The sequence below is a fragment of the Podarcis muralis genome, chromosome 2, assembly GCF_964188315.1.
Source record: "Podarcis muralis chromosome 2, rPodMur119.hap1.1, whole genome shotgun sequence".
In the NCBI taxonomy this organism is placed as follows: domain Eukaryota; kingdom Metazoa; phylum Chordata; class Lepidosauria; order Squamata; family Lacertidae; genus Podarcis; species Podarcis muralis.
This window is the reverse complement of record NC_135656.1, coordinates 40,057,943-40,129,522: the sequence shown is the minus strand read 5'-3', so window position 1 is coordinate 40,129,522 and position 71,580 is coordinate 40,057,943. Positions and strand designations below refer to the sequence as shown.

The following is a 71,580-nucleotide window of genomic DNA, read 5'->3' as shown; positions in this document are numbered from 1 at the left end:
TATAGCATTCTGAAGGCTGCTGTCAGGCAAAGTAGCTAGGTTCTGTTGGGTTCTCAATAAGTCACTTCTTTCTTGCTGAGAAAATTCAAACAGCTCATATGTTGTTACACCTGCATATACTGGGCTCTATTCTGTGGGCACCACTTGCCACAATATGTCCAACAGCATGTCTATCTGGTGCTATTTTTCTGGAAAGGGGGGTGCCAGAGCTCACTATGAATGCCTCCCATGTTCTCTTATAATGACCATGGTGCCCACCTGAGAGGTGCTGGAACTGAGTTCCAGTGAGTTCTGACTGGAATAAAAAGTCCTGTATCTGTCTTATCCATCTATAAGGGACTTGGGGCCAAGGATGGAGCAGTTGGGTTCCCATTGCCCACTGCACTGAGTAAACACATTTCCATGTACACATTTCTGCTTTTCCACTTCTTGGCTGAAATCTCAGGTGGTTTTTCTTTTCAATGGGATTACCAAGCTCCAACCCTAGAACAGCCACAAATGTTTATTTAGTTGTCTAGTCTGAAGATGCCTCTGTTGTTTATTGCCTCTTGTTGTCTCTCTGGCGCCATGCCAAAGCACTGCCCTTGGCAAGATCCTGTCCTACAATTTTTGCATTTTGGCAGAGTGTCCTATCGGGACAGCAGGTCCAAACAGGAAGTAATTATTCTTGGTGACCTTTTGCACCAGCAGTTGGATCTCCTGTCGACTAAATATAGCCTCCCTCTGTTTTATACATAACTTCAGGGCTTGTTCATATTGAAGGCAGATTTTTAAGGCTGTTTGGCCCAATATTCCATGTCCTTCTTTGGATTAAGATCTTCCTACTACCTCTTTGTCTACATACACACCATACATTTAAAACACATTTAAAGTGCACCTCTCTCCCCTCACCCACAATGAATCCTGGGAAACTGTGGTGTTTAAGAGCGCTAGGAATTGTGGTCCCATGACAGGTAGCCAGGATTTATTTTTTATTTTTTTGAGGGAATGTGCTTTAAATGTATGGTGTGTATTCAGCCTTTGCTTGTCCTTTTAGAATCTCTTGCCTACACAGAAATAAATTTAAGACCACTCTAATCCGTTTAGACCTTTAACTTTCCTGGTAACTGATATTACAGGAGCAATATGTGGCAGTGTTCCTTTTTGTTTGTTTGTTTTGGACAGGGATGTGGTTTTTTAACTGACATTTCCTAAGCTCAGGAATTTCAGGCATTGCTACTGCTTTGGGGACCAGGGCTCCCAAATTTAGCATGGCCAAGTTGCTAAATGTTTCCATTCTTGTGGGCAGCAGAAAGATATGTAAGGAAGCCATCTGAAAAGAAAGATAGGGCTCCTGTAATTATTTAGAAGAGGGAACATCAGCAGGTATAATCGGATGAAATTCCCTCTTAGGGCAGTTCCAGACGACTTGTTTATTGAGTATTCATCCTATTTGATTGCAGAGGGTTTGGATGATGTTGGCTATTTAATGAGCATTCATTCTGATTAGTTGGCAGGGAGGCTAGACAGAACTTAGGTCAAAGCAAGTGTTGTCCCACACTTTTCTACTGCATTCTTTCTGTTGATTCCCTTATCAGAACAGCCTGATCTTTTGGGGGTCACAAGTTTGTTGCCCGAGGCCTCCCAGGTTGGGCAACCTGAATTTGCTGGTGTGTGATTGAATCCCACCTGAAAACAGTGACATTATGGAAGTGCTGTTATTATTCAGCTATAAATGGCACAGGAAACTTCTGCTTCTGGCTATCTTAAAGACTTGGGGCGGAGTGAGAGAAAAAGAAAGGAAATGTGAGAAAGAGTGGGGGGGAGGAAGGAAGGAAGGAAGGAAGGGAGAGAGAGAGAGAGAGAGAGATGGCTCTGGCCCTGCCTTCATCTACCATGCCTCCCACTCTATTACCTACCCATAAGGAAATGAAGCAAAAGGTTCCCCAGCTTATTCTACTTTCTAGGGAAAATTGCAGTTTAAGAAGCAAGCAGTCCCTCGCAAGGTGAGAGGAGGATGTCGGGGGTGAGAACTGCTGCTCAGTCTGATTGAGCAGCTGTAAACACAAACAGATGGCAAAGATCATTTTTATTTGAAGACCGCTGAATTTCTCTGGGACTAGTTTATTATTTATTTATTTGCAAATTGAACAATACACATAAAAAACCCACATTGTTCTTAATACAAGAAAAAAGAGCAAAAAAAAAAAAAAATACCAGAAAAGCCATAACAAAAAGAAAAAAAATACATGAACAATCTTGTCCAGTACATACAGTTATTTAAGGAGTACAAACCATCATCAATAATTTTATAAACATCTATTTCCAGTAAGAACTCATTTTGTCTTCTTATCTTTTTTATCCTCAGTACTCTCACTTCCTTTTCTGTAACTGATTTCTGGTTTGTTGCCTTGATTTATTTGATTTATTTGATGACTTCCTTCTAACCCTATGCGGTTCCTAATCTCTCATATCTTAATTTATCTGGATCAATTTTAAATCTGTGGAGAACCATCTTGTTTCGCCCTACATCTTCAAAGGAAACTGACCCTACAAGTCTCACCAGCACTCTGGAAAGGGGGTGCACAACAACAGCAAGATCTCTTTCCCTGGAAAACATGTTCAAGCGAGAGCCATAGCTCAGTAGTAAGACACATGCTCTGAAGGCAGAAGATCCCAGGTTCATTCCCTGAACTCTCTGGGTACAGCTTGTTTAATATGTAGGAGAGCTGCTAGGCATTCATTGTAGCCAGTGCTTTTTTCTAGAAAAATAGGTTCTGGAACTCACCATGAAGTTGTTACAGTAAGTGCCAAAGCTTTTTGACAAAAAGAAAAAGAGGTTCCGGTGCTGTGTACTCTGGAGTACTAAAATATACTCGGAGTCCTGTAGTGATTTCATGCTCTTTATTGCAGCTTGTAAAACAGTGATTGAATTGCCCCCCCCCCCAAACCTCAGGCTTTTATATACATTATTTACACAATGAGTCCCGTCTGACTGGCTGATTCTGCTTCCCTCCTGGAGCCTGATTGGTCTTTTCCTGCAGGCCAATCAGTTGTTGCGTTCTACGATCCTTACCAGCCTGGTGCTCTGGGATCCAAGCTTAGTACATAACAAGTACCCCCTGAAAAAAAGCACTGATTGTAGCATGGGGATGGGATGGAGAGGTAGATAAAAATTTGATGGTACAACTACCAGAATGCCCTGTCCCTGTTCTCAGCTTGGAATGTCAGCCTGTTTGGCATTTTCAATATGGCAGCATTTGTCCACCATGCTTGTTTAAACATTCTGCATTGCACTGCTTTCAAATTCACTTCTGCTTTTTTTTTTTGCAACCTCTCCGATGCTTCAGCAAAGTATGCCCTGCCTCCTTTCTCCAGCAGATGCTTCATCCATTATAAAAATCCACCTATTCCTTGGGGAATTCCACATTCTTTCCAACCCGAGTCTCTTCCTCTAGCTCTGGCCATTCCCTTAAAGAATAAATCATAACCGTCTAGTCTTTACTTTTTCCTTGCATTCATACTTTCAGTGAAACTTCATGCTGACCTTGCTGTGAGCTGGTGTCAGTCTTGCTTCAACATGTCATGCCCATTTACTGAATTACTGCAAAGTTTCAAGCGGGTTGTGGGATCAAACAGTGGCATGACTGCAGGAGCGACTGACTACAGTTCGCATTGTGAATGATCAGTTGATTTCCAGGCTAGGCTCCTGAGTTGACCTTCTGTGAACAAGAGTGCTCCTTCCATTCGTGGAAGTGATTAGGATCCAATGGAAAGTCCTCTGCCGCCTTCTAAGGCAGTCCTCCCACCACAACCCCCAGGGATATCTTCCACATTGTTTTGAAGGCTCCCCTACAACACTCCTGAGGAGGTTTTTTATGGGCACAACAGGCTTCTGGGGGAAGGAGGAAACTGAGTTTTCAGTGGGGATTTTCTATTAATGTGAATTTTGAATCCAAGCCACTAGCATTTTTTGACACCAGCAGTCACATCCCAGATAAGGAAGGCACACGTCTGATAGTTAACTATAGTCAAGAGAAACACAGAAGCGTCCATGGTGCTCCAGATACACACACACACACACACACACACACACACACACACACACACACTTACAGCCTCTAAGCTGCTGTCCACAGGTCTAGACCCTTTGAAACAGTTGCAGCAATTGGGAGACCCCACCCCTCTGGGGTGATGGGGACGCGGGTGGCACTGTGGGTAAAAGCCTCAGCACCTAGGGCTTGTCGATCGAAAGATCGGCGGTTCGAATCCCCGCGGCGGGGTGCGCTCTCGCTGCTCGGTCCCAGCGCCTGCTAACCTAGCAGTTTGAAAGCACCCCCGGGTGCAAGTAGATAAATAGGGACCGCTTACTAGCGGGGAGGTAAACGGCGTTCCGTGTGCTGCGCTGGCTCGCCAGATGCAGCTTGTCACGCTGGCCACGTGACCCGGAAGTGTCTTCGGACAGCGCTGGCCCCCGGCCTATAGAGTGAGATGGGCGCACAACCCTAGAGTCTGTCAAGACTGGCCCGTACGGGCAGGGGTACCTTTACCTTTACCTTTACCCCTCTGTCGTCTTATATACACTTCCCACTTCAAGCCGCTCCTTGTTTAAGAGACAGTAGGGCAGGGCCAAGTGGGGAATCTATGAACTCATCCCCTGCCTGAACTTTCCCTTCATCTTCCGTCATGTCCTGCATGCCTTCCTATGCCTCAGACTGCCCTGACTTTTCCTCTCCCTCTGGCTCTTGCCTTGCAGGTGTTGTCGCATCCCATAAATCACAGGTCCCATCTCCTGGGTCACTCTTCTGGTCCCCTGCCTCTGTCCCTAAAACTCAAGGCCTGTGTCCAGTTCTGGGCACCACAATTTAAGAAGGATATTGATAAGCTGGAAGATGTGCAGAGGAGGGCAACTGTTATGTACTAAGCTTGGATCCTAGAACAATAGGCAAGTAGGATCCTAGAATGCAACAACTGATTGGCTTGCAGGAAAAGACCAATAAAGCTCCAGGAGGGAAGCAGAATCAGCCAATCAGACAGGACTCATTGTGTAAATAATGTATATAAAAGCCTGAGGTTTGGGGGGGCAATTCAATCACTGTTTTACAAGCTGCAATAAAGAACATGAAATCACTACAGGACTCCAAGTATATTTCAGCAACCAAGATGATAAAGGAAACCAAGCCTTATGAGAAGAGGTTGAGGGAGTTGAGTATGTTTAGCCTTGAAAAGAGGAGAGTGAGAGGAGATATGATAGTCATCTTCAAGTATCTTAAGGGCTGCCACGTGGAAGATGGAGAAAAATAGTTTTCTCCTGTCCTAGAGGGTGGGACCTGAGCCAATGGATTCAAGTTACAAGAAAGGAGATTCCAAATAAACATCAGGAAGAACTTTCTGATGATAAGAGCTGTCCAACAGCGGAACGAACACCCTTAGAAGGTGGTGGGCCCTCCTTCTTGGGAGGTTCTTAAGCAGAAGTTGGACAGTCGTCAGTCATGAATGCTTTAGTTGAGATTGCTGTAGTGGAGGGGATTGGACTAGATGACTGTGGAGTTCCTTCCATCTCCACAACTCTATGATTATATGATTCTAAGACCTTTTGTTGCTTTTGCTGCAACATAATAACATAGCCACCCCTCGGGAAGTTGTTGTCAATATGTACATAACCACCTGTCCTCTCAAAGCTATGGTGCTGCAAAACAGGGATGGGTTCTCCAGAAGGTGCTCAACTCCAACTCCCATCATTCCTGACCACTGACCATGCTGTCTGGGGCTGATGGAGGTTGGGAACCCAAGAAATATCCAGTGTTCCTGCCAGTGAGTTTGCACCACACCAGCCTCTCCATCACCTCGCCCCTCTACCTCTCAGTAAGCAACAACAGCCCACTTTCCAAGAAGCCAGCTAAAGTTGATTAATCTATGCTGTGTGTAGGTTAGCTAAGTTGAAATTAAGGAAAGGGGCTCCTGCACTATTAAGATTTGTTAGGCTGTTGTAAAGCCGTTTTCCAAAAAACGACAGACTAGCTGATATTGTTGGTGTTTATTGTAATTTAAATTATGTTTATTACATGTGATTAAGGGGAAAAAAATAGAGTTGTCTAGGTGTGGTAGCTACCTTACACCAGCCTACCTCACAAGGACGTTGGGGGGATAAAATGAAGAGGGGCAGAATCGTGTATGCTGCCTTGAGCTCCTTGGAGGGAAAATATGGACTATAAGTGAAATAAATGAATAAAGAAAGAGTGGAAAATGGGGAAAGATGGGGATCTTATAGCCTATCACTCAGAGGGCCTAGCTGTGCCAGCCTCTCAGTAGTTACTGCCATGTTTCTTTGGCCACCATTTCCTTATTGTGATTAGTTCCCAAATAACTCTTTTTAAAAAAATAAAAATCCCTGTGCACATCTAGCTCAGTTTTCCAAATCTTCTGCATTCCCTCTCCATTAAGAATTCCTTTCTTTAAGCTTTCCTGTTCTGCTTCTTGTCACAATTCCTGGAATTCCCAGGCTGTTTTTATTGCCACCAGGACAGCAAACTTTCTCAACAGCCAGCCAGGCTGATATAATTAGTGTGTGGAAATTCCCTTTTATCCCAGAACCATATCCCCACCCTTCCTGCTGGCTTATTTTGTCTGTCATTTGGGTATATTCTTGTGCTGTTTTCTTTTTTGTTATTATAGTAACTTGAGTAAAGAAAATTCCTGTGATAATGTAACTATTTGAAAGTTGTCAGGCTTGTGCATAAGCATAATCAGACTAGAATCCCAAAGCCACAAAACCATTGTAAATTGAAGGTTTTAAAAATCATCATCATCATCATCCTGATTTATAACTTTGCTTTATAACTTTCTTCTTCTTCTTCTTTGGCGATCACTCATAGCCGAGTAAGATTGTGTTCCATAAACAGGGATTTTAACAATGAGTCCGTAAGTGACTGTGGAGGCCAATTCTGGACCCACACGTCCTTCCACAGTGGGGACATTGGTTCCCGGGTGGGAGTTGATCACGGTGTATTTATAACTTTAAAACACAACAGAGGACCATGGGGGATTCTGGTGGGGATGAACTGAGCAGCCTGATTCTGTCATGTTTCAGTTTTGATGGCAATCAGTCATAGGTCCATTCTATCTTGTTTTGTGCAGGGATTTGGGTATTTTCCCCTGCATTTTAAATGACATGCATTTTGTGCACATTTTTGTAGGCATTTTTTCTATAAAGTACACTATTTTCAACAAAATATACATTTTCCCTCTTTTATAAAATGTGCAGTTTTATGCACACTTTCTGCACGCCAAAGTCAAAAGATAGCTCAGTCAGTAGAGTAAGAGACTCTTAACCTCAGGGCTGTGAGTTCCAGCCCCATGTTGGGTAAAAGATTCCTGCATTGCAAGGGGCTGGACTAGATGACTCTCATGTTCCCTTTCCTCTCTACAATTGTATGATTCTATGACTTTAATCTCAAAGTTCTAAATCGCAAAATCTAGAGCAGCAGGTGACCTGGTTGTGTTTACATCCCCATGAGAGTGACAGAAAGCAGACTGAATGAATTCCATCTCCATCCCTTGAATCTGGCATTTTAAAAAACCACGCAAGACTGTAGGATATCCACTCCTCCTGCTGCAATCCCACTTTGTACAGCAGCCTGTCATATCTATATATAGCAAGACTACCCACATTAGAAATTATTCTGAGTCATTATCACCCTCATTAAACTAGCTGCAACCAAAATACCCAGCCCACTTTCATACCAACAATAGATAATCTTGCCACAGTATATTTCCATGGCCTTCCAAATTGCACAGAATTTCCTGTTTGACTCAAACAATTCCAAACCACTTGTAAAACTCAAACAGTGCATCCAAGATGTCAGAGGAAGGAGAGGACGAGCCAGTGATCTCCCTTAGAATCATAGAATTATAGAATTGGAAGGGATCGTGAGGGTCTTTTGCCCAACGTGGGTTCAAACCCACAACTATGATATTAATATTCTCATGCTCTACTGACAGACCTCCAGGTGTCCCTCTTTTCCAGGGACAGTCCCAGATTTGCAGAATCTATCCCACTTTCTAATTTGATCATGGAATGTCCTGCATTTCTGTAGGAGATCCCTATTTTCATCCGAGAAATGCTGGAGGGTATAGAGTTCTGTGACCCCTGAGATAAGGAGATAAGTAACTATAAAACCTTTAGAAGACATCTGAAGGCAGCCCTGTATAGGGAAGATTTAATGTTTAATGTTTTATTGTGTTTTCATGTAAGTTGGAAGCTGCACAGAGTGGCTGGGGCAACCCAATCAGAAGGAGGAGAAGGTAATAATAATAATAATAATAATAATAATAATAATAATAATAATAATAATAATTTATTTGTACCCATCTGGCTGGGTTTCCCCAGCCACTCTGGGCGACTCCCACAGAGACCAAAAATACACTAAAATGTCACACATTAAAAACTTCCCTGAACAGGGCTGCCTTAAGATGTCTTCTGAATGTCAGGTAGTTGTTTATCATTTTGACATCTGATGGGAGGGCGTTCCACAGGGCGGGCGCCACTACCGAGAAGGCCCTCTGCCTGGTTCCCTGTAGCTTTGCTTCTCGCAGTGAGGGAACTGCCAGAAGGCCCTCGGAGCAGGACCTTAGTGTCCAGGCTGAATGTTGAGGGTGGAGACGCTCCTTCAGGTATACTGGGCCGAGGCTGTTTAGGGCTTTAAAGGTCAGCACCAACACTTTGAATTGTGCTTGGAAACGTACTGGGAGCCAATGTAGGTCTTTCAAGACCGGTGTTATGTGGTCTTGGCGGCCGCCCCCAGTCACCAGTCTAGCTGCCGCATTCTGGATTAATTGTAGTTTCCGGGTCACCTTCAAAGGTAGCCCCACGTAGAGCGCATTGCAGTAATACTAATACGACATCCCAATTTTCATCAGAAAAATGTTGCAGCATATGTACTGACTGAGCTATCCAGTTTACTTCACTGGTGTTTCAGCAGAATACTCAATAGATTATGATTAGTTTTGTGCTGGTCAAGCATAAGATATAACATGCAAGGTGGTTTTCAGGCCCCCCAAACTGAGAAGCAGCTTGGGCTCTGTCTCTGTCTGAAAGGAGCCAATCAGAACAGTACTAGTGGCAAAGTAACTGGTAACCTACTCAGGCCGCAGAATCATGATCAAACTTTGAGCCCAAGACCATCAGTTTGGGGGTTTTTGAACGAAAGACCTGAGAATAAGGGCCTCACGAATTCATGCCCTCAGACCCTACACCACCCCAAAAACACCTGACAAGGGACCCACATCCCTGTGTTGGCCTGGCAACTCACCTGCAGGGGCTTGTCAGAGAGGAGGATGACAACTGCTAGGATTCCAACCAGAGGTTTCACCCTTCAAGGAAAGGGCAGAACCTGGGAGACTTTTCAGTCAAACGATAGATAGCATCATTTGGAGCTGCCCTTACTCTGTGGGCACCTAGTTAAGATTAGGTCAGTGACAGCAATGAATTTCCTCTTCAGTAATTGTGTTACAGTGGTACCTCTGGTTAAGAACTTAATTCGTTTTGGAGGTCCGTTCTTAACCTGAAACTGTTCTTAACCTGAAGCACCACTTTAGCTAATGGGGCCTCCTGCTGCCACTGCGCCGCCAGAGCCCGATTTCTGTTCTCATCCTGAAGCAAAGTTCTTAACCCAATGTACTATTTGTGGGTTAGTGGAGTCTGTAACCTGAAGCATCTGTAACCTGAAGCGTCTGTGACCCGAGGTACCACTGTACTTAGCTATTGAGGAAACTGCTTTTCCAAGACCTTTAGATATCAAAACCAGTTCAAATGAATTTCTTACTGTCCCACTTTATGAATCTTTTTGGGATCCTTGTTTAAATATTCATACGATCTTATTTCCATCTTCTTAAGCTCCAGTTTTCTTTCAGCAGCTAGATAGCAGACAATGATGGCCATAGCTTTGCAGTACTTCTTAGTTGTCTTTACATTTCAAAGATGTAAAATCAACAACACATGTACTAATTTATGAGGCTTGCATAAGAAGTGAATTATCTGAACGTAGGATTCTATTTTTCTTTGGGGGGGAGGGAGTATACAATTTCTCAGTTGGATATTAATGCTTTTCTTTTCATATTGATTGATAGACTGCATTTCTATGCTGCCCAATAACAAAAAAAATGTGATTTGTGTTAACAGTTTCTAAATCTCCGTAACAATATGCAAACTTTATGAAGCTCTCAGTGCTGAGCAACTGACTCACCTCAGCTCTGGTGAGACTGAGAGAGGCATCCCATCTCAGACAGAGGGGAGGGGAGCTCACGCAGGGATATTGAGCCAGTTCCCAAACAGACTTTGCAACAATCCAGAGTACAGGCTAATCAACATTTGGATTTCGCATCCGAAAGCACAGTACAGCAATATACATTTCTGCCTGTCCAGCTATCTAAACAAAAGCTACTTCCGCAGCCTCTCCATCTCCATTCACATCCACCCATTTTCCAAGCCCTTTATGAATTCCATGTTTTCTGACCTCAATCTAGACTTCTGCCTCCCCCCTCCCCCCTTCCTCAAGCACATTCCATCCCCCCTCCCCATCCCCCTGCTTTGCATGGTTTTAATCCTCAGCAGAGGAAATGAGAAAACCATTCCAAAGTTTCTGGTGGCAGAACAAGGCTGTTACATTAAAACTTATTTTTCCACACAACGCATGAAACCCAATCCTCTGGGCTACATTTAGGGGTCAGATGCATTCATTCCACACACCTTGAAGATGTGTGCAAGTGCTTCTGTGTCTGATGTTCCCATAGCCCTCGGCCAGCACCTTCCTTACATCCAAGCTGGGTTTTCATGAGATAATGTTTCCGTCTTTATATAGTGTATACAAGCCCCACCTTCTTGGTGCACAAGCTCTGTCATTCAGAGAAGAATGGCATGTGAGCTGGGTAAGATTACAGAGCCTATGGCAATTCCCTGGATAGCAGCAACTAGAATAACAGAGGCAGCAATCGGTGATCACTTCCCACATTGCATTCTTCCTTCTTGGCATTTACTGAAGGATGGCCAGGACTCTTCATGTAAGCAGAAAGAAAACCCTATGGGGTAAACCAGCCTACACATAATATTTCTTAATGAAGGTGGGGTGTAGGATGGGAAGGACCCTGCTTTTAGATTATCTGGACAGCCCCTGACCTGTGCTAAGTCTTCTTCCGCCATTGCATTCTGTCTGTAGAGATAGATCCTTGAAGGATCTGCACAAGTTCAGGTCATTCAGGTGTCCTGAAACTGGGTCTATGTCATAGGGGCATGCAGGAAATGTGCAAGAGCTCAAGAACAAACCTTGGGTTGTGTCCCACAAAATTGTCCGGTTAGTGCAAAAACTTCCACTTGTACAATGAGACTTCATCTTTGTCTCCTTTTTCTCTGTGTCCCCCACATCTGTTTTGGGGATTTCCCCAACCTTCTGGAGCAGATGGAAGTGGGCACCCAGGCAGAGGAGACAGAGCAAAAGTCCCATTGCACAGATGGAAGCCCTTGCACTAACCATTATATGGCAATTTCATTGGATAGCTATCATATTCTCAGTGGGCAAAATTGAGGCTTCTGATTTTGTGTGTTTGTGTGTGTGAGGGAGGCGATATTTATTTCCATTTGGTTTTCAAAAAAATAATAATAAACTGAGGTATTGTGCAAGGGAGATGTTTATCTGACTTGTATAAGGCTTGTGCAAGAGTGATGTAAAAAGGTAAAGGTAAAGGACTCCTGGATGGTTAAGTCCAGTCAAAGGCGACTATGGGGTGTGGCGCTCATCTCGCTTTCAGGCTGAGGGAGCCAGCGTTTGTCCACAGACAGCTTTCCGGGTCATGTGGCCAGCATGACTAAACTGCTTCTGGTGCAACCATGACAGAAACCAGAGCGCACGGAAACACCGTTTACCTTCCTGTCGCAGTGGTACCTATTTATCTACTTGCGCTGGCATGCTTTCAAACTGCTAGGTTGGCAGGAGCTGGGGCGGAGCAACGGGAGTTCACCCCGTTGTGGGGATTCAAACTGTCAACCTTCTGATTGGCAAACCACAGTGCCACCCGTGTCCCTTTGCAAGAGTGACAAAGCAGTTTTGTACTAGGCCTCTGCATATATTCATTTATTTATTCCTAAGGATCAATATATGTGCCGCAATTGCAGTCTCTGAGATAATCCCTCCGGTGGACTGTGTGGAGAAAGTTCCTCCATGCCTAGTTGCTGGTGGGTGCATCTGCCACCCACTAAAAACGTCACCATACACATGGCATACTGCCCACCAAAAACACACATGCAACCTTTCACCAAGTTCTGCACCCGCAGCAACTGTGACTATGTAACAGGTTATTTTTCCACACTGAGGGGAAACATGGATGAAATGCAAAGAGAAAGTACAGACTGACATTGTGATGCCAATGACGTCCTGTGAAAAACCTGGGTGCATGAACAGGACTGCTTCCCCAGCAAACTCCCATCTGTGACATATATGGGCTGGGATTGTGATGCCAATTCCTTTATGCGGGCACAATGAAAAGGAAAAGGAAAGGAAAGGAAAACCTCTAGAAAAGTGCATGCATATTTCAGAGAAATTGGTTCTTCCACGTGTCTGGGTATGTAAGCATGTCTCTGTTGCCAGTGTAAAATCGGAACAGCCATGCCCCCTAATGCATTCTCACTGCTGAAGGCAGGCAGAATAGCTTTCCTTGTGGCTTGTTCACATGATTAAAAATATTTGGAGGCAGCACAGTATTAAAATCCCTGGAGCTATAATGGAAACCACATGCGTAATAAATATGTCCAGGGGCCCCAGTCTGCTTGGATCACTTTGCTTTTCAAGGCAGAAAAAGAGAGAGAAACCTTTTGTCTGAGACAGGCTAGCGGGTGGGATGGGATCTCATGTATGCATTTCCTTCTCATTTCCTAATCTATAAGATTGTGCCAGAAGAGTCTTCCTTAGCCCCAGGCTACGCTGAACTTGTGTTTAGGTTTTGCATATTTCTCACTTTAAAAGCTGTGTTTGGCATAAGGGGAAGAAAGGAAGCTCACCCTGGCCAATTTCTTCTGGATAAAGGACAAGACGTAGCCTCTCTTTGCAGCACACATGCCATGTGTGTAGTTCCTCCATTAGGATCTAAATGTTTCACAGTTTGGGACATTCATTATTGGTGTTTTTATTTGAGGAGCAAGTATTCAGAGTTCAAAATGTGGTGCTTCATTAGGAACAAAACTGAGGCACTCTTAAACACACTTACCCACTGAATAACATGAGGCCCACCTCTGCATAACTATGCCCAGAAGTACACTGGTAATATATGAGCTAGCAACTCAGTTTATCCAGCTAAAAAATAATCTGCGTTGCGTTTTGGAGCTTCCTTAACCCAGGAATAACCCTGGAACAAGGCTGAACTCAGGGTTTTAGGCATCAGGCCAAGAACAACATATTTTGGCCCAGAATTTGGCTGTCTTTAAACTGTGCCCCAAATTAGCTGCCTGATGAGGTGAAGATTTCAGACTGCCTCATGATGAGGCCAGCATTGGCTTGGCCATAGAAGTTGCTGCAGCTGTGAGATGTCAGCTCACAGATTAAATAGCTTGTGTACATAGGCTTTTTCTTGTGAATGGAGGGAAGAGGGGGGAAATGGTCAAAGGTAATATGCAAAATGGGATCGAAAGCTATTGAAACTGTGGTAACTGGGGTGCTTTCCCACTGCGACTTGCTGAATCAGCTCCCTCATGGAAGGCCTGAAGTGCATGAAGTGGGAGGTGAAGGAAACCAAATGCTGGCAATCCTCAACGTGTGTCAAAGCACATTGTTGCAACACACATCATTTTTAAAGACTGGAAGCAGTTTGGTTTTTTAAAATAAAAAAAAGTTTTTCCACCCTTGTAGGAATGTAGGAAATTGTCTTATGCTAAGTTAGACCATTAGTTCATCTAATTCAGGGTTTCCCAAACTTGGGTCTTCAGCTCTTTTTGGACTACAACTCCCATCATCCCTAGCTAGCGGGACCAATGGTCAGGGATGATGGGAACTGTAGTCCAAAAAACAGCTGGAGACCCAAGTTTGGGGAACTCTGATCTAGTTCAATATTGTTGGTGTTGAGTGGTAGTGGCTCTCCAGGGTTTCAGACAAAGGTGTTCCTACTCCTATTCAGCGATGCCAGGGATTGAACCTGGAACCACTGAGTTTTGGCTCTTCCCCGTCTCCGTAACTATGCCTAGATTCAATAAGTCAATATTGTCCATTATTTTCCCTAAACTGCCCCTTTTCAGTCCTTCAGGGAGCTCACCTAGCCTTGTCTCCTGTTCCAAGTGTTTTTTCAAGTTCCAAGTTGAGATCATAGAGTGATATGGATTCTGACAGGACGCTGACACCACCAACTATTTATCCTTAACATCAGGGGTGGTGATGGTGGGGGGGGGGGGAGTCATTTCACTCTGATGCTTGCTCAAGGACTGCAAGCCACGGATGGCAAACCTGGTCTACAGCTTCCATCTCCTGAACCAATGGCCATGCTGGCCAGAGATGGTGAGAAGTGGAGTCCAACAATATCACCATGTTGGCTACCCCTGGTGTAAGGAGCAGTTCTGTGAACTGACTGAGACTGAATCCAAACAAGACTGAATATATCAGGTGGATCAGTGGCTTGGAGGTATAGATAGACACCTGCCATTGGTTCTTCCTGGTCACTGAGTCATGCAGCCTTGAAGTGATCCTAGAGACACGGATTAAGATGCTGCTCCAAGTGTCTCCACCAAGTAGCCTGAGGCCTTTTCAGAGGCAGGAGGACACACCCAGACCATGGAACAGTCTCTCGGACAGGCTCAGCTGGCATCTTCTTTATGGTCTTTTCATTGCCAGACCTTTTTATTCACCCTTTTCAAAGAATCATAGTATTGTAGAGTTGGAAGGGACCCCACGGGGTCATCTAGTCCAACTCCCTGCAATGCAGGAATCCTGCCCACAGCTGCCCCTGGGTAGGCGTGAACCACCAGCCTTCTGGTTAACAGCCAGCCACACCGACCCAATAAATAACTTGCGATCTAGTTATCTAGTCTATCAGTTCCAGGTCTGTTATGTTGTATATCTATACCCTCTTTTTTCATTTGCTAGTTTTAAAATTCACACACACACATTCTAGAACAGGCACATCCAATTTCCATGAGACTGCAATCTACGGTACTCCCACTATAAAAAAAAACTGGCAGTGATCTACCCATCAAAGCTGTTGAGGGGCTGATTGGGGTCCTGCGATTAACCAGGATCAACCAGGGACACCCCACAATCAACCAGTAGATCGCAATCGACCTGTTGGACACCCCTGTTCTAGAAAATGCATGTTGTTGAGCACCTTATACAAAAGCAACAAATAAAGAAATGGCAAATCACACTGCAGAAGTATCATATCAGGATGGGGAGGGGCTGAATGATGGGCCTGGTTTGGGTGTGATTGCTGCACCAGCTCCAAGCTAGGACATTGACTTGCCTCTCTACTGTCTGTCCTGGACAGTGTGAGTGGCAGGGCTGTCAATACAGTGGTAGTGTGGCATTTCACTAAGTCCTATCAGACAGTGCCTGGGGATTGGATTGTGCCCTAAATAGCTACATGGGTGTGTTTGTGTGTGCGCTTATTTTAAACATTCAATATTGATATCCAACCAGGCATTAAATTCTAGTAAGTCTGTGCAATGCCTTCCTCACATGTCTTAATGCTGCATACGAAACAATCTCAGCTGATTTCCCCCTACAGCAGCAGCAGTCTGGTATCTTACTGGACGCCCCACTCAGCGCAGTCAAGGGGGACAGGGTTGTTGGCAGTTGTAGTCTAGCAACAGCTGGAGGGCACCAGGTTGGGGGAGGCTGCCCTCCAGCAGTCCCTCTTCCCTCGCTTTCAAGCAGCTGCTCGGGACTCTTAGTTAGAGGCCAATTACTCTGCACAACACTAACGCCAAGAAAGTGGGCATTGTGCATAAGGAACAAAGTGCCTACTCAGTCTTCGAAACAAACTTCACTTTATCTGCACATCATTAGAAACTAAGAGTGCTTGAGTTCTTCCCCCTGGAGAGCACATGCCCATGTTTGGAATGCCTTATGGATGGAATACTTGAAGTGAAAGGGGTGTGTGTGTGTGTGTGTGTGTGTGTGTGTGTGTGTGTGAAGGGAAAGGAGGAGGAGAGGCAGCTTCTTATTCAAATAGATCTCAGATAGTAGTGCTGATAAACTTTTGGGGGAGTTTTTGGATTCATTAATCTTGCATTTTTATGTTGTGAACCGCTCTGAGATCTACGGATGAAGGGCAGTGTACAAATTTAATTGATAAGAATAGTAGTAGTAATAATAATAATAATTCAGATCAGAACCTGCTTCTACCCTGATGAACACATGATTCAAATGCACACCCTAAGAAAACTCTGCTTTGTATAATAATTCACTAAAAGCAACACTGAGGTTGCTGGATTTTCCACGGCACTTGGATGTCTCCTCATTTGTCTCTCTAGCACTTTACTTAAACCAAAGATCCTAACAAATTGTGAACTGAAATGTATGATCAGAAAGGACATAAGAAAATATTACCGAGGACTCCCATTGACCAAAAAAATGGTTAGGTTTCCAAGGTAAGGGGGGGGGGCAAAATCTAAAAACACCTGCTTTCCTAGTGTCACTCATTGCATTGGGGCATACCCCATGAGTATATATCCCTGAGTATATGTCATTCAACTCTGCTGATGCTTACTTATAAGTAAGCTCAGTGAAACTTACTCCCACCCACATAAGCATGCATAGCACTGCAGTCTTCCAGACTATTGCACAACATCATAAAATTGCTGAGCTGGAACAAATGTGAAGGCCACCATACCATTTGTTCAGCATGATTCCCCATTTCTGGCTTCTCCTACATGATTTGCTGGTACTGTATTATCCATCATGTTCTGGATGGCAACAAAAAGCATGGGCATAGCCAAGATTTTTGTTAGGGGTTTTTGTGGTTTTTTGGAAATCCAGTCGAGCTTTTTTTTTTTTTTTTAGGAAATCAAGGTTGCTGAGCTTTTCTTAGGAAAACACGGATAAAAATACCCCATAAATAGGACATTGCACGGGACAGGCTTCTGCTGGGGGCAGGGGGCAATCTCAGATAATTGAGTACTTTCAACGCTTTTGAATAATATTTGTGGATCCCGCTGCCCCCCCCCCAGCTACACCCATGGGTACAGGAGATGGGGAGGGAAGGGGGAGGAAATGAAGTGACAGGAAGCCTTTCATGTGAACAACTCCAAATCCATGCCTAGTTTGGAGTGAGGCATGACTTATTTTCATTTTTGGACTGCTCTTTTTTGCAAGCATGGTAGATCACAAAAGGTGTATGTGCACATGTAAACAAATACCCATGGGTCTCAGGTTTCCTGGGCTTGGAGCAACACCCACACACAGAGCTGATGTTTTGTGCAAATCTGCTATATTGAGAAACTTGTATTAAAAAAAAGAAAGGTTTGTGCTTACAGGTAAACAGTTACCGGTGTGGACGCCCATAATGACCTCGGGGAAGGTCAGCCCACCCATGAAGTGGTGTGAATTAGAAGCCCCCAAATGAGCACTCTCATAGGCACCTCTTGCCAAGCGCCCACCTCTGCCAGAGAAGCGTTGCTAGTATAGGTGCTGATCTCCTGCAAGGTCTTGCAAGATGTCAAGGAGAGCAAATGATCTCATGAGATTTGGGTGAGATATTGAAAGCTCTTTCACGGAATCGGCACCCGTGGCAGCACTGCTTCTCAACAAGCGGCGGAGGTGACACAGCTAGTGGTACAACTGCAGTGCCAACGACAGGTGGCACAGTGGTGGTGAGCGTCCCACGGGTGGTGGTGCAGCAGAGCTGGGTGGCACTTCTTGTTTTGCCTCAAAATGGGATGTACCTCAGGATTCCAGAACTTACAGCTTTCAGCCCAAGTGGGGCTCGCTAGTTTGGGGAGGAGGTGTGTGATTCCTCAGCTGGAGTAGGCTCAGGACAGGTGAGGCTCACATGCCTCATCAAGCTCAGAAGGTATAAAATGAAAGCCATTCTGGCCAGGCCAGCGATTTGGACTGGAGCCACAGTGTGGAAAGAAAGGATGAGTTTGCCCACATGGGATCTCCAATGTGGTGTGCCCAGCCCCTACTCACAGTAGTCCTATGTTGTGAAATGTGGTGTTTGGGGGTGGGGTTGATTGGGATACTGCCTGTTTGTTGGTGATGGGTTTTTTAAATATATATACCTGTGGTCAGTGCTATTTTTATAGAAAAAGATGTACCGGAAATCAACAGAAACACCTTCCTTCTTCTCCTAGAATGCCATTGGTGCCCACCTGAGAGGTGCCGGAACTGCGGTTCTGTGAGTTCTGGCTGAAAAAAAGCCTTGCCCATGGTAATATTTTGCTGGATGCTGCCTCCCTCCATGCCCTCTACTTCCATTTTGTTTGCATCCGCCCAAAGTAAAGGCTGCAGTCTGCCTTTTCCCACAACCAGGTGCTGAAGGGACAATTTATGGTATTTCTATTTTTACAATTAAAACACCTCTTTTAGACAGAAATGCATTTGCACAAAAGAGCAGTATTAAAAATAAATAGTTCCCCTTGCCTACAAGCTGGACAGAAAACACATTTAGCAAAACAAACCTCCCTTGTAAAAGATGCAGGTAGGGACAGATGAACCAGACCAGATTTCATCTTCTGAAGTTAAGTGAACAAGCTAGCTATCTAAAAGGACTTTTCAGTATCAGACCTTAAATTGGTCACAAATGGACTGAACAGTGGGCTGGGACCTGGGTTCAGATCCTAGCTTTGGAAGCGTTGGCTATCTTCTGTCCATCTTCCTCAGCAGCGAAGAAATAAGCCTCCTTCAATAAGTTGTTCCTAGGATAAATAAACGTGATGCAGTCAGTAGAGTGGAATTAACAAATTCCGAATGAGCACCCTCCAAACAGAATCTGCAAGTTCCATTATCAAATCCAGAGGATACATGATGTTCCATGGCAGGGATAGATCTGTGATTTTCACATGGCAGCAGGCATGGCCTGCATTTTGATGGTTCTTTGGAGGAGGGGGAGAATGAGGATCCCTGTAAATGTGACTTTCCCCTCTTCTCTCCTGTTTGACTGAAGGCATCTCCTGTAACTAAACTTACAGGTAAAACAAAAAAATTCCTTCCAGTAGCACCTTAAAGACCAACTAAGTTAGTTCTTGGTATGAGCTTTTCGTGTGCATGCACACTTCTTCAGATACACTTCTTCAGATAAACTTACAGGTGTTAAGGATGAGTACCCAAGGAACACACATCTGCCCCACCTCCACCAAGGACATAATCAGCCAGTCTTTGGGGATGATGGCGCTGTGGCTTGGAGGAGAAACCCTTGTGCGATCGAAATGCAAAGCGGGAAAAGTCCCTAAAGGCTATGCATCTCCCATTCTTACAACCAGGTGGGCTAAACTGATGTTGCAAATCTATTCAGTGAAGCCACTTATTGTATGGCACGGGAAAAAAATCAGAACCCCTGGTTCCATCACCTTTAGCACTGAGTCCCAGGACACCTTGTCCGCTCTCCTTTTGCTTCGGTCTTTGAACGACAGCTGCCAACGGAATGATTGACGTCGTTCCGGACTTTTCACCCAGCCTTCCGACCACGGAGATGTCAAGCCGGCCACTCCCTCGCGGCGGAGTAATCCTTTGCTCACCCTAAATAGGCCCTGCGTGCTGGCGGTGTTCCCTGCCGGAGGATAAAGATAGAGAGGCGCTGCCCCTTTAAATAGTAAAGGGTGTTCTCTCTCAGGCCACCATGACATATCTGGGCGTTGGAACGGGGGCTGAATAAACGGGGCGAGCACGAGACCTGCGGATGCAGTAAAGGGTTTGCAACCAGCGAGGGCTCACTCGGCGCGCACAGGAGTTTAGAGGCAGATCTGCTTCTGTCCGAGGTCCAGCAACTGGAGTTTAATCCCACCTGGCTCTCGCTTTCTAGGGAATACTGCTTGGGAAAAAGAGCAAGCTCTTTGGCCTTGGTAAGTTGTTTATTATTTTTATTATTTATTAATTAATAAACGCTCAGATCTAGCAGACATCAGTATTGGGACAGCCTTTCCTCTTACCGGCTTGGGGGTGCCAAAGATTCACGCGGAGCACAACTTCGAGAAACGCGGTGGCTGTTCTCTTAATTCGGATTGCCACCGATACAACACTCTAGAACTGATGCTAGAGTTCCACTGCTCCGGTTACTATGGGCGGGAGGTGGTGGTGGTAGTAGGAAGACAGGTGGCAGAGGTCTGTCAGGTGTGAAATCCTAGCAATGCCATCAATTTAAAGGGTGAGAGATGCTTCCCCCACCGTCGGATTCCTCTCTGGGTGTCAGGTGAGCAGTACACAAATGCAGATAAATGAAAACGAGAGAGGAACGGATGTGATCGGCTTGAGAGAGAGCGTGCAACATAGGCAACAACTGGTTTTGGGGTGAGGGTGGCCGGGACAAACCTGAGCCTTCTGGCCCAGGAGCGATCGGACGCAGCTTGCTCTTGCACGCATCAGCTGGGGGGGGGGGGGCACAGAGCGGTTAAAAAACCCACCGGGAACACGCCAGAAATCGAATGAAGAGCAGCTATAAGGAGAGTGTAGGGTAGCGGTCTCTTCTCGGGGTTACCGATGGAACGCCTTGCGCGTGTGTTGTGTGCCACGCACTGCATCCCACCCCAGTGAGACGAGCCCAGTGTGGAAAAGGAGGCGCTTAATGGACTTTGGCGTGGACGGACTGTGCTGCATCCGTTGTGCCTAGCTGAGCTTCCTAGGCACGTCAGGCCGCCGGCCTCTTCTTCCTCTGGATCCCCGGAGCCCACCAGCGGCTCCATGGTAGCTGCGCCTACCTGGCCATCGCGCCCCCGTCCTGCGCCCTTCTCTTCGAGGGATTTGCACCCGCAGCCATCCGAGGACGACCGGACGCGAAGATCACCACCGCCGCCGCCGCCTCTTGACCCGCCTTGCGTTTCAGCAAGGAACATCGCTTTCCCAGGACCGGAGAGGGGAGAGTGCTTGTACCGCGGGGCCACGATCTTTCCCAAGCCCTCCGCCATAGCAGTCAACTCCTAGGGGCTGAAGTCCCTCTGCCCCCCCCCCCATAAAATATTTGAGTTGGTGCGCATTGCTATTCCTTATGGTGTCTGTGCCCCTCATTTTGTAATCAATTATCTGGGGCGGGGCTTACCTGGGCCCCCCAATATTTTATTCAAGTTGGCACCCCTGCCTTCCGCTTTTCCACTGGGGATGAGAAAGAAAGAAGGAAGGAAAGAAAGAAAGAAAGAAAGAAAAGCCCAGAAGAAGAACTGTAGCTATCCGGGCTTGGATTTCTGGGGCCCACGATCCAAGGCGGCCGCTCCATTGGCAAAGCGATCGTCCGCGCGCTCTCCCTTTTCCTTTCCCGTCCGGGAAAGTATTTATAGACGCCCGCCCGTTTCTCCTGCCCGTCGGTTTACGCCGGCGCCCTGGACCCGCCCTGCTTGGCGCCCGGCCACCATTGGGCGTTGTTCTTGGGGTCCCGCCCATTCACGGGCTCACTCGATCTTCGGACGGGGAGGCACGCGGGCGCCCGCACTCGGCGCGCAGTCTTCGTCGGAGAGAGCGAGTGGCCAGGTCGCCTGCCAGAGGGAGCGCGAGCTTTTATTTTAATTTTTTGCAGACCAGTAAGTAACCAGCCTGTCTTCCCAGCGCATTCTTTTACAGATAGATATTTGGGGTGGAGGGGAGCAAGAGATTTTTCCACTGAAGCGCCCCCTGGGACCTCTCTTCGCAACCGGCCCCATGGCCCCTTTCCGGCCCGTGCGCGCACTCTAGATTTGGATTATAACGTCAGCAGCAGCCCCACCCAGCCTTCGACCCCTCGATGCGGGACCCTACTCGACCCAGCTCCCCAGAAAGTTTATCGGGGGCTCGCTGCGTGTTGATGCCTGTTGCACCGAACCCCACTTTGTAGGACTATTGTGTCTAGCGGTGAGAGCGGGGTGGAGAGCTCTCCCCAAGGCTTCGCGCCGCTGAGAAAGTCCGCTACTCCAGGCTGGGGCTGATATAATTAGAAACGGGTTGAAACATTTTAGCACGTAGATCTTTCCCCCTCCTCTTCCCCCACTCCGCCGGCCCTGGAAGAATTCCATTCCTCATAACAGTCGCTTGGCAGATTTTGAAGTGTGCGTAAAGGGGAGCGCGAGGAGAGTGCATGGCGCTCTTCTGTGAAAGAAAACTTGCCTAGAGAGATTTCTCCCATTTGATTATAAAGATCCCCCCACCCAAACTTTTTACAACGGTATTTCTAATAACTGATCCCCTAGTCCCTCCGAATCCGCAGGACTTGATCGTTGTGCCTGCTCCCCAAATCCCATCTCTCCCACAATTGGCCACCTAGGAATCTCGCCCCCCATACACCCAAAAAAGAGGGAAACCCATGATTTTTTTTGGTGAATTTCATGCAATATCTGTATTTTTGTACAGTTTCCATTCTATTTAGAAGCTGTGGGAGAGATAGCTGGCGGGCTGCGTTTGTGCGGCTGGTGGTTTAATGGGCTCCAAATGTTGATTATTCAAGGGAGAATGGTGGCTTTGTGGCATAACGGTTTCCATTTCCCGCCTCCTGAGCCAGTGGAGGTCTAGTCCAAGTGGGGTGGCTGTTTTCCTGCTTTATTTTAGACTCTCTTCTTTTCTGCTTTGGAGCGCTTTCTTAAGCACTCATTTAGAAAACAGATACTTGATATATGTATATATCACCTCATCATCTGCTGGCTGTTTGGGAGCAGAGTGCAACCCCCTCCCCCCCGCAATAAAATGGAAACTTTGAGGAATGTGATGTCGTTTGAGTTTTTCCATATGCCAATAGTCACCATAAGTTTTCCAAATCTTGGGGGTAGGGGCAGGGAGGGGAAGGAATCCAGCCCTGAAAAGGGAAATAATCTAAAAGATGTGATATTTTAGGGAGAGCTTGGAGGGGAGTTTCAGATCATTTATTCTGACCCCCTCAGCTCTGTTTGCCTTTTGATGGGTATGTTCACTGCACCAGGCTCTGGGTCTGGTTTATTTCAAATCTCACCCTTTACTTTCCAAACCTGCCAAATTGGTTGGATTTCTTCAGACATGCAAGATTAATTACTCCCTGCCCTGCCCCTTTTGGCTAATCTCCTAGTCAAGAAATTTGAAAACTTCCCATCTGCCTCCACCATCAGTGCACATACACACACACACACACATATATATGATGTATATTATTTTTTCATGCATTTATTTAGCTTCGTCAAACCATATGGTGTATATTTTCTGTCTCAGAGGCACCCTCTGCTGTTCGTGTCTCAAAATTAGACTTGCCTCATCATCCCAGTATCATGTAGAAGGCTATTCACTGGTAACCTTTCTCCATTTACTTAAATGTGTGTGTGTTTTCTTTTTCCCTTCCAGATCTATCCAACACTTTTGCCAAAATGCTCCTTTTGTTGTTGGGAATCATTGTGCTCCATGTTTCAGTGCTTGTCCTTCTCTTCGTCTCAACAATTGTCAGTGTAAGTATGAACACCCCTCATTTGTTTTCCAATTCCCTTCCAAGCTGCTAAAGGGCAGAAGGGTGACACCAGAGCTTTTGACCTCTGGTCCTAATGCTCTCTGCCTGTAGATGCGATTCCGTTGGAATCTGTAGAAGTTTACTTTGCATTTGAAACTGCACTTTCTCCATTGAACTCAGTGAAAGGTCTGAGCAAACATGTTAAGGTTAGGCTGTTTTTGTTTGCAACCCCAATGCTTCTTTATGGAACTGATCACGATGGAGATCCAATGGCTTCTCATGAAAAAGGAAGCTGTTGCAGCCAAAATGGCTCCCAAATGACTTCATTGTTTGCGTCGCAAGAATAGCTGAAGAACCGTTTGTTTTTTCAGAGATCAGGTTTCTGGAGCGTGCGAGCATCTTGAAGCATATGAAACCTTTATAAATAATGTTAGTCTTTGCTAGTTAAAAAGAAAAGCCAAACTAGGAGAGCCACAAAGCTTTGTTAAATCTGAGCCAGGACTCTGTCCCAGAACTGGTTTTAAGTTCTAGGGAAGAGAGAGAACCTGAAAATCTACAGAGCACATTTCCCTCTCCACTAAGTGACTTGCCTATACAGTCAGCCACTACATATTCAGCATTCAGGAGAAGAATTACTATGCTGCTGGATGCCTTCACGTTTCCATATCTGTTAGCTAATCTGTTACCTTAGGCAGAGGTGTGTCAATGAATGCCTGATTGTAATCAATCGTGTGAGCAGCTTGTTTCATTTGCATGCTTTTCAATAAGGTCTTACAAAAAAAGAAAAGAAAAAAACAGCCAATGGATGTGTTGGGAGTGGGAGGTGAAGCTTGGGGAACTGGATTTCCCTTTCCCTGTCAATTTGGCAAAAGCTTAAAGAGAGAGGTGTTTGCTTTTTCTTTGAACTCTCTCTCTCCCCCCCCCCTTTTGCAATGGATGCAAAGAATGAAAGTACAAAGCACTTTTTCTTTATTTCAGTCAATTTAAATAGGATTGTGTTTGGTTTTTGTGTGCTCCCCGCCTCGGAAATAAGCTTTTAGTTATGCACAAAGGTTTTTTTTATCTTTTTTTTTTTTTAAAGAAAGCTTAAAATGCCTCTTTACTGCTCAGGGTTTCATTTCAGTCCTTAAGGACAAAGCAAGAACAGACATGCAGATGAACTTGCACCAGGAGAGGGATCACTTTTAGTACATGGTTTCTCTCAGTGCTTAGTTTGTATGTGGCCCTGCTCCTTTTGAACTTCCCCTCCTCTCACTGTGTTCTGTCCTTCCCTTTCAGCAATGGCTCATTTGGGATGGGCACACATCAGCCCTTTGGCAGAACTGCACCCTCCAGGGGTCCCTGAGTTCATTTCAATGCGCCAAAACGTCTGCAGATGGTAAGGATTCTGTCACCTTTTCTTCACTTTGCCTCCTATGATACCTTTGTAGAAATAGATTTGACAATGAGCTAGTCCTCAGGGCCTGCTCTGAGTGCAGTTTGGGTGAAATCCTGCACCCTAGTCCCATCAGTGTGTGTGTGTCTTGCAATGTTCTCCTCACTGTTTAGCCCATGTTGCTCAAGGGATGGCCATCTGCCATGGATGATTTTGCTGAGATGGATGCCCCATGGGATCTCTTCCAGCTCTACGATTCTAAGGACCTACATCTTCTGACTTCTTGCCAAACCTTTCAGAAAACCTAGAGTCCGATCTGTAACATTCTTTTAAAAGAGAAAGAAAGAATTGGCCCACCATTCTTAAGATCATGTGAACTTACAGGAATGTGTGAAACTGCCTTATACTGGGTCTGTCCATTGGTCCATCTGGCTTGATATTGTCTACCCTTGGAGCACATCTTCAGGGCTTCATGGATTCTGCTCTACCTGGAGATGCCAGGGGGTTGAACCCGAGATCTTTTGAATGCAAATTATGTGGTCAACCACTGAGCTATGGCTCTTCCCCTTCTGTTGCCTGGCTTTCTGATAGAGAAGAAAATATTATCCATGAATAGTTAATACAGAGATGGCTGCTTAAAACATAATCTTGTGTATGATGTACTCTGGCTACCTACCCACCCACCTCTGCCTACTCACCCGCTCACTACTTGACATAAGCTTATGTCAACATATAAAATCTAGCCTCACTTGCTGTGTTTTGAGTCTTGGTTGTGAATAAAACCTGTATAGGTGGCACACTCTTAGTGGCCTAATGGACAGCTCTGTGGGTCAGAATATTCTACAGGCTGGATCACAGTTGTGTTTTGAAGATAAGCTAGAAAGAACTGTAATATATTTGGCACATTAAGGCTGCAGTCCTGTGCACACTTACCTTTGAGGAAGCCCTATTGTACACAGTAGGTCTTAACTGGTCAGTGAACATACATTGGATTAAGCTGTAGAAGCTGTTAATAGCAGGTAAAACGAGGATTCATGTTCAAGAAAGTCCCAGTGGAAATGTAAGTTGGCAACTTTCCTAACTTGCCACAGAGTTGCTGCTGGTTTTTGTTTCATCTCTAAGCATCCAAACATTTCTGCTTACATTTTTGCTTGCAGTTGATTTGTATTTGTTACTATCACTGCATACAGCTTGTTCACACATCTCACGTTGGCTTGTATCAAAATACTTCCATGGCTTAATGGCTAGAGGTATCTTGTTTCCACAACACAGGAGTTGGATAATTCAGAAGTTGGTGAATCATAAATCTTCTGCACTCAAGACAATTTAAGCCACTGACATCATTATTAACTAATTAGATGTGAATGCTATGGGGAAAGGCTTATTGTAAGGCAACCATGATTCTTTTGCAGCATTTTATTCTTCCTACAAAAAGGAATCCTTTGCTAAGAGGCCAGTAACTAGTTAAGGCAGGAGTCTGGGTACATGCATAAATATCAAGTTTTCTCAATGGACAGATGGGTGCAACAGATATATTGACACCATAGCTATTATACTTGTTTTATGAATTGTCTGGAACTAGAGGCAAACAAGGAAGTAGTCAGGCCTACTGATGATCTACTCAAATTTATGACAGCAAAATACCATGCAGGTAGCAAAGACTCTTTTAAATCCAGTTGACAGGACGAAAAGATGGCAGCTTAGATTTTGGAGCAAGTTTGTATCACTGTTTTCTTCACTCCATATAATTTTTTTAAAAATAAATTATGGAGCTAGAGAGGGTACAACAAAAACCTCCACAATTAAAACGATGAGGGGATGGACACTCTTTTCATCTGAATAAATGTTTACGAATTTGAGGGTGGGGCATGGCGTCCAAAAGATGGTCACCAACTTGGATGGCTTTGGAAGGGGATTAGAACAGTTAATGGAGGATGAAACTAATAATGGCTGCAGTCCATTGTTTTGAATATGAGTATGAATATTCCTCTGAATACCAGTTGCCAGGGCTCATGAGCAGGCAAGTTCTGTTTTGCTCCTGCTCTACTTGTGAGCTTCTCTACTTGTGAGTAGTCAGGCCCACTGATGATCTACAGAATGCTCAAGAGTGGAGGCTGGTCTATCAAGTGGGGTGTTTCACCTCCCTTCAGCCAGCTCCCTCCTCTCTGCCTTCTTTCTTACATTCAGCCCAGAGGATGGCATTGGCTGTTGGTTTCCTCTTCCTTAGTTTCAATGTTGCCATTGTAGAACACAGTGGGGAGGAGGATGGGGGCAGAACTAGTCGGCTCTGCCTCTCACCGGCTCTGGCTCCACCTACTGTTGGACTCCTTGCCTTCCGCCCTACCAGTCCCAATGGGCACCAGCCACCACAGATGCTGGACTAGGAATCCTTTAGTCCCATGGTGGCTTAAGTTGACCCTCCAGCTGTTTTGGGACTACAACTCCCATCATCCCTAGCTAACAGGACCAGTGGAAATGTAGTCCCAAAACAGCTGAAGGGCCGAGTTTGGCCACCGCTGCTTTAGTCTGATCCAACAGGGCTCTTCTCCCTTAAGGAAGGCGTGGAGGGAGTGTAGCTTGCTTTCTATTAAATGAATTAATTGACTATTAAACTTTGATTCACAACCTTCTGAATATCTGGGGAGTCCTCTGAGTATGTAGAAGCCACTCCCTTACATTTGTTGCACCCCCTAAGCAATAGGCAGTGGCACACAACCACCTGAGTTTGCTATTATGTTAGACATGGTAGCTGAAAATGGAACCTCTGAGTTCACTGGAGGAATATTAAGTGCTTGGAACAATCAGTGGGGGAGAGCTCTCCCATTGGGATCATAATCATGCCTTGCTTATAAGGCCTCTAAAAGCTTTTGTTGGCCACTGGAGTAGATGAATGTTTGGTATGATGCAGCAAGACTATCCTTTCGTACTTGTAGATTTGCAGCTGCACTGTGTGGGAGCAAAGCATCTCTTCCCATTCTCCAGAGTTAAAATCTTAAACCTAGATGATGTAAGCAGAAGCTGAATTTTGCCCATGGAAGAAGGTGGAGAGGGAGAAACCGTTTTGGAGTTATGACCCAAACTGGGCCGTTTTCCATTTCAGTTTGTAAATAATCACTCTCCTAAGATTGTTCTTCTACCCAGCTCAAGTCCTGGAATTTCTTAGCAGCTGTGGGCTGCAGTCCTATGCACCCTAATCTGAGAACTAATCTGAGTAGACATGTGTAGGATTGGGCTGTTTGACGCTGGGCCTTAGTTGCTGATAGTGTTTCAAAATTCCAGTGACCTCCCCAGTTTGTTCTTAGGGTGTGGCAAAGATGGCGTTTCCTAAGATATTGTGCACCTGCTATCAGCCACCATTCTACTTGTGGTTTGCTTTTGTTCTGAGGATGCCCTAAGGAAAAGCCATATCATAGTTGTTGTTGCCTCCTACATCACACTGTCTCCTAAGGTCATGTGGCTTTGAGGGCACTTAGTGATTACAGATGTTCCTTATTCCATCATAGTTACTGAAGAGCAGATTTCCTCTAGTCATAACTTGGCCACTTTGAGTATCTTCTCAATGAGACACTAGGAGTTGAATCCCAAAGCATTTCTTTAGGCATAGTCATGCAATGTGAATTGCTCCACATCTGTATCCCCTCCAGGCACATTTTTTCAAAAGTTGAATAGAGTTGAAATGTTCTCAAATCAGTGCCTTGAAATTGGGCATTTATTTAGGTAATAATTAAGAGTTAATATTAAAATTGTGGTTGTGCAATGGGCCATCATTTTTGTTCTTAGTTTAGAACAGCTTACTCCGGTAGGATGATAGTTGGTGTTTCCATGGGAGCTGGAAATCTCATGGGTTGAAGGAGAGCTTTGTGACAATCAGTGGGACTGACCAGTCAACATTAATGGTGAAGCAAATCTAGGAATTGATGCCTGATAGGAACTGGAGTTCAGTCACTCCACACATCACCCAGGTAGGCGTTCAGGGAATTAAATAATAATTGTGATGTGGCACTATTGTGGAAGGTCACACTTCTTGTATTCATTTAGAAGTTCCTTAACAACTTGGTCCAGGATACCTTGAAGACTGCTCAGTACCTTATATCCAGTGTGATTATTGAGGTTTTCAGGGGAGTCAGTGTTAGTGATTCTCCATGGTTCAGATGCATAGTTCACTTCCACCAGGAGTGTTGAGTATTGTGGGTTCAATTCTGTGGAACTCCCTGCCAGTTGAACAGAGAAGGTGCCTGTTTGATGTCAACTTCTGGCACTTATTGAAGACTTCATTTTAAGTGAGATTCCTCCCGATTTTTAATTGCTTTTAGGTTGTATCCTTCATGTATCCCTCTTGTATTGGAAATGACAGTATTAACTGGTATATAAAATATGAAGAATAAGGGGGTAAAGGATAGAAGCAGAATTTAAAAACTGGTTGGTATTTCCATACAACCTATGGACTGCCAGGTGTAGTTGAACTCTGACTCCTATCATCCCTGACCATTTGACATGTTCACTGGGCCTGATGGGAGCTGGGGTCCCGCAATGTCTGGAGGGCGTCAGAGTTTCCCATACCTGACGTACAAGATGAGTTGGAGACCTGAGGCTTGGGAAGGGGAGACATGGTTGCCTACTTGCATAGTTTGGGACAGTGACTGGTTGCTTGTTTTTCGTTTTTGTTTTTAAATATGGACCTTTATTCTTCTCTCACTCGTGTGGCATGTCCATATGAACATACTTCTGGCAGCATTTTCTCTCTAGAATCCTTGACTCCAGGGAATGGGAGCATGTTGTGTGTTGCAAACAATGAGCTGCTTTTGCTCTGTGGAAAGTTTACGAAGGAACTGGTGTGACCTTCTAAATCGCTGCAGTATATTTCATGCTGGAGCTCTGTGATACCCTGGGTTTAAAAGACCCCTAGGTGCCCAGTAGCTGTTGTGGGAGCTCAGCGTGGAGGCTTCTGCTGGAATGTTAAACTATCCCGAAAGCTTCAAGGCCCATGGCTGCTCTTTCCCCCAGAAGAGAAAACTCCGCAAAATGGGTGTGTGTGGATGGTGCTGTTTTGTGCCTCTCTGCTGGCCCCTAGTGGTGCCAGCTCCATATGCAAGCGCCTGGGTACATCTGTGTAACAATGTGGCAGATTTACACGGCTGCAGCGATATCCTTAATCAGCATTCGGTGGCATTAGTTTCGGCATAGCTATATGTGCAGGGTAGGCAAGCCGTTTCAGAGTCGCTCATGCATGGCGGAATTTGGCTGTGTTTGTGTTTCCAATAAAAGATGTCCTTCTTAATTATGTCCTGCAAATTGGGGGTGCCTGTTAGCACAGCAGGGAAAGGCTAAACTATTATTAGCCATGTAAATTTATAGTGGTGGATGTTCCAGATTTTTACTAACTTATGGGAAAGAAGTACAGTGGTACCTCGGGTTACATACGCTTCAGGTTTCATACGCTTCAGGTTACAGACTCCGCTAACCCAGAAATAGTACTCGGGTTAAGAACTTTGCTTCAGGATGAGAACAGAAATCGTGCTCTGGTGGCGCGGCGGCAGCAGGAGGCCCCATTAGCTAAAGTGGTGCTTCAGGTTAAGAACAGTTTCAGGTTAAGTACAGACCTCTGGAACGAATTAAGTACTTAACCCGAGGTACCACTGTATATTTCTTATCCCAAAGGATAACCACAATGAAATAATAAAGAATTGTAGATTTGGGCCACAAGGGTCAAATAGTCCGATCCACTGCAATGCAGGAATCTTTTGCCCAACATGGGCCTCAAACCCATGACTCTGAGATCAAGAGTCTCATGCCCTACTGACTGAGCTATCACTTGGCCTTTTTTTTTTTTTTTTTGGATAAGTAAATTGTGAGAATAGGAGGATGGCCCATAACAAAACTTGGATTCCTTTTCTCTGCCTCCTTACTTCTGTTACTTTGTCGGCTTCACTTTGACACTGTTACAGTCTCAGCTGCAACAATGAGGCTCACAATCTTGCACTGATGCTAAGGCTGCAATTGTATTGAAGGCTTGAATGCCACAAGTCCCTCAGACCGTTGAGTGTTTTCTGCTCCGCCCTGTAATATACCCAAATTCCACTTGCACCCTAAGAGATGGTTGCTGCTGAGACATCTTGCATCTTCTTCCTGATGCATGCAGGGCACATGGCAGTGCATCCAGCCATTTTGTGTTTGTTTGTGTGTGTACATATTGCACGGACCACAGAGGGAGGTGATCGCCCCTACTTCACTTAATCGGTATCAGTGACCAGTCAGTCCTCACACCCTGGGATGTGGTTCCATGCTTACCAAGCATAGCCTCTCATTTGGAGGCTTGGAGAAGAGCAGGCCTCTAGATGCTTATAGGTGTGGTGCAGAAAGGCCTCGAGGTATGGTTAGGTGTGCTTTAGTATCCTCAGTTCATGGCCAACACTAAGGGGGTAGGATTGCAGTTCATTCTGTGCAAAGTACCTGTACCCTTTGCCAGCTCATATGTGGTGTCAGCTGATATAGATCTGGTAGACACCACAGCCCATTCCCCAATGCAAAGCTGGCAGAATTCCCAGGGGCAATTGTGGGATCCATATACGTTCTGGTAAGCTCCTGAGGGAATCAAGAGACCCCTTTTCAAGAAGCTGCTGTGAACCTGGAACTATTTCAAGTGATTTATCTGCAGATCTACTATCGGGAAGCCGTCTTGGTTTCCCTTGTCGACCACAAATGTGCCATGAGTAGTTTGTGAGTGTGCATTAATAATAATATCGCCTTCTTGTCTCCGGTTCTGTGGCCTGTAGGATTTTTTTTGCTATTGAGCCCTATAGGTAATGGATTTTACCAGTTGTGCTTTTCATTCACACATCTTTTCTTTCTTTCTTTCTTTCTTTCTGGCAGAACATTGCCAGAAGACTGAATTCTACACTGGGAGGGGGAGTTACAGAATTAAGCAGAATACAATCCTCCCTTAGCCTTTTATGTCTGGGACAAGCTTGTTTGATCTGAGCACATTTCCCCCAGTAAGGATAACTCCTCAATTAGCTGACCAGTATGCGGTCATTGCATGTTCAAATGTTCTGGTCATAGTTTAGTTTGTTCTGCCAGACATTCCTCATGCGGACTTATCTAAGGAATTCAGGACTGAATCCCACTTGTACCAAAATGAATATCTGTCAGATTCTCTGTTGAAGTGATGCCGCTGCAGTTGGTGAAGTATAGCCTCTCGATCAAGCCCATATAGCATTTTTCAAATTACATTTCTAGGGACACAGACACACACCCTTCTCTTCTCAATGTTCTTACTTTCTCAACATGGTTGCAGAATCCAGAGTCTTGGGATTGTTGAGGTCTTCAAAGCCTTGACAAGACCATGGAGCTAGGTGTGCTACCTCTTCTCATCAACCCTGTTTCTGCACTGTGAGCACAGGACTGAATGAAGCCTTTTTGCCATATTTCCCCCCTGATAAACATGCTATGCCTTTAATAGTTTGCATAACAAGCGTAAATCCATTAGGTGCAATTTCATTGCAGGTCATTGCATCTATTTGAATTTCTTCATGACAGGCTGCTGCTGTGAATACAGAACCTGTTTAGAATGGAATTTGTTGTGATGATGGTACATAGCCCTATATAGAAATATCTCAGCTCCTGAATCTGCTTTAGTTTGTACTCTGGATGCAAACAGGACAGGATTAGGCTAGCTTCTCCCGGTGCATAGGATGATCATATTTTTCCTGACAGGGTTCTTGTGCCCCCCCCCCCAATATGGGGATGGTGAAACAGCACCTGTTGAATCTCTGTTCTGTAGCTGTTTAAAGGCAGAGGAGCACTGCCACAATTTTGGCAAGCATACGGCCCTGTTAATCTAGCCACTCTGCTGCTGTGCAGAACTGGAGTCCTACACATCACAGAATTGAGAGTGGAATATAAGGAAACAGCTGACTGCTTCAGTGCCTAATACAAACAGGCAGATGGAGACACCTCTTTACATGACGTGTGATGAATTTATGGAGGTTGATGCCACAAGATTGGGTGCCAGTCACTAGCTTAGATGACTTTCAAGGAAGACCAGGCAAATGCATGGAGGAAAAGTCTTGTCAATGGCTATTAGCTGCATGAGGGATGTATTCAGCATCTCAGTGCTGGTTATTGCCTTCATGTCCTGTTTGCGGTTTCCCCAGAAGCATTGGTTGGCCGCTGTGGGAAGCAGGATTCTTCTGCTTGACCTATCAGTGCCCTGTTGCCTAGTTCCCTGGAGCTCTTGAACCAGAGTTGAGGAACCTTTGGCCCACCAGGTGTTGCTGAACTACAACTTGCACAATTCCTGGCCATTGGCTGTGCTTTCTGGGAGGGATGGGAGTTGTGGTTTAGGAATATCTGGAGGGCCACAGGTTTCTCACACCCATGGCCTCAAGAAACAAAGCAGCCTTGCTTTGTTTGCAGATTCTCCCATCACAATATCCCTGTTCTAGGCAAAGCGTCAGCTGCATGTCCGGCCTGGTAAGGAAAAGTCAGTGGCAGCACTATAAATTAGGGTGTGGTGATATTTAGGGTGGGATGCTTTCTCAGCCAAGGATTATTGTCTCCTAGGAGTACCATGAAGTATACTGTAAATGCCCTGAAGCATTGCAATGGAGCCTAAGGGGCATTAGAATTAGGCAGGAGAAAAATGTAAGGCATGCCAAACATCTCCTTGAGATGTTCTCCTCTTTGGAAATGCTTACCTTGCTTGTTGGAGAAGCCACCAGGCAGGGAGCAGATAAGTGACTCATATAGACATGGAGGCGAAGGCACCTCTCCCCCCCAAAAAATTCAAAATGCTTTGCAATCAACTAGAAATCTTGTGTGTTTGCAAATGCAAGCAGCCTCTGCATGAAGAGGGCCCAAGTGCATTCTTGTCATTCTTTCGTTAGAAGAATCTCAATTTATGGCTTCTCTGCCCCCTCCTCACTAGTAAAGAATGCTAGTCTGTTAATTTTAGTTCTCAGTGAAATTTGCTTGAGAGCCTGGTACTGCAAGATAGCAAACAGAACAAAAAGATAGCGCCCTTATTTTTCTTTCTTTTTAAATGGCACGGTTGCCCTTTTGGCTTGGACCTCATGACCGTAATATATAAATACATCTAGGAAAAATAAAACACAGCTAAAATTACAGATCAAAACAGGCAACTGAAAGGCCTCCCACATCTAATTCTCTCCACCTGCTTAGATAGCAAAAGTCTTACATCAGTCTTGGAATATACCTAGATGGGAGTCTGAGCTAGAGACCAGCCTCTTGCTGATGGTATTTAGGGGCATGAAGGCATTGTTGGGAGACTGCAGTGGATACAGTAGTGCATTGTGAGGGCATGATATGATCCTGGTAATGTAGTGCTTTAAGTTAAAGCTCCGACAATGGGTCCTCTTCCTCAGCATGCAGACACTCTTTGGGTGGGATTTATACTGGTGGAGGCATTCAAATATTCAGGTGGGGAAAAGTTTTGGTTCCCCAAATGTTGCTGAACAACAACAGCAATTTATTACTTGTACCCTGCCCATCTGACTGGGTTGCCCCAGTCACTCTGGGCAGCTTCCAACAGAATATAAAAGAACACACGATGCAACTCCCATCATTTCTGGCCATTGGCCATGCTCGCTGGAACTGATGGGAATTGTAGTTCAGCAATGTCTGGAGGCCCAAAGCTTTCCCATCCCTGAAATATGTGATGCCCTACCTGCTGTCAAAATGGCGCAGTCCAGGAAAAATGGGACCCCTGTCCGTGACTCGGTCCCTCCATGGCAAAAGACCTCCCAGCTGTTATTGTTGCAGCCTCCTCTCAATTCATCTCACCCCCATCCAGCCGCCCAACTATAGTCAGATGCTGCCCTGTGCAAGATTAGCTCAGTGGCACCATTGTGAGATTGGGTTACACAAATCCACAAGGTTAGACCACACCAGTTAGTTATGACAGATTCCTGCAACTTGCCATTTTCTTTTGTTTTGCAAGTGCAAGAGAGCCAGGTTTTGTCCAGCGGGCTTATAATGCAGGGGAGACAAGCGAGGGAACTGGAGCACTAATGTGCTGCTTTGGAAAACAACCTGCCTTGGTCTAAATTGCTTCTCTAGTGTTTTGTGGACAGTTGGTCTGAAAAGAACAGGCAGGAGAGAGGGTGCCGCTAAATAAGAAAGCTGCCAAATTGCCGACAAATTAGCCCACTGGTTTTTGTGCTCCATCTTTAAAATTGATTTGAGGAAAACTAAAATGGATTTGGTTTCCTCTGCCAAAATCCTGGGATTGGAGGGTCTGGGTAAAATTGTTTCCTTGGATTATTCCTTGCTTGACAAGAGAACTCTGTCTCCTCCCTCTTCTCTCCCTGCCATTTCCTTAATGTGGCTAGTTCTATTTTTTGGGTGATGGTGGTGCCCAAGTTACTGGCTCATCACAAGGTGCTTTAGGGGTGGGGTTCCCACTTCAACTTGGGGCACCTTATCTTTACGTTTGCCAAGCCCAGAACTCCACCAAAGACTTTGGGTTTGGCTTGGGATTCATTTGAAGCTGCTACACACCCCTAGGAAACAGGAAAATAGTATTTCAGTTAACACATGTACTTAGTGTCATTACAGTACATGTTACATTGTGAATATGGGCTGTGTGTGTGAGGGATCTTTTTGCTTGGCAATCTTGAAAGTGCTAATCTCAAAACTGGATTGCTGGGGGGCAAATAACATGTATGAGCCCACTCATCAAACGGTGCATTTTCATTTGCTTCCGCAAGGCTGCAAGTTCAGTCAAGAACATGCAAGGCTGCCAAACCAATGCTCCCTCTATCCCAGTATGGTTGATGCTGCCTGGTAGCTGCTCTCCAAGGTTTTCTGGCCAGTCTTAATTGGAGATGCTGGGGAGCGAACCTGGTACCTTTTGTATGCAAAACATGCTGCTGACAACACTTCTCTCAGTGTTCCACGAATGGGGGAAAGGTGTACAGGACTAGCAACCTTAACAATGTGTGGTTAAAAGTGGTGAAAAAGCAGTCCTCTTAATGCAAAGGTGAGGAAAATCTTCACTGCAAGCTTTCTGTCTATCGGTCTGTCTTTCTTTTCTTTTTAAATATACAGTGGTACCTTGGGTTACATATGCTTCAGGTTACAGACTCCGCTAACCCAGAAATAGTGCTTCAGGTTAAGAACTTCCACACCACACAGAGACACGTGTTGTTGGGGGCCTGTGCGGTGCACAATTTTTATTTATAAAGCATATAAATGGAGACCATACAACATCAAAATGGTCTCCTTTCATAACTCCTCTTGAAGCCTTCTTGTGATGGCTTAGATGCTCAGGCAGAGTAATGTCCCAAACCCTCTCAGATCATCCATCCCTGGAGAGAATTCACTGCATCCTTACTTATCTCATTCTGAATAGCTTAGCTGTGGAATTGTGTTTACTTCTTTTCTGCATATTGTCACATTTGTGTTAATATTATTACCCCCCCCCCCCAAAAAAAAGCCTGTTTGGGCTACATAGACTACAGTCTATGCCAATTTTTACTATGTATTTTCCATTCATATGTAACATTCTATCCATTGTTAGTGGGCTGCTCTGACATCCCCATCAGTCCAAGCATGCCACATTCTTTCCACCTACCGTTGCCTCAATGCTGTACTGTGTTTATCTTATCAACATGCCTCTTATATCTTCCGAGGCCAGTTCTTTGGCTCTGACAGTCTTATTATTCTGCCCCTCAAGATTTAGAGGAGTTTTTCTTTCGCTGTCATTTGCTCCAGTCAGCTGGCACACTGGTGTACATCAACTGAAGCTGCTCACTCTGCGGGTCACGCTCTGAATTAGCTGCACTTTACCATTTCAGTATTGTTGACTTTAGTTAGTTGAGGCTTTCTGAGCTCTCCGGCAGAGGTCCCCCCCCCCCCCGACCTTCTCCCACTTCAGGTCTTGCTTGGATCAGATTTGCTAGGGAATGAAATCAAGACCATTGTACTTCATTTATTTGACTTACATTCTGCCCTTCCTCCAAAAGGGAGCCCAGGGTAGCAAGCAACAAGCGATAAAACCAGAAAAAAACATCTTTTAGGACAGCGGTCAGCAAACTTTTTCAGCAGGGAGCCGGTCCACTGTCCCTCAGACCTTGTGGGGGGGCTGGACTATATTTGGGGTAGGGGGATGAACGAATTCATCGCCTTCTCAATCCGGCCCACGAATGGTCCGGGAATCATGTTTTTATATGAGTAGAATGTGTGCTTTTATTTAAAATGCATCTCTGGCTTATTTGTGGGGCACAGGAATTCGTTCATTCCCCCCCCCCCCAAAAAAAAAAAATATAGTCTGGCCCACCATATGGTCTGAGGGATGGTGGACTGGCCCATGGCTGAAAAAGGTTGCTGACCCCTGCTCTAACCACTACACTCCCACTAGGCTATTGCTGCTGCTCCACTCTGTGTTTGACCCTTGGTGCTCAGGGGAAAATAAGCACACCATGTCAGTAAATGAACTGGGCCACTTGTAAAGCCCTCCAACTGCAGCTCTGAGAGCCTGCAATCTGGAGACGGCTGCATTTATTTATTAGTTGCTTACACTAGTGACACTTGTAATAGCTCTTTTCTGCCTGGGGCTACATTCTTGAAAGCTTCTACAATGATAAAGGGCTTGAAAAAACCTGCACAGTGCATATCATTCTTATTCCTCCTCCTTTTTCTTTCTTTTTAATCTAAAAGAAATAAAGTAATTAGGCATTCGAAACCCTTCATGTGGGTTTCTCATTAGACCACCTAAACGATCTCCAAAATGTTATCTTCCTCTCAGAGAGTTTTATTCAAAGGGTGTGTGTGTGTGTGTGTGTGTGTGTGTGTGTGTCTGTGTGTGTGTGAAGAGTAAAAGCTCTCCCTCTGACTGCTGTGGGGTTCAGTTGCAACTTGTGTGTGGGGCAGATCATGTAGGACTTTCTCATAAAATGGGCACCCCACCTTCAGGCGTCAAAGTTGTAGGAAAGCCCCACACAATCCGCTCCACCCACACTGTTGCATCATTCTGTGACACTCCCCCTGCCCCATCACATCATGGAAAAGTGGCTTCTACGCTGGTGTGCATGAATCGAGTCACAATCCCTTCTGGAAACTCTGCATTTCAACACTTTGTAATCCTTCCAGAACTTCTCTTTCACCAGCAGAGGCACCCACCCGCCAGCATTTGGCTGTGCAATAGCAGCAGAGTGACTGCTCCTGTTCAATAAAAAGGGAGCCCGTGGGAAGACTTGGGATTCCATCAGAGGTAGCATTGTGCCACATCTTTTGGGAGAAGGGATGAAGCTCAGTGGTAGATCACGTGCCTTGCATGCTGAAGGCCCCAGGTTCAGTCCTTGGAAGCCACTGACACTAAGTCTAGACAAAGCTGAGCTTAATGGACCAATGTGCTTGCTCAGTATGAAACTACTTCATATATTTCTATCCTCTATTTTATGGTGAAATAGCTTCAAGAGTTTCAGAAGCCTCAGATATACAATCATATGTGAAGTCTCATAGGAAACATCCCTGTGGTTTGTACACATTTTTGGAAAAGTGGGTATTTTTGGAAGAGCGAATTATATTTGTCCTCAGTAGTGTTTGAATTGGCTTCCATTAATTTTGGTGTGGGCCATTCTCCTGTGATAGACAGTCTGCTTGGATGAATGACTCCAGATGAAGTTCTAAGGGAGCAGGATGTACGTGTGGGAGTTGAGATTTATTTGGGATACTGGAATGACAGCTGGCCCTTGCTTCTGTAAAATATCTAACATGATTGGGGCAAAATCCTAAGCACACTTAGGTTGGAAATAAGACTCATTGAAACCAAATAAGCGTGCATAGGATGGGAACGTTAGTGACTCACCAAGAACAGTGAATGCCCAATATTCACCATTTTTATCTGACCCTATTAATGGACTTATCTAGTAGTACAAGCCCTACTTTCCCCGCTGCTACATAATTGAAGTCTGTCTTCTGAGCTGCCAGCTAACTTCTTTCCACAGCAGTATCTCTAGTGGTGAAATGGAAATATTTATGGATTTATTTCATAAAATTTATACACTGCTTGATTGTAAAAAAACAAAAACCCTCAAAGCATTTCACAAATAATAAAGCAGTAAAATCAAGAAAAAATTATAAGCCTTCTTGAAAACATACAAAAGTTTCAATGCTGAAACACTGGAATTTGCCTCCAATTTGCCTCTTGGGATTATGGCCTAAATATACTGAGTAAATATTACTATGTTCCTTCTTAATAAACAATGCATTTATTGAAAAGAATTTTAAAAACCTGAGCTTTGGGGATATTCAGGACTTCTGTTTGCAGAAGCTTATGTTGTAGCTGAAATGGGGGCTGGGAGAGAGAGATGATTACAGTAAATTAAAACTAAAGTTAATATGGTGTTTGCATGGGAATAATCAGGATATCGTAAATTTCTGCATAAGAAATCAAGTGCAATGGCCAAAACCTCTTTTAAAAGCTGTGATTTCAAAAGAACTATGGCAATATTAGATAAAATATGTACCCAGATTCCCAATGCCCAAATCTTTCATGTTTTGCTAAGGAAGTTGGGATACATTGTGGGTCAGGATGGAACTCTTCTAAGGCAGAGAGGACCTGGGCACCATAAACAGAAATAGCAGATGGTACAGACTTGACAGCACACAAGCCTCTCATCCAAAGGATGCTCCATTGAAGCCCCTCTTGCTTCCAAAATATGCAAAGCTAGAGTTCTGATGAAATTCTCAGAGCCTGCCTTAGAATAGCCAGACCACCAGTTTGCAGGTTTCTATGCCTCCTAGACAAAGCAGCAGTAGTAAGAGCCCTAGTCATTGAAAGGCCGTCTGTTGCATGTGCAAGTCGAGCAATCTTTTTGCTTGGTCTGCTAACTTCCAGGGGGCTATAAATAGGTGGAGCTGTTCCACTGGGTTAAGCCAACCCTGCCGTCTCCCTTTTATGCCTGCAGGAGTAAACTGTGTTATAGAGAAACTTAAAGGTTCCTGGGGTGAAGCAGTGCGCTGTTGTGGTATTCGGAGTGCTCATTGTAGTGTTTGTTTTGCAAGGACACTTACCCACCCAAAAGGCATGCAAATAGTTCAGCTCTGACTCAGACATCAAGGATGGCCTTTTGACTGAGCTCATGTTGTAAGTCTCCTGACTTTTGACAGCTGGGCTGCAAGTGGCTCGCCTAAGGTTCCAAATGGGGACAGGACTGTCACTTAACGATGCTTGGTTATTTCAGACTTTTGCAGCTTTCTTAGCACCCCGGTCGAAGCAGCAGCCATGTTGGGGCCTTTCTAAATAGCTGCTGTTCTACCCCCTCTGGAGATTGCACAGCTGCTTCTCTAAACCCTCTTGCCAGCGTATTGCTGCAAGCACTGCTGCCATGGAGAAATTGCAAATGTTCAGTTCCTCAGGCCACTGATAAGATCAGTGGTTTGGAAACTGCAATTCTTCTCCCACAACTGCAGGTCATTCAGATGAAGTGCTGTGGTTAGCGATCTTGGGTCATGAGCATAGCGTCTAGCAAATGACTGTGGAATGTGACAAAATTGGGGTGGGGAACCTCCGGACTGCAGGCTGAATCTGGTCCTCTAGCTCTCTCTAGCTGGCCCTGCTTTGCATCCCTAAAGGGCAATCGTGTCAATTAGTTTTGTTTGACTCAGCCAGGAACTTCCAACCTCGCCAAATGGGTAAAATATCAAGAGCTGCAGGCAAGCTAGCTCTGGAAATGATAGAAAGGGGGCTATGAACAGCTGCTTCATTATTAGGTTCTGGGAGAGTTGTGAGCCAGTGAGTAAGTTGTGGTCTCCTTGTTGTACTTTCCGTGTTTATCCTCTGAAAATTGGATAAAAAGCTCTGAAGGTTTGGTTGGAGATGGCACAAATGGCCAGAAAAATTGCTCAGTTCCTGCTCACCCCAGAAGCAGCACTTATGAAACACCCTTGAATTTCCTCCTTGTATGCTTGAGGTGAGATTTGCAAGAGACTCTATTGGTGCCTTAATTCTGGAACTGCTTGGTTACCTTCCCAGGAAGAAACATGTGCCCCAACAGCAGAGTCTGAAAGTGCTTGACTTCTATTAACACATAGCGGGGTAGCTATCCTGATGCCCTCCAAATGTTTTTTTGGACTCCCATTATCCCTATCCAACATGGCAAATGGTGAGGGATTTGAGGAGCTGTAGTCCAACAGTCTCTGGAGGCACCATGTTGGCTACGATTGATATATATGTTTATGATAGTCAATAGATTTGTACTGTAGCTTTCATACAAAGAGAATCACTGGATCTTTTTTTTTTTACTGCTTTGCTATCTCATGTTCAGCAGCCAGAGAAGGGAATTTTCTGCCCTTGCACAGATAAATCTGTAGAACCTCTACCTCTGGTCTGCATTGCCCTAATGGCTTTTTGTGTGTGTCTTCCTTTTTTTACAGAATGGCTGCAGGGTGTCCAAGCTCTGATGATCCTTTCCATCATCTTCAGCGTATTGTCTTTGTTCCTGTTCTTCTGCCAGCTCTTCACTCTCACTAAGGGCGGACGGTTCTACCTTACTGGCATTTTCCAGATCCTTGCTGGTAAGTAAAGGGGAGTGGAATTGCATATCCTGGGACATTGCCACGGGAAATTGTCCAAGATGGAGCATTGGTTAATGATGGAAAGCAAGGGAGACTCCAGAATAGCAAAGTTAAGATGCAGAACATGATTTTTTCTAACCTGTCATGTGCTCTGCATGTATGTAGGATTATTCTTAAATTCCTTACACAACATTCTAAAGAAAGAAAGGGCAAGACAACTTAAAATAATATAGGATATTTAATATTTTTAAAAAATCATTTAGATGACAGCACAGCACATTTAGCAATTGAATTTTAATAATTTAAATTATTAATAATTTAATAATTATGCTTACTATTGAAAAAGGCTGGTTACTATTGTAAGCAACAAGAATTCTCTGGTTGTATTGAACAACATTATGCAGGGTGTGAGGAAGTTGCTGTAACTGTCTGCATGTGGGTGCACCTGCTCCCTGCCAGAGAGAATGCAGACCTTGCTGAGAAAGGGAACATTGTCTGGAAAAAACAATCTCAGAAAATTAGAATATTGTGAAAAGGTGCAGTAGCTATTCAATCCATAGCACCTGCAATGGGTTCCTGAGCCTTTAAATGGTCTCTCAAGTCTGGTTCAGTAGGAAGCACAATCATGGGGAAGGCTGCTGACCTGACAGTTGTGCAGAAAGCCATCATTGAGACCCTCCATAAGGAGGGGAAAGCCTCAAAAGGTAATTGCAGAAGAAGTTGGATGTTCCCAAAGTGCTGTATTGAAGCACATTAATGGAAAGTTATGCGGAAGGGGAAAGTGTGGAAGACAAAGGTGCACAAGCAGCAGGGATGACCACAGCCTGGAGAGGATTGTCAGGAAAAGACCATTCAAATGTGTTGGGGACTTTCACAAGGAGTGGACTGAGGCTGGAGTTAGTGCATCAAGAGCCACCACACACAGACGGATCCTGGAGATGGGCTTCAAATGTCGTATTCCTCTTGTCAAGCCATTCCTGAACAAGAAACAAGGTCAGAAGTGTCTTACCTGGGCTCAAGGAAAAAAAGAACTGGTCTGTTGCTCAGTGGTCCCAAGCCTCTTTTCTGATGAGAGCAACTTTTGCATCTCATTTGGAAACCAAGGACCCAAAGTCTGGAGGAAGAATGGGGAGGCACACAATGCCAGATGCCTGAAGTCCAGTGTGAAGTTTCCACAGTCTGTGTTGATTTGGGGAGCCATGTCATCAGCTGGTGTTGGTCCACTGTGCTTCATTAAGTCCAGGGTCAATGCAGCTGTCTACCAGGAGATTTTGGAGCACTTCATGCTTTCTTCCACAGATGAGCTTTATGGGGAGGCTGACTTCAGCTGTATGCCGTAATCATCACAGTTATAACAAATAAAGGCTTGACACATCTCACTTTGCATGTCATGAGTCTATCTCACATATTAGTTTCACCTTTTAAGCTGAATTACCGAAATAAATGAACTTTTCCACGATATTCTAATTTTTCGAGTTTCACCTGTAAACTTGAGCCAAGTTATCAATAAACTTTGTGAAGGTCAGACTGGAGCCTACATTTGTTGGGAATCATTCTGCAAAGAAACAGTAAAGATGTTTGTACCTTTAAGAACTGTTTCTGTGAGCTCTGGGCAGATTGGGTACAGCTGGTCATGACTACAAAAGGAGGAAAAGTTGCACTTTGAACTTTGCCTGCAGGGAGAAAACACCCACAAGCTTTGTTGTTTGTAGTTTTTGTAATAAAGCCGTTATTTGATTTGTTTTACACTGGTCTCGTGGTGTCGTAGTTTCTGTCATTTGCCACCAGAGGAAAAAAACCCTCTAACAACATTAACTACAGAGACAGTATGTTAACATGGATTCTCCACAAATCACTGGGTGGAAATCTGCACAGTCACTCTGACATCCGTTGAAGAAACTCTTAGAACCCTCCAGTTTGCTAGTACAGCCAAAAAAATAAATGAAAAACCACCCAATAATAAATGAAGTTATGGATGAGGATGCCCTTCTGAAGAGGTATCATTTAGAAACTGAAAACCTGAAGCAACTCATTGATGTTTCATCACAATCCCAGCCGGCACAGATCCTTGAAGAGAAGAATGCTCTTCAATAGTCCCCAAACAGCTGGAGGGCCAAGTCTGGCCATCACTGTCCTAAGATAATCAGGACTGCCTTATGTACTGCCTTCTGCAATGGCACCATCTCTTGGACTTGCCAACCACTTTCCCAGGGCCGAAGTACCATCAACCGCCATTCACCCACTCAGTCCACAGTTCTGACTGCTGTAGCGCCAGGCTTGAAGGGGAGCTGCTGTGTGCTTCTGAATAGTTCTTGTGTCAGCAGCAGCTTCTCCTGTCCCTCATCTCACTAGCATTGGGTGAGCCTTCCACACCCTGGCTCCTAAAGAGAGAGAGAGAGAGTCTGTTTAAGAGCCTCCAGAGTGGGAGCTGTTTTGGCTTGTGCTCAGATTAATTTGCATTCCTCCAAAAAGGTTTGCTTTTTCAAAGTCAGGGTTGCATTTCCTCATAACATTCCTGGGGCTTTATGGACATTAATCCATACCTTGTATATACCGTTGCTGGTAGCTGTGAAGATTTAGGAGCCTCAGCAGCCAGCATAAAGATAGCTCCTGTTCGTGTTTTTCCTTATTCTCTCCGGCCAATTCAGTGTGAGCAATTGGAACCTCTGTTTCTGTTGGGTGGAGCATTTGGAAGCCAGCCCTGCTCTCCAGTCCATGAGAAAGCATTTCCCAAGCCGTCAATCACTTTCTTTGCAGACGATCTTGCCCCCAAGGCAACCTTCCTTCCTGTGACTCAGCCCTGTGCTGCTTATAAACTGCAGTTTAAATATGCCTGGTTTTAATGTGTAACTTTCCAGCATCTTTGGAAGGAGCAGGGTGCTGATCACAGGGAACTGTCTGGGTAATATTAGGTGTACTTCTGTTCTTTGTGTGGGTCTTTCAGCGAGAGAGACCCTAAGGTTCATCCAGTCCACCCGCCTGCAATGCAGGAATATGCAGCTGATCAAACTTGCAACCTTGGCATTATAAACACCATGCTCTAACCAAGCGAACTATCCAGGAAATGCAATTAAAACTGAACTCAGTCTCCGAGTACATGATGGTTACACAGTATTGTAACTAGAAAACAAAATCTGAGTTTTGAGCATATGCTTTCATAATAGGTTTATCATGCCAAATTCAGCAACTTTCATGCAGAATTTTTTTTACTTTTATAATGACCGATTGATGCCATCAGCATTTGAATACAGCATGTTATGAATTTGTATCAAATCTGAAGGGTTTTTTTCCCCTGCAGAGACGTGCAGAAGCAGATCAGATTACAAGATCAATTTGTGCACATGGCAGATACTGACTTTCAAAATAACACTTGTGTTTGGGTTCCCAGTTCTAGACTTTGAATGCAAACGTTCCATAGCACCAGGTTTCAGTCATACAAAACTTATCCTGGTGTTTCCAGTGGCTCAAATATGTTGCTTTGAAATTTCTTCCAATGCTCAAAGTTGGAGGGCGGGGGAATTATTTGGGACGGCTAAATTTTATGTTAGGCCCAAATCAATTGACTGGTGCCATCTTCCTCTCCTATCCTATAGGATAGTGCTTCCAACTTCTTCTGCGTGTGCCCTCCTTTTGCTAGAGATGCAAATGAGTGCTGGAATTTCAACTCTATTCTGGTTCAGAGATGAACCCGGTGGCCTTTGCTCCACCGGTGGGTGTTCTCCCATGGAGATTGCATCAGATACTGTCTCTAGGAATGGACTTTCCATTTTCTTTTGCAAGATGGGAACAGAAGACATTTGTATTAATTCCCTACCCCTTTAAGTGCCTTCTCTCTCCACCCACCCTCCACACTTGTTGGAGGTCCAGTGAAAAAAAATTGGTTACTTCAAGCAGAAACAAAATCACCACCATCATCTCCTCCTCCTTCCCAGCTCTTCCCATGCACAATCCACACTCTCTTGTCTAGTGCCAGTAGGTGATTTGTGGCACGACTGCTCTGCTCTTTTTTTCCACCCCATCCCACCCAAAGTGAGAGACAATTGCTTATGCTCCCAGTCCATGGGCTGGTGGCTGTGGCTGTGGGTGTCCTCTCGATGGCCCAGAGAATGGGAGCTGCATCAGCAGCTTCTGAATTCAACACATTCCCACTCCTGCACTTTTGTGCAAACAAAGGGGGCAGTGTGGAGGGAAAGAACAGCTCAAATATCACTGTGGTTAGGTGTAGGTGGTCCTGAGGTCACAGGGCTTTGGAACAGAGACTACTCTGGTGGCACATTGAGCAGGTTGTGGAATTGCTGGGATCAATGAAAAGGCCTTGTTCTGGGCACTGAATAGAAGAGCCATTGTGTAATCCTGGCAGTCGCTGGTGCTGAGCTTTTCAGGAGGAGGGAGGAAATAGTTCTAGAGCTGGTATTGCTGAGGTGGCAATACAAAGATGCTGAACTTAGAGGCATTAGTGCAGGAAGGGGGCCTGGCTTGACCTGCTCACGCTTTGATCACAGGGGCTTAGGGCACTGGAGGCAGCAGAGTGGAAAAAAAAGAAGACAAACTTCTGCTTTAATTATTAGCAGCAAGGCAGGATTAATTATTCCCTAGTACATTATAGAGTAGGGCCTCAGCCAGACCAGCGTACCTGTTGAAATGCAATGGAGCAGTCCTTCGTAGGAAGAGAGGGCTGATCCAATTTCCTCGATTGGGCATTGCAGACTCCTCCCAGCTCAAAAAAGAGGATTGGTGGCCATTTCTTTCAGTTAAGAGGAACTTTTAAGGTGGCAGTTGTAATAGGAAAACTTAGGTACTGTATACCACAGTAAATCCAAGATGTGGTGTTTCTGGAGATAGAAGGATAGGCTGATCCTGCATGAATTTAATTCTCTTCTCAAAGCTGATTAAAAACAAACAATGCTAAGGTCCTTATATTGAAGAATACAAAACTGCAAAAGATAGTGATGCCTTGGAGTTTGCAGAACCTTAGAAAGTGAGGCTCTTCTTGGCAAGCACCTGTGTGATCCTGCTTTCAAAGTCTCTTTCCCTATTGGGTTTCTCTTCCTCAACAGGGAGATACGTTGAAAGCCAGAAGAGCATGTGTGCACATGCGTACATGCTCAAGCACTCGCCCAGTTGGCCCTTGGGGGCAAAAAGGCTGCTCACACCTGCTTGCAGCCTGAAATTTCTTGACGTAAGAGGAACCTTGCCAGATTGGGCCAAAGGCCTGCCTAGTTTGGTATCCTATTCTCACAGTAGCATCTTGAGGTGCTCCTAAGCAGGGTATGAGCACAACAGCTCTTTCCCCAGGCACTGGCATTCGGAGGCATATCTTGTCAAGGTCTGTGGCGAGCAGATATTGAGAGTGCCTTGTCCTCCATGAATTTATTTAAAGGCCCCCAAGCTGATGGATCTTGTTAAATATTGTGGTAGGGAAGTCCAGAAGGAGTTAGGTGGAGAAGGAGAGATGTTCATTATAACAGACACATCCCAGCTTGATCTTCCATGTTGGACCTGGATTGGCTTGCTTACATTCTTTGCTGACTTCTCTTCCGCAGGTCTATGCGTGATGTCCGGGGCCACCATCTTCACGGCGAGACATACAGATTGGCATCCCCCTGTAGACAGCATCTCCTTTGGCTTCTCGTACATCCTGGCCTGGGTGGCCTTCCCGCTGGCCGTCATTAGTGGGGTGATCTACATCATCCTGAGGAAGCGCGAATGATGTGTCGAGGGCGGCCGCTGAGACTACAGCACTCAGGACAAGGGGGCCTTGATGAGTTAGGAAATGGAAACAAACAAATAAAAAGGAAGTTAACCAAAACAATATCAACAAGGAAAAAAAACAACCAAACTGAAAGAAGGGTTACTGTGTTCATTGAAGATGTATATAGTATCTATGGTTTAAAAAAAACCTATTTATAACACTTTTTACATATATGTACATAGTACTGTTTGCTTTTGTTTGTTTGACCTGCCGCCATGTTTAAAGCCTAAAGAAAGTGCCTAAGGACTCTTTAACTCCTAACAGCATAATCAGAGTGCCGTTCCCCCTCCCCTCTTGCTGTGGAAGCAAATGGATCCCTCCTCCATAGCTCTCCACTTCCAATCCCCAAGCCACATGACAAGGCAAGAGCCATAAACTTGGTCCTCAGATAGGTGTGATATGCCGCCCACTGCACTGATGTTTGCTTATGCCCCTCATATGCTCACGTTAACTAAAAGATGGGTTGCAATGGCCACGTAGAGGGGAGGGGAATGTCAACGATGAGGAATGCATGGCTGGGTGAGCCCAGCTTTGGAACCCCTTGGAATGTTAGTCAAGCTGTGGTGTTGTATGTGAAGGATAGTCCCACCAATGCAACCAGAAGCTGCATAATATCACCACCTTCCCCACCCCCCTCTTCGTATGACAACTGGAGCTCCTGGGAGCACAGAAATGTCGCCAGTCCTTCATAAATCCCTCTTTAAATCAGGTCCGTTTCTCTGTACTTTGAGATGGCCAAGATGAGCACTGATGCTAAGAAGAAGAAACACTGGAGGGAGACACGGGACGAAAAATAAGTCCGCCATATTGGTTTGTAACTACCCACTGGTGTGTTGCCCCCCAACCTTGCCCGTTTTGGGACAATAGGCAGAAAGAATAAGCTAAAGTAGGGGAAAGCAAGGAACCCTTCTAAGTTCCAGACCCCCGCCCCTCTCCATAACCCCTTTTACAAAATTGAATACCAAATCTGTGAAATGGTGCTATCTATTTACCATTCCTTATATCGCTAAGCCATTTAACCTTACTCACTGGAAAGTCAGATAACGATTTTGAGATAAACCAAGGAATAGGAATGATAAATAATTCTTGTGTAATATATACAGCCTGTAACTGCTTTTGTACTTAGGAAAGTTGCTATCATTATTATTACTATTATTATTTTTTAATAAAGCATTTATAACCAAGGTATTTCTCTCCCCCACTCCTTTTACTTCATGGTCGGGAGGGAAGTAAGTGAACCTTCTAGCCCCTTGAGGATCCCTCCCTCCTTCCAGCTCCTCTGTAACCCTTTTCTGTGTGTCCCCCCCCCCAAAGTGTGTCTGGCAATGAACTGTATTGGCAGCCGTGTGTAGATGTGTAAGCGGTGCCTTTTGATGCTAAGACTCCAGACATTATTATATGATTATTTTGCTTTGCTTTTCTGATTTTATACCAACTTGTGTGGACTAAGAAGCAACAAAATAAAAGTCAGAATAACTCACATGCTTTGGCCTTTGGTTGTATATCTTTGGGAAGGACGCAAGTATATGTGGTTAGAACAATAAGATGCTGTATGTATTTATTTAAGGCAGGGGTAACCAATGTGGTGGGACGCGGGTGGCGCTGTGGGTAAAAGCCTCAGCGCCTAGGGCTTGCCGATCGAAAGGTCGGCGGTTCGAATCCCTGCGGTGGGGTGCGCTCCCGTTGCTCGGTCCCAGCGCCTGCCAACCTAGCAGTTCGAAAGCACCCCCGAGTGCAAGTAGATAAATAGGGATCGCTTACTGGCGGGAAGGTAAACGGCGTTTCCGTGTGCTGCGCTGGCTCGCCAGATGCAGCTTTGTCACGCTGGCCATGTGACCCGGAAGTGTCTCCGGACAGCGCTGGCCCTCGGCCTCTTGAGTGAGATGGGCGCACAACCCTAGAGTCTGTCAAGACTGGCCCGTACGGGCAGGGGTACCTTTACCTTTACCTTTAACCAATGTGGTACCCTCCAAATGATGGTCAATCATCAGGAATGATGAAAATGGGCATCTAGCAAAATCTGAAGGGCACCTGTTAGTTACCCCCATTTGGGGCTAGCATATCCACTAGCTGCCTGCAATGAATCATTCCGTAGGAAAATCTCTCTCTCTCTCCCTCGCTCTCTCTTTCTCTCTCACCCATTGCATACCCCAACACTGAAGACAAGCAATAAACAAGCCAGGTAGGAGAGATACACAAGGTAGACATTTCAGGGCTGCTTATAGTATGACCTCTTTGCCTTCCCTATGGGATGATTCTCTTGCCCATGGGTAGGCAGACTAAGGCCTAGAGGCCGGATCCAGCCCAGTTGCCTTCTAAATCCAGCCCGCGGATGGTCCAGGAATCAGCGTGTTTTTACATGAGTAGAATGTGCATCTCTGGCTTATTTGTGGGGCATAGAAATTCATTCATTTTTATTTTCAAAATATAGTCCAGCCCCCCACAAGGTCTGAGGGACAGTGAACCAGCCCCGTGCTGAAAAAGTTTGCTGACCCCTGCTGTAACCCTTTGTGTTCTGAGCCATAGCCTTCATCAGAGGCCTAAAGACGACTGTAGTCTTTTTGCTTTGTGATGCTGGATCTTAATGGGAAATTGATATGGCCGCTGACGCAGGCTACCTCTCTGGGGAGTGTTGGGGGCCAAGAGGTCATGACTTAAATCCCACATGGGGTTGGTTGGGCTCCTCCTACATCTTTGTGAACCAGGCTGCCTGGGTGGAGTTGGGTCAATAAAACTGGTGATGCTCCACTCACTGTTTTTGTGCTTAAATTGGGGCAGCTGACTTAAGAGGCCAAAATGGAAAGAACATTGATCCACCAAAATGCCAGCACTTTCCCCATTCAGGCTCTCTTACTATCTGCTGTGGTACAGGTGGCATGGAACACTTTAAGATGGGGGTTTTTTTGGGGGGGGGTGCTAGGCGAAGAGTCTAGGGGACATGGGTGGCGCTGTGGGTTAAACCACAGAGCCTAGGACTTGCCGATCTGAAGGTCGGCAGTTCGAATCCCCATGACGGGGTGAGCTCCCATTGCTCGGTCCCTGCTCCTGCCAACCTAGCAGTTCGAAAGCACATCAAAGTGCAAGTAGACAAATAGGTACTGCTCTGGCGGGAAGGTAAATGCCGTTTCCGTGCGCTTCTCTGGTTCGCCAGAAGTGGCTTAGTCATGCTGGCCACATGACCCGGAAGCTGTACGCCGGCTCCCTCGGCCAATAAAGCGAGATGAGCGCCGCAACCCCAGAGTCGGCCACGACTGGACCTAATGGTCAGGGGTCCCTTTACCTTTACCTTTAGGCAAAGAGTCTCCATTTGGCCTTTGGCCTTTCTGTTGCCCTCACAGTGGTTAACACTAATGGATTTGATAAGCCTTACTGAAACCTAGTTCCCTCTGGATATGTTGGACTACAACACCCACCAGCCTTTAACATTGGCATTACTGGCTGGGGCTGATGGGAGCTCAACATATGTGGAGTTAATTGGTTGGGGAAAGCTGGATTTCAACTTTGATGTTCCAAGTGGCTGGTTGGCATTATTATAAGGCAGTTAGAAAAAGTAAGTGTGTACTCAACATCACATGGGCAGAAATAAGGTTAACAGGTTGTATGAGGAACATTTGGCCTTCCAGATATTACTGAACTATAACTCCTGTCAGCCCCTGGCAAGTTATGAGTCAGATACTGGAGATTCAATATGTCATTTGGTTTTTGAAACATCTGATAATGGATTGGGCAAAGAATGATTTTCCCACAATGCACTCAAATTGCTCTTTAAATCTTGGCATAACTTGGAATTCCTGAAACTCTATCTTTCTTCCTCATAATCTCTGCCCTACATGCACACTCCTGGAAATTATAGAGCCTCATGCATTTGAGGGAAGCTTTTCAAATGCTCCCTTTTCATTCAGAAATGTTTGATCTGTGAATTTCCACAGAGGAAAAGCTTGGCTGATATTCAATACACCTTTTGCAGGCACTAGACTGGATTACAGACATTGCTACACTGAAGAAAATTGTGTTTGGTGTCTCAGAGAAAAAGCATGTTTATGCTTGAGCAAAAAGCAAACAAACCCCTTTATGCTTGGCCGTAGCAGTTTAGCAACTCTTTAAGTCTTTATTTATCAGTGGGAAAGATGGTGAAACTCTGCCACCTCGTGGTAAAAGGTGGCACCACCAGCAATTGCTCTTCCTGATGTAATTTGAAATGGGAAGAAAAGTTATGGTTTTTGCTTTTGAGCTTTTAAACGTTACAACAATTTTGTTTTTAATGCATATTTTGGGGGGAGCTATAAGACCACAGGGAAATGGCCTAAGCTTTCTGGAAATATGAATCCACTCCTTTACAGACTTTGGTCTTTCAAATTTCAGCAGTGCCCTGCACAACACCAATATTCAGGGCCCCTGCCTCTCACCTTATGTTCTGCTCAGTTCACTATGTGTCATAGTTCCGATGCCCTGTAGTGCTCCCTAGACTTGGCACCCAGTGTGGCACAACCAGTTGCACTGCCCTAAATCTGCTTCTGCCAACAGATGCCCATGGGAAGCTCACATGCTATTTAAATAAGAGAAGCAGGGCAAGAGCAGTCCTACGAAGTCCAAGAAAACAGCAGCATGATTAATGAGCAGAGTCAAGGAAGCTATTAGAGGCAAGTAAGCTTCATTCAGAAAATGGAGCTCTTGCCCAAATGGGAACAACAAGGAACACAATGTTGGCACAAGAAAAGCAAGCGGACGTGAAAATAATATGAGCAGCGTATATCCGGAAACATTTAGACCAACCATATAAATATATTTAAACATATGAGAAAGGAAACCAGCTGGGGAGGTGATTGGACAAGAGAGTTAAAGGTGTGCTATAGAAGGATAAAAAGATTGTAGAGAAGTTTTATGAACTCTTTTTGCATCTGTCTTCATGATGTAAGATGTAACAACCTTAACTTCACATAGACATTGATTTATATCTCTCATGTCATCATCTGCTGGGCAGCAGAGTGGGGTTAAACCCTGTGTTGGCTGTGTGCACCTGTTCCCAGCAAGGGACAGCACCATCAGACTGAGCAGGATTCAAACTCTGATCTCCTCTGGAGCTGGGAAGACACAGAGAGGCCCAACTCGCTCTTTGTGCGGCAAGCAAAGCTATGGCTTTGCGAGAGGGAGGGAGGGCTGGAAATCAATAGGGGAGCAAGATGTGTTGGAGCAATAAAACTGCAGACACTTCCGTCTTATGCTCAGCCTGTGTAAATAAAGCTCTATATCCAAAAGACACCAGAGTCTCCAATGAGCTTCATTCTGAGGAAGCCCATTCCAAGGTATGTGCTCACACCCCTTAAATCTCTCACCCCTTGGAGATTGGGGTTCACTGGATGCTATCTGCTTTATCCACATCATGCATGCACATCTATCATGCTCCCCTCTTTAATCACCTTTTCTCCAAACTGAAAACCCCCATTAGGGCTGTCCACTTAAGTGTACAATGTACCTCAGGTTACATAAGCTTCAGGTTACATACGCTTCAGGTTACAGACTCCGCTAACCCAGAAATAGTACCTCGGGTTAAGAACTTTGCTTCAGGTTGAGAACAGAAATCGTGCGGTGGCGGAGGGGCAGCAGCAGGAGGCCCCTTTAGCTAAAGTGGTGCTTCAGGTTAAGAACAGTTTCAGGTTAAGAACGGACCTCCAGAACAAATTAAGTACATAACCAGAGGTACCACTGTACTCAGTCTTTATGTCCACATTTCCACACACATCCCACATTCACCTCACTAAAAAAAAGTGTGCCACTCCTATTTTTGGCTGGGGAGGAAAAGATTGCTATGAAGTGGAGCATCTATGAAATGCCAACAGTGAAAATGTGGTTGGTTAAAATGTGGAATAACGTAGAAAGGTTGCAGAGTACATTCAGTTGCAGGGAAAACCCTCAAATTTTATGATAATTGGGTATTGTTTATAAACCTTATGGGAAATAGATATGGATTAGATATCAACTGCGATAATACATTCTAACTAACTTGGAATGGTATTGAGTTATTATGATGATTAATAATTGTATTTAGAAACTTGGCCTACATTACACTTTATTATATTTATGCTATCATTTTAATATACTTGATTGTATTTGGTGCTATTGATTGGTACTAACCTAGAATTAATCAGAATAAGGAAATATGAATATGGAATGATATTGGGTAAGCAAGAAGGGTGGCCAGGTTTCTGAATATTGAGTTGATTGTGGAGATATTAACAGTTGCTCTGTATATACCAGGTGCAGATTAACTGAACTCTCCTTTTTGACTACAGTTCTGGGCTGAAAATAAGGGTAATTATATGTATATGTGCACACATACCTTCACATACATTGCACTGTCCCTGCAATTTCTTCCCCTAATTTCCTGGTGAGGCCACCAGACACTTGAACAGATCTTGCCATGTGCAGGCAGATCTGAGGCAACTACGTTTGGAACCCAAGGAACCTCTAGAATCTCAATGCACTCCCATGATGGTTAAATTATAGCAAAACTGTCTAGGAAAGCAGCTGGGTAGGAAAACAGCATCAACATGCTGAGAAACAATCCAGAGAGGAAGAAAGAGCACCTATTGGGGAAAAATGTTTAATGCATGCTGCGTCCTAAAAGTAATTCGTTTAACAACTCCTTCCTGCACTCGACAATAAACCCTTTTGCAAAACGTTTTGAGCAAATACCTTTGTCTTTCATTTACCACCTTGTGAATGCCAACATATAATTGTAATGCTCTCTCTGTGTTTGTTTAATTTCATTTTCGTTGCATGTGTACCTCAACAACAGTACTTCCTTGTTTGGCCACATGGTGGCAAGATTTAGCTGGGTGTAGACACATATCGAAGGCACTGTAATTGAATTACTTCTTCTTTGACTCTGAAGACTTCTCAGTGGATGTGAAAGGAGTGACAACAGCAAATGCTTTGGTGTGTGTGTATTGTTGTTTTGCTGTCTGTGCTGCCAAATACAGCAGTTCTTTCCAAGGAAGAAGAAGAGTTTGGATTTGATATCCTGCTTTATCACTACCCGAAGGAGTCTCAAAGCGGCTAACATTCTCCTTTCCCTTCCTCCCCCACAACAAACACTCTGTGAGGTGAGTGAGGCTGAGAGACTTCAGAGAAGTGTGACTAGCCCAAGGTCACCCAGCAGCTGCATGTGGAGAGGCGGAGACGCGAACCCGGTTCCCCAGATTACGAGACTACCGCTCTTAACCACTACACCACACTGGCTCTCACTGGGTATTAGGACAAAAGGAATGAGGAGGTGAAGAGGAACCAAAACAGTTTTATTAACAAACAGCAGGCATGCAAAGCATAAAATAAAACATACCCGACAGGGGCTACCCAATCTCCCCTTCAGCTGCCCGGAGCCCCAGGTAGAGCAGCAGGCGAAAGACCCCGACCGTCGGTCTCCCAGCAACAGGTCCTTTGATCTGGGCAGAAGCTCCCAGGGCCCCTCCCACCTTTGGCTCTTATAGCCTGCCTTGATGTAATCAAGTGCACCTGGCATTACTCATGATTAATACAGAGTGACTGAGAGTCTCCCACTACCTGCAACCGGCATCCAGCCAGCACTTGCAACACAGAAGAACCCAAGAAACCCCCGACAGGTGTGTGTGAAACACAAGAATCCAGCAGACCTCAAACCGGGGATGTTAAAGGGAAAGCGACATGCCACTTAACTCCTCGAAATACAATTGTCTTCCACATTTCCACTACACTGTCACAAAGAAATAAGGTGAGCAAAAGCCTGAACGAGGCAACAGAAGGCCTGTTTCTGTCAGCAGTGTATCCAGAAGCGAATGTGTTTATGAATAGTTCTCAGATTATAAGATGTTCCCCACTATCATGCTTTGTTGTTCTTGCATTCTTAACATGGGAAAAGCCTTATCTAGAGTGGAACCATTGGCCAATCTAACTCAGTGGGTATGTTTAGCCTGGAAAAGAGGAGACTGAGAGGAGATATGATGGCCATCTTCAAATATCTCAAGGGCTGTCACGTGGAAGAGGGAACAAGCTTGTTTTCTCCTGCTCTGGAGGGTAGGACCCGAACCAACAGCTTCAGATTACAAGAAAGGAGATTCTGACAAATTATCAGGAGGAACTTTCTGACAGTAGGAGCTGTTTGACAGTGGAACAGACTCCTTCTGGAGGTTGTGGACTCTCCTTCATTGGATGTTTTCAAGCAGAGGTTGGGTGGCCATCTGTCATGGGTACTTTAGTTGAGATTTCTGCATTGCTTGTGTGTGTGTGTGTGTGTGTGTGTGTGTGTGTGTGTGTGTGTGTGCGTGTGTGCATGTGCATTGGAGTAGATGACTCTTTTAGGTCCCTTCCAACTCCATGATTCCAACTATGTTTCTCATGACTAATTCCCTGCTCCACTACAGGTGTAAACAGGAGCAGTGGGCTCCTGCTGTGGAACTGCAAGGCCAACAATAACATTGCTTATGAGGATGGTGGGAGAGCAGAGCAGGGTAGTCATGAGGCTGGGGTTACACAGGCACCCTAACAGGAAACCTGTACAGTGGTACCTCGGGTTACAGATGCTTCAGGTCACAGACGCTTCAGGTTACCGACTCCGCTAACCCAGAAATAGTACCTCAGGTTAAGAACTTTGCTTCAGGATGAGAACAGAAATCACATGGCAGCAACAGGAGGCCCCATTAGCTAAAGTGGTACCTCAGGTGAAGAACAGTTTCAAGTTAAGAATGGACCTCCAGAACAAATTAAGTTCTTAACCCGAGGTACCACTGTATTGGCTCTGCCAGTGCACCCTCTCTGGTAGGAGGGCAGTGCCAGATTTAGGGTGGTGCAGCAGGAGGTTCCCCTGCACAGGGCACCCAGCAGAAGGAGCACACAATTGAGAAGATCCATTTGGGGGTGCCAAATGTTGGCCTCACTCATATTACCATATTACCAAAGATGACCAAAGTTTGTCCCTACTCCATCGCACTATGCTGGCTGCTCCCAGGTATTAATACAATCATCTCAGAAATTATCACTCATCCACTATTGTAAGATACTAACATGTAGCTTATTTAACATATCATTCAGCTCTAATAATCACTGGCTGCATTTTATTTTATTTTTTGCCTCACTGCCATTCAACTCCCACCGTACTATTTTCTCCATTATGCGCTTGCCAACTACAATTTCCCTTCACACATCTGGTGTCATGGGTTTGAGTCCATGGATGTTTTATGCCACAATATATTTCACAGAAACATAGAATTGCACAGTTGGAAGGAGCCCCAAGGGTTATCTAGACCAGGGGTCAGCAAACTTTTTCAGCACTGTCCGATCCACTGTCCCTCAGACCTTGTGGAGGGCCAGACTATATTTTGAAAAAATAAAATAAAAACGAACAAATTCCTATGCCCCACAAATAACCCAAAGATGCATTTTAAATAAAAGTACACATTCTACTCATGTAAAAACACCAGGCAGGCCCCACAAATAACCCTGAGATGCAGTTTACTCATGTAAAAACATGCTAATTCCCAGACCATCTGGCCATCGAACATCTGTTTAAAAACCTCCAAGGAAGGAGAGTCCACTTTCTGATTTCTTAGTCTTTAAGGAGCCACAAGTCTCGTGAGTTGCCTTAGAAGTCTTGGTAATAAATATCATTAGATATGTAAACCCATTTACATAAAATAGCATTTTAAAATCAAAACTCACAATTGCTTGTACCTTATGTGATCTCTCAGAACCCATTTTGTGCAACAGTATTCCAGTGGTAGGTAACCCATTCTTTAACTTCCTTTTATGCAGCCCGATTTGCCACCTCCTCCCAACATCCACCTTGGGTAAGAAAAGACTGTGTGGTGCTAGAAAACAAAAAAAGCACATGAGGAGAAGTGAAACCTCAAACTTGTGCTCAAAAGCAGTAATTTATTATCGCATGTTAATTGTCCAAAGCATTCAGTAACCGTCTTCCTATGGGACAGTATAAATGAACAACACATGTGAAATATACATATATAACACGACACACCACATTTGTATTTATCTTCCTTTTGAAGTTGGACATTCATTGATTTGCTTTAAGATGTTGCTTTCATTTTAATGTCTATTTCATATACGTTATTCATTTGCACTGTCCCCGAGGAAGGTGGCTGAACATCAGCTGTATAATTTATTGCCTTTGTATCCCTGTCTTCTTTCAGGAAGTTCAGGACGGGTTACACAACTCTATCACATAGACCCTTTTATCCTCATACGTTGTGAGGTAAGTTAGGAGGAGATACGGTGACAGGTCCAAGGTCACCCAATGAGTTTCATGGCTGAAGAGGGCTATGAACTCTGGTCTGAGTCTGTCTCTCTAACAACTGGTGTACATCACAGTATTTCCAAAATGTATCAGGTGAGTTATATGGACAACTTTTCAGCAGTACACTGAAGCTCCAGCATTCCCCTTGGGTTATTCTTGTTGGTTTTCTTGTGTGGCCCCACCTCCTTTCTTTTGCCCATCATTTCATTGGATAGGAACATAGGAAGCTGCCTTGTACTGAATGAAATTATTGGTTCATCCAGTTCATCACTGGCTACCTTGACTGGCAGAGGCTTTCTAGAATTCCAGACAGCAGCTGTTTCCAGCCTTACCTGGAGATTCCAGGGATCAGAGGCACCAGCTTAAGAGGGTGCTTGGTGGGGGGGGGACAACATCACACACCAACACAGGGACATCCCCTGGGACCTCTCACAGTGCACAGAGAAGTGAGGTGTGTACCTATTGCCCAGATGTACATAAAGAGGCTCTCCATGCAATTGAGAACAAAGAAGGAAGTTGGGTGAGCAGATCAAGCATTGTCCACTGTGGAGGACCATCACAAGAAAGCTTTTGTGCAAGCAGAATTGGATAATAGCCGCTTCCCAAATCTGACATAGAGGACCACTGACAAACATGCCAAGGCACCTTGATTTCTAGGCATAGTATAATTTGTCATCTGCACACAGTTTCACTTTTTCATTTTTCTTCCTCTCAACTCTAGGTTAATGATCCCACCTGTCTTACACTCAGACGGCCTCATTCCATTGAAAGTCCTCCTTCCTTGGATAGTCTTTTCCTGATATCTTGGTGGGGCAGAGGAAGAGGGAGGCTTAGTGCAGAAAACTGACAGCCCACTTCCCAAACCTGACACTCCTGTGGAAGATAGGTCCTCAAACTGAAGACGAAAATCATTTCTTGTTTTCATTATCAATACTATACACACACTGTTAAATCTTTGGTAGCAAGTCTTTTAGTGTTTTTCGGAGTCAGAACGAATCTATAAAATAATATATAAATAACAATGTTCATGAGTTCCACTCTTGCACCCTATCCCAGTCCTATGGACATTTTTCAGTTCCCTGGACAAGGTTCTTCATAAGATCACAGAACTGTAGAGTTGGAATGGTCCCCAAGGGTCATCTAGTCCAATGTCCTGCAATGCAGGACTCACAGCTGAATCCCTGAAAGATAGCTATCCAACCTCTGGTTTTTAAAAATTTCTTCCATTACAGATTTTCTTGGGTTACAAAAGTACATACACTGTCTCTGTTTTCAGAGCAGAGTCCACCACCTTTCGAGGTAGTCCATTCCACTGACAAACAGCTTTTACCACCAGAACATTCATCCTAATGTTTAGCCAGAATCTCCTTGTACCTGGAACCAATTGGTTCAAGTCCTACCTCCTGGAGCAGCAGAAAACAAGCTTGATCCATCTTCTATATGATCATGACATCCTTTGGGATATTTAAAGATGGTGATCATATGACCTCTCAGTCTTATCTTCCCCAGGCTAAGCAAACCCTACTTCATCCAACCATTTCACATAAGGCTTGCTTTCCAGACCCTTGATCACATTCAGCTTGACTTGCCCACTCAGGAGCCCTTGCCGCCATTTCCCCATTACTACTAACAAACACCTCCAGCAAAGGCTGCTCTGCACACCATCCAAAGTCCTCTGCATACACCTTGCCACAGCTTATGCTGCCAATGAGTCACTGCACAAGATTTATTGCATTCAATTAGCAAAGCAACGAAGTTTGTTAGCCACACGTAATTAATCAGCCAAACAAAATCAGGAGAGACGAAGTGCCCCACTTTCCACACCGGCACCTTGCATCCCACTCAGTGCAATTTCTTGACTCCGTTGGTTAAAGCTTACTCAAGTTTTTATTAGGCAAATAAAATGAGCTTACAACAACACACGCTTTTATCGCTATCTTTTAGCAGGATGTTTTTCTCACCCTTGTTGTTTCATGTGGCATAAAATTTTATGGTGGCACTTTCACCAATAGGGTTTATTGCCACTGAAAATCAACCACGATGCAGGAAGCATAGTGTTCCTTCAGTAAGAAAACATTTTGCTTCTCTGGCCAATGGCTCGATCTAAGTGGCTTCTCAAAATAATAATAATAAAAATAAAAATAAACAGCTACATGAAGGATCAATAAAGGAAAGACAATTAAAGGGAAATGGGGGAATGGAGTGGCTGAATGCATTCAGTTTTCATAAAAAGTTCCCCAAGCACCCTTGTTTTGCAATATCACACCCCAGGGCACCAGAGGTAGGTGCCTGTTAATGTGCTCCCCCAAACAGCAGAGCTTTGACATCTTTCCTTAACAGCTTTAATAGGGTTTTTTTCCCCAGGCCCTGATTGGCTAGCATCCTCTTCCTAGAGGATGCCTAAAGTAAAATCTGCACAGCAGCCTTAAGACTTCACCATCATTCCCTCTCATTAGATAATCATGTGAACTGTAGTTCTGGCAGTTGGGATCAGGATGTGCAAAATAATTCTCAGTGGGTCCAGCCTTAGACTATTTGGTGCCCCATATGAGGAGTATCTTTTGCACCCTCTGCCATTTTGTTTCAGCTTTGTTTTTCGACTACCATTTGAAACCAATTTCACAACACTGGTACATGATTTGCATGCCATGGTTTATTCCTGTCATATAAAACAATAAATTTGCACACACGTAGATCTGATCATGAACACTCATGTGCACACAGTTTTTTGAAGCAGCACTGCTGTTGCACACATTTTTCTCACATTTAAATAAAACCATGACTGTTAAAGCAACACTGGTCAGGCAGGTCAATGCTGCCAGCGTTACAAGTGAATATGCCACCCTGCTAGCTACCCTGAGCACCAGTAGGAGAAAGGAAGGGGTCTAACAAGTACAAGAAACAAGCCAGAAAACTCCTCATCCAAGGTGGTTTCAAGGTGGTTACAACTAGGGCCAGGTCCTTTTCAGTACTGGCCCCGACTTGGTGGAACACTCTATCACAAGAGACTAAAGCCTGCAGGACTTCACATCTTGCTGCAGGGCCTGCAAGACAGAACTGTTCCACCTGGCCTTTGGTTTGGACTCAGTCTGACCCTTATGTTTCCCTCCCCTTATGGTTTTCATCTATGGGCTCCTTTTAAAATGAGGCTGCATTTTAAATTGCATTTTAACCTGTATTTTAACCTGTCCCCCCCCATAATGTTTTTACTGTCATTTTACTGGTGTTAGCTGCCCTGAGCCTGGCTCTGGCCAGGGAGGGCAGGGTATAAATAAAAGTTGTTGTTGTTGTTGTTGTTGTTGTTGTTGTTGTTACTTGAATCACTGGCCTCTATATCTGGCTTTGATTTTCTGCATGATATCAAGCTACAATTTCCAGGGTTTGGGGGGGTGGAGTGGGAATGTTGGCACTGAAATCGCTTTGAAAGCAATGGTTATATGTGTAAGTATGCATGCATTTGTATAGTGTCTATCCCTCACTGTCTGATAAGAATCAAGCAAGGTGGCTTACACCGTTCATCAAGCACAGGAAAGCAAAACAATAAAAGCAATTAATAGGAGAACTGAAACTGGGAGCAATGACAGCAGGTGAAAAAGACAATACAGTGGCGCCTTGGTTCTCAAACTTAATTCGTTCTGGGAGTCCCTTTAACTCCTGAAACCATTCAAAAACCAAGGCTCAGCTTCCAATTGGCTGCAGGAGCTTCCTGCACTCAAGCAGAAGCCAGGTTGGATGTTCGGCTTCCGAAAAACGTTTGCAAACCGGAACACTTACTTCCAGGTTTGCGGTGTTTGGGAGCCAATTTGTTTGGGAGCCAAGGCATTTGAGAACCAAGATTCCCCTGCAGTAATGTTGGGATATAAAAGCCATGTATCATGTGGCTTGCTGCCAGAAAAACAGTCATCAAGTCAGGATTTCCCCACCCAGATTTCCTTAACTCTTCTGCCTTCAGTACTCATCTTCCTACAATTTTCTTGGTCGCTGATCTGCATGGGAATTGCAGCACTTCAAAGCTGATGGCAAGATGAAACCCATCAATCCCAGCCCAGATGCCCGATACATGCTGACAGCAAAGTTAGTTAGTAGGTGGTTGGCCATGGTGCTGTGTGACCTGCGCTAATATTTATTATAGCGGGGGACTTGGAAGAAGCCAAATTTTGAGGAGCACATATCCTATATGCACTGTGGGGAAAAGAAAGGGGTTGTGTGTCCTACCCTGAGTCTAGCCCAAAGTGCTGGAGCTCAGGGTATCCATACAAGCTCTGCTTGCAGTGCTGATGAAGAGAGATTTGATTGGATGCCATCGCTTAGGGAGGGAGGGAGAGAGCGAGCTGAGGCCACACTGCTTTAGCTGTTGCATCCCACCAGCAGGAGGTCATACAGCCCTCTTGGCTTTGATCTCTGCTTCCCATTTTGCATCCATCAATGTCACTTGCTATCTATAACTGCCTTTGCCCTTTCCCTTTTCCACCCCCCCCACCTTATCTATAAAGACCTGATTCCAGTATTTCAGAGAAGTGGCTGAGTGGAGGCCAGGTGGAAGAAAGGAGACAATCCCTGCCCCTAAAGATGGCTTAATTACAGCATCCCATGGGTATATAATATCTGAAGAAAACTCGGTTGCATATAGGCCCTGCCTGCCACTCCCCACCTCCTATCCCTCCAATGGCCTCTGTTTGAAATTCACTCATTTTCACAGCTTCATCCATCAAAGAACACTTTTCATCTTTAGAAACAGTGTTAAAAGAGAAAAGGGGGGGGGACAAACTCAGGGAGCTTAATAGGATTTCGGACCACCCCAAAACACAACACCCCCAGTTGCTGCTGCTGGTGTGCTGTTTGCTTCTTTAACTCTCCCATCAAAAACTGCTGTGTTTAGGAAAACTTTAAAAATAAATAAATCAGAAATAGCTCAGCCGCTTTCGGCAGAATCTATTCTAGGTGCTGAAAAGAGTTGAATTGGGGCTGCTTTTCTAGGAGTGTAATCGATCACCCTAATCCAGACGCCTGTCTTGATTCTCAAAAGTGCAAAGGGATGTCCATTGACATTGTTTTTAAAATATTTGTACTGCAGAGAATCTAGGGAAACTTATCCAAGTCTGGCCCAGGTGAACCAAAAACTAAAGCAGTCTTTTGGGGTGGGGTGGTGGGGAAGAGCAACGATACTGCTTAGGGGTGCCAATCATGGGCGAAGCCAAGGAAGGGCAGGGGGGCAGCTGCCCCCCAATCAATCAAAATCAATACAAATCTGATGTTCTGCTCCCTCCCCCAACAAAAGCCTGCCTCCTTTGACAAAAATCCTGGCCACGCCCATGGTACCAATGAAAAAGCACATGGTCTAGAAGGTGCACCCCAGAATCTTTTGCAATGTCATAAAGAAATGCATAATGTTTGGAGCAAATACTGCTGCAGCAGCAGCCCTAGGATAAAAGGTGTTCAGCCTGCTGCTTACGAATTAGCAGACTGTCTCCTGCAAGGAAGGACTAGGACTCAGTAACACAGCATCCACCGGTAGTTTTTTGTTTCACATCATGTCCCAGATTTTCTTCTTCCGTTGCTTTATTGAAGGTGTCCTACCCATTTCCCATGCAATCAATATGCATCACTGTTATGTGACTAATCAAAAGACGTTACTCTGTCCTTGAAGTTTTAGATATCCCAAAATATTGTTGCTGGATTCAGCTGCAGTTGACAGCCAGTTGTTTCTTCAATCCACCCCCGCTGAAGCAACCATCCCATCATATATGGGGGGAGGAAAGTACCTTTAACTAACCTTCCTACATCTGCAGCAAGTATCTGATACCGTTCCATACACTTTCATTTATCTGGACTATAATACCTGCTATATATTATTTTATAAACATCTCCTTTGAGGTTCACGCTAATTAAGTTTATCGCTCTCTGTTTGCATGCATATCCCCATTTTTCACCAGAAATCTCAAAAGAGGGAATGAACTTCTTTTCTTCTTTATTGGAAACAATACCCTGCAAGGGTATCAGTTTTGATGGATATTCCAAGCCAAAAGCGCTGGGAAAGACACCTGCTTGGAGCTGGCGAGTCAGCGTTGACAGTTACATGAGCTACATGGATCAATGATTTGACTCACGATACAACAGCTCCTAAGGCAGCAGCGGGGAGCCCTTTCCAAGCCAAGGGCCACTTTCTCTGCTGGGCAATCCTCCAAGCACCACATGCTAGAGTCAAAAGTAGGTGGAGCAAGAAATGCAGGTTTCACCTTTCTATGGTAGGCTGTTTTCGACACACAAACTCATCTCTATCCTCCATCCAAACAAACAAGAGGCATTGCCAGAGTTCAAGGGCATCTTCCAGCCACACAAAATACTTGGGGCTCCTGCAGAGTGCCCATTCCTCATGCCAGCAGAGTGTGCCAAAAGAACACAGAAACACCAAACAGTTCTAGGAAGAGCCAGTTGTAGATGCAGTCTTTCCTTACAGCATACTGACCACACTCTGGCCAAGGGCAGAAACCAGGGACAAACTTGCCTTAAACACAACATTTATACTGTAGATTGTGCCGACTCATTCTCACATGCTTGCTGACTCATTCTCACATGCTTGCTGACTCATTCTCACATGCCTAACTAGCTACAGGTGCAGGACAAAACACACCCAAATTAGACAGCACACTGAAACTAACCCTTTCTTATCCTTCTCCCTGCATGTATAAACCCTTATACAGTGGCTTGGGAAAAGTTTCAGGGTCTGAGAAAAGTGTACTTATTAAATTTTGGGATGAAGTGCTGGACAGTTCACAGAAACCTAAAATTTTCAGCAGAATTTTCTTGTGCTCTGTCCGGGGGGGGGGGCATCCTCTTCCCAGGCCCCTGGGGGGGGCAGTGTGAGGAGGCACATCTTTCGGATGGGGTGGGGGTGGCTCAGAAACCAGGGGCAGCTGCCCGGAGGAATTAGGAGATGGGAGAGGACGCTGAGGGAACACTTCGCAAAGGAGGATGTCTGAAAAGGGGTGAGAGGGTGCCAGCTCTGCAGGAAAATGGGTGACATAACTGGGCTCCTGAGCCCCACAGGGGTGCCGCAGAAAGAATGTAGTTGGTCAAGGGAGCCGTGGACTCAAAAAGGTTGAAAACCTCTGGTTTTAGGTAGACAACATTTGTCATTCACTGTCAGGTGAGGGGGAAAATCATTCTCGGTTGTCCTGTTCCAAACCTCTTGGAATCTCTGTCCTGATCTCACACCTCCTTTTCTTGAAACACCTACTGTGGAAACCACTAACCTCACGATGTTGGAATTATGCTTCCAATCCTGGTTATTTTCCCAGCAGTTTTCATTCAGAGAACGGTATCCTCCTCCAGTTTCGGAGACAGGGCTTCTTTCTCTCCCTGCCCCTCTGGCCCCTTCATCCAAAGAGAAAAGAGGCGATCCATTCACCCTCAGCATTCAGGGAGGCCTTTGAAGTAAATTAAACTAAATTAGTGCCTGTGATACAGATGAACTTCAGGGCCTCCTGCTGTGGCCAAGCCAGGCCCTTTGAGGAATCCACAACCTTGCTCCCTTTCGCCATTGCTACTAATGCACCGCGAAGCACCTGGGGGGTGATTTGGCCGTGATCCCATCTGCCCTGGCACAACACCTATTCCCCTGCCAAGGAGAGGGGAGCCTTTAATGGGCCAGAGAATGAGCCGGGATAATGAATTACTTTCCGTTTGCTATGCTGTGTCTAATCTTTTTTCTTTTTTGCATGTGCACACTTGCCCTTCCCCTCCTTTAATGAGAGACCCCCTGAGTCCTGCCATGACCCACGCCTCAAGCGCTGGTGCCTCTGACTGCACAGGGCAGGCCTGGAGCAGCACCTGACCCTTCAGCCACACAGAAGCAGGTGGGACAGGCTGGGGATTTCATACAGATCAGATCAGCAGATGATCATTAATGCTCCGTAGGTTACATTTCCCCAATGGGCAGGCTACTCGATGGGCTTTTGTGTGCAACGAAGCCACCTGGGAGCCTAAGGGAGGGAGCGTGAATAGGAAATAAAAGTCAATTTGAGGTCTGGGGCAGCGTGTTCCCTGATACAACTGTAGGGGAACAGGTTAGGGGGATTAGCAAGCAGCTTAACTCATATTTACAATAGGGGAGAGGAGAGTTTGCTTGTTGTGTTCGGTTGTTTGTTAACCCTTTCTTAAGACTTCCGGCTACTGCCCTCCGAGCCAGCCCGCAGATCTCACTGGAACAACACCCAAGAGGTGTAAGGGAATTTAGGATCATCCCCTTAAGGAACTTGATTTCCCCCCTACAAAGTGGAATGTCCCAAAATTTGCCATTGTCATTGGAGTCATCTATTTGCAAGAGAGCAGCAGAGGGGATGCACATGCATGGATCCAGTGCCTTGCCTTGTTTAGGGTCAGGAATTCGATTGAGTCTACGCTGTGTAGCAGGGACGTGGGTGGCGCTGTGGGTTAAACCACAGAGCCTAGAACTTGCCGATCAGAAGGTCGGTGGTTCGAATCCCCGTGATGGGGCGAGCTCCTGTTGCTCGGTCCCTGCTCCTGCCAACCTAACAGTTTGAAAGCACGTCAAAAGTGCAAGTAGATAAATAGGTACTGCTCCGGCGGGAAGGTAAACGGTGTTTCCATGCGCTGCTCTGGTTCGCCAGTTATCCTGGCCACATGACCCGGAAGCTGTACGCCGGCTCCCTCGGCCGATAAAGCGAGATGAGTGCCGCAGCCCCAAAGTCGGCCATGACTGGGCCTAATGGTCTGGGGTCCCTTTACCTTTACCTAGCAGAGGGGATGCACATGTATGGATCCAGTGCAATTGATGGCCTTGCCTTGTTTTGGGTCAGGAATTTGAATGAGTCTACGCTGTGTAGCATTCAGTTGGATAGAACCCTTACATTCTAAAAGCATGAAATCCCCTCCTAACTAGGCTATGTTCTACCTTCCCCATTGTGAGCAGCTTGCCTCTGAATACCAGTAGCCTGGAATCACAAATGGGGAGAATGCTCTGGTACTCAAGTCCTGCCCATGAGCTCCCCATAGGCATCTGGTTGACCATTGTGGATGCTGGGCTCTGGCCTGATCCAGCCAGGCTCTTCTGCTGTTCCTGCGGCTGACCAGACATCACCAACCTGAATCAACGAGTGAGGACTACGTGGGGTCAACTGGGGATGTGATGTTTTTGTTGGGTACTTCATTTTATTTTTTTAAGTCTTGCTATTTCACACACCCCAAAGAAACCCTGAAGTATAAAGAAATAGAGATTGTAATAAGTCTTTGGATCCAGGAAAAATAAATAAAAGTAAAATGAAAATACACAGGCTAAAAGAAACGACCATAAGCCAGGTAGAGAATTGGATTATATAAAAAAAAATTAAGGGAGAGAAGAAGGAAAAGCCAAAGGCCTAAACATTCCAGTCTCTATTTCTTCTGGGAGATAATACTTTTAATTTTTGCTACACAAAGGCTATGTCCTGAACCAGAAGGGGTTTGCCTCATTCATCATGCTTCCTTGCCACACAATGCCAGGCCTGACAACCATAACACTTGAAAATGAGAGGAGTGGACATAATTAATGCTCATGAATTGCAAAGACTTCTTTATAAAGGGCTCCTGCTTGCCCCGGACCATCTGCTTGGTATCACCAGGCCTGGAGCATCCCGAGGCTATAATAATTTGTGGCTTTAATAATTTTACCTCTTAATTAAAGCTCAGTTTGCAGCATAGTGAACACAGGCCAGTGGGCCTTGCCCAGGCTGGATTTAAATGCGAGCATCCTTGATGGATGAATAACAAACACTGGACTCCATTAGGCAACATTACTGAGGGCAATGAGTGGACCACTTCCAGGTCCCCCAGCCTCTGTTGTTTGACCCATGGAAGGGGACCCTGGTTGCTTCCAGATGACCTGTTTATTGAGTATTCATCCTGAATACTTTGCAGGGAGATTAAGAAACTCAGCTATTTATCAAACATTTTCTCTTCTTTGTTTACAAGGTGGGTAGATGATGTTGCATCAAGCCAAGGTTGTCCCCCACTCTCTAAAATGTGTTCCCCTTGAATTTTCTGGTATGCAATTGAATCTCACCTGGAATGATAGCTGGGCTCTCCCTCCACAGCTGGAGGCAGTAATGTTTCCAAATACCAGTTGCTGGAAACCAAGGAAAGGGTGAGTATTCTTGTAGTCACATTCTGTTCCTTGGATTCCACTCAGGCATCTGCTTGGCCACTGTGAGAGCAGGATGCTGGACTAAATGGGCCATTGGCCTGATCCAGCAGCCTCTTTTTATGCTCTTGTCTTCTTAAACAAAATGTGACTGTGTTGCTTCCCCGTCATTCCTCCCCTCGCCTTGTGCAGAAAGTAAACGTTGCTGGATGTCTTTGAGCTGCAGCTGTTCTTTACTTAGGGAAGACTATGAGATTCCATCAAATAATAATAAAGAAATAACATCCACCAAAACATCCATAAATTGCTTTGAAGGGGAAACTCCTGTAGTCCCTTTGCTAGCACACCTGCGCAGAACAGGTTATCTAATGAATCTAATGCATAAAGAAGATTGTGGTAGGGGAGCTTAATGTGAGTTCAAGTGTTGCAGGCGCTGTCCCTCTTCTCCTTTCATCTGTGAGCGCTTAGAGGGCATGCACCAATAGCAATGCAGCGAGCTCATTGCTTATACCTGAGTCTTGGATGAGGTGACTGTGGCACTACCCAAGACTCCCTGTCCATCTCGATTTGTAATTTTAATTCAGTGGTTTGGGCTTTTTTTGTTTGTTCGGTGGGGGTTGCCTGCTTTTTTGGCCTGTCTTCTGTTTTGGGGGGGGGTGTAGGTGCTTTGCCTGTTTGTTTGTTTGCTTGCTTGCTTGCTTGCTTGCTTGCTTGTATGTATGTAAGAGGCAGGTTTTGAGCATCATCAGTTTCTCTTCTATGAAATGGGTACTTAGATTTCCAAATGTGCATGTGGGTGCTAGCTTATAATCAAGAATCAAGGAAGGTTAACCTTTGAAAGAATGGGGAAACAGGCCAGAGGAAATATAACAGACATCAGAAGGGCACTCCCTGATATATGAATGGGCTAATGCAAAACAGGAAGGCATCTCTTTGGCATCTTTTTGCCTGATTATTGTTTTTGTCAGGGAAATGGGGGATTCTTGCACCATCCATCTTTAGCTTGTGACTGAAGCTTTGCTATCGTTTGTTAAAAGACAATAGCTCTGGAACAGGTCAACACATTTTGTCGCCTGAGGTGAAAAACAAGATGCTTCCCCTTCCACACACAGATGCCGACTGGATTGGCAGTTGAAGTTTACTTCAACACTAGCATACCCTCCAATATTTTCATCCCCCAAATTGGGGTGTCAGGAGGGGTGTGCCTGCTGGTCTGACACTCTGGCGATCATCCGCAGGGTTGCACCAGAGTGGCTTCTGGCCCAGGACTCTGGCATGAGGACTCATGTCAGAGCCCTGGAGTAAAAAATTAGGAACATTCTGGAATCCAAACAGAAGCCAGGATTGGCTTCTGTGATCTGGGATTTCCCGCTTAAAATGGGACACTTGGGGTGTATGCACTAGTGATGCCACAGCACCCTCCATCACACAAAGTGTTGGTGCTGACCTTTAAAGCCCTAAACGGCCTCGGTCCTGTATACCTGAAGGAGCGTCTCCACCTCCATCGTTCAACCCGGACACTGAGATCCAGCGCCGAGGGCCTTCTGGCGGTTCCCTCATTGTGAGAAGTGAGGTTACAGGGAACTAGACAGAGGGCCTTCTCGGTAGTGGTGCCTGCCCTGTGGAGTGCCCTCCCAGCAGATGTCAAGGAAATAAGCAGTTATCTTGTTTTTAAAAGACATCTGAAGGCAGCCCTGTTTAGGGAAGTTTTTAATATTTAATGCTGTCTTGTTTTTAACACTCGATTGGGAGCCGCCCAGAGTGGCTGGGGAAACTCAGCCAGATGGGCGGGGTATAAATAAGAAATTATTATTATTATTATATACTTGAGGACAGCAGGCTGGTTTAGGGAGCTTTGCCCCTCAGTTCTTTGCTGCTGCTCACTCATGGTTCTGCCAAGCACCAGCTCGCTCCCCTGTTCGACAAACAGTGCAATGTGGCAGCAGTCTCAGGTTGTGCCACATGGGCAGATCCACAAACACATGATGCCTGCCGGAGTGTGTGGCCTGTGCTGCCTGCCTCTCTGCTTCCTCACCCAGTCATGGTTTTCCCCAGTGACATCGCTTATGATGCAACGAGAGAAGGGGATTATCAGGCAACCCAGCCTGGCCAAACAAGCATCCCCACCACTGGGCCACCAGTGGATGGGAATGGCTGAGGGTAGCCCCCACATCACCCACTTGCTTGGGGGGCAGTCGCCTCCTTCTGTTTAGTGGTCACAGCAGCCCTGGCATGGCAAACTGTTGGTGTGCATCTCGTCTCTGCCACTGATCGTCTCTTCCACAGGCTCTCACTGAGAGTGATGCTGCATTTGTCAATGGTGTGCACAGCTGAGATGTCCACGGCAGGACTTTGCAGTGAAGGTTTGGCAAGGGAGCGATTGTAGTCGCCGAGTCTAGTGGGCGCCTGCCACAATGAAATGAAAGCCAGCAAATGGAGTAATGGAATAAGCTGCTATCTTTGCACCCAGACTGTCCCCTTCATCCCCCCCTCTTTGCACCTCTTTATGACCTTTCCAAAGCTGCACAATATTTAAATGAGAAGGAGTGACCGTGCGTGAAATGGATGGGGGTGGGGGTGGGGAATCAATTCACACCTCACTGTTGCTAAGAGTGAGGCCAAAGGCCAATGCCCATTAAGAAAACCAGTTATGAATTAATACCCCATAATTCACATATCTGGGGGCCGTGTACGGACAGAACATTTTATGCCAAAATGTTTTTTTGATTATTAATGTGTTAACTGATTGATATAGGGCTGGATTCAGTGGGGGGGGGCGGGTCATTTAAAAAGTGAGCATCAGCAATCACTTTTAAAATGATGGTCTGTTTGTCGAAATGAAGAAGTTAATTAGTAATATATAATCTAAGCTCACCACCGTGAGTTTTCTAACTGAGGGGGTGTTATGGAGAGAAATAGTCAAAACAACCCAGAAAAATGCTGAATTTTCGGGAAAGTTGCTAAATGATGGATGAAGCTGAAGCCTGAAGGTCTTTGTCAGTCGTAGGGAACCTGTGGTCCTCTGGATGTTGTTGGACTCCAACTCCCATCAGCACCAGCCAGTGTGGCCATAGCAAGGGATCATGGGAGCTGTAGTCTGACAACATTTGGAAGTCCACAGCTCTGCTACCCTTGGTACATGCTCTTGCATATTTGTGTGTGTAAAAAAGTGAGTAAATCATATATATTTTTTGAGATTTTAATAGTATGCTTCATTGATTTTATTATAATGTTAGCTCGCCTCTTCTGCAGAGAGCTCTAGGAGATATATCCATGCACACCCCAGGAAGACCTAGGCTGCTTAACTTCAGCAGGAAATAAAATCTTGCTATTATAAAGAATTATTAGAGCATGCTATTGCTTTGCCAACTAACCGGGCTGTTGACTTCTGTGAATGAGGTTTTAGGAAGGAGCTGTAGCTCAGCGGTAGAGCGATGGTGTGGCATGCAGAGGTTCAGTCCTCAACATCTCCAGGGTGGGCGGCAAGAGACCCCTGTCTGAAATCCCGGACAGCCACTGCCAGGATTCGGCAATACTGAGCTAAATGGACACATATAAGGCAGCTTCCTATGTTCCTCTCTTGCAACTGGGAAGACTTCTGAGGTGGTGGTGGTGAACTTATTATTCCCTCTTCTGATGTAAGGGTCAGTTCTGACAACTCAGGTGTGCCCCAGGCACCGCTCCCTATTTCCATGTACCTTGGTAGGGAAAAAGCTTTATAAGGCTCCATTTATGAAGACTGCTAAGGTGGAGGCAAAGCTCTTTCCCTTTCCCTTGCATTGCAGTCCTCTTTTGGGCACCTCCAGACTGTCACTATTGCACAGGAGGGGTTCCAGAATATTCTGGAACTTTATGCAATTAATGCGGATGAAAGGGTTCTGTCGTCCTAGTGGAACAAACCCACTTTTAAAAAGTGCAGTCGTACTTCGGCTCCCGAACACCTTGGAGTTGAATGTTCTAGCTTC

General features: G+C 45.2%; 1 protein-coding gene and 1 long non-coding RNA gene across 3 annotated transcripts; one reads left to right on the top strand and one right to left on the bottom strand.

Moving 5' to 3' along the window:
- Positions 1-18,460: 18,460 nt before the first annotated feature.
- On the bottom strand, positions 18,461-19,680 carry LOC114590718 (uncharacterized). Its single transcript, XR_003705157.2, has 2 exons — positions 19,517-19,680; positions 18,461-18,865 (listed from the first exon to the last, which is right to left on the bottom strand). It is a non-coding gene; the product is annotated as an uncharacterized LOC114590718 (long non-coding RNA).
- Positions 19,681-19,864: 184 nt separating this feature from the next.
- On the top strand, positions 19,865-48,675 carry PMP22 (peripheral myelin protein 22). 2 transcript variants are annotated; one of them, XM_028717127.2, is made up of 5 exons: positions 19,865-20,008; positions 23,430-23,530; positions 24,808-24,907; positions 41,303-41,443; positions 46,987-48,675. In XM_028717127.2, the coding sequence occupies exons 2-5, from the start codon at positions 23,453-23,455 to the stop codon at positions 47,151-47,153; spliced, it is 486 nt and encodes a 161-aa protein (XP_028572960.1). In that variant the 5' UTR covers positions 19,865-20,008; positions 23,430-23,452; the 3' UTR covers positions 47,154-48,675. The 2 variants fall into 2 exon arrangements, with proteins under 2 accessions (XP_028572960.1, XP_028572961.1); XM_028717128.2 differs by lacking the exon at positions 19,865-20,008 and adding an exon at positions 21,522-21,673.
- The last annotated feature ends 22,905 nt before the right edge of the window (positions 48,676-71,580 follow it).

What these genes read in the sequence shown, in the direction of transcription:
- PMP22 (XM_028717127.2), top strand. Translation starts at nt 23,453, where the DNA reads ATGCTCCTTTTGTTGTTGGGAATCATTGTGCTCCATGTTTCAGTGCTT. An exon ending in CGCCAAAACGTCTGCAGATG is followed by an intron (nt 24,908 to 41,302) that starts GTAAGGATTCTG and finishes CTTTTTTTACAG; the next exon opens with AATGGCTGCAGGGTGTCCAA. An exon ending in CATTTTCCAGATCCTTGCTG is followed by an intron (nt 41,444 to 46,986) that starts GTAAGTAAAGGG and finishes TCTCTTCCGCAG; the next exon opens with GTCTATGCGTGATGTCCGGG.